This window comes from Nicotiana tomentosiformis, chromosome 12, assembly GCF_000390325.3.
Source record: "Nicotiana tomentosiformis chromosome 12, ASM39032v3, whole genome shotgun sequence".
Taxonomy (NCBI): domain Eukaryota; kingdom Viridiplantae; phylum Streptophyta; class Magnoliopsida; order Solanales; family Solanaceae; genus Nicotiana; species Nicotiana tomentosiformis.
In genome coordinates, this window is record NC_090823.1 from 107,866,276 (window position 1) to 107,928,365 (window position 62,090).

Here is a 62,090-nt window from a genome sequence, read left to right on the forward strand (position 1 = left end):
GAAATGTGGTCGATGCCTAAATAAGAATTATGAAGTGTTGTATGTCCCAATGGTTTCAACTATAGTTGTATGCTTATAAAATAATGTATGTAAATGACTTCGATTGTTAAGTCCCCAAGAGTCATGAACCTAGCTAATGACCTAAAGAGGCCAAGAGAGTGAATAATGAGATGGAAGGGAGATGTCCTTTGTTAGATGATGATGAACCTTAAAAAAAGAAATTGGGCCCATGTGCCATTGAAATCGACTTATTGATTTACCATGTATGTGCTAATGTAATGAGTTGTGTTTCTCCATGACGAGCATGAACATGAAGTATTCCAATGATATGAGAAATTACGACCTTAAATGTAATGACAAACTATGTCGCTTTGAGTTTATACATGGAATTGTGATTGGGAATACACCTCCATCCGCATATATTGGGGTGAGGCAGCATGATTGCTTTGTGTAGAGATTGTGGTATTGTGGAATACACCTCCACCCGCATATATTGGGGTAAGGCGGCAGGGCCGCTTTGTGTAGGGATTGTGGTATTGTGATACACCTCCACCGGCATTTATTGGGGTAAGGCGGCATGGCCGCTTTGTGTAGGTATTGTGGTATTATGGAATACACATCCACCCGCATATATTAGGGTGAGGCGGCATGACCGCTTTGTATAGAAATTGTGGTATTGTGGAATACACCTCCATCCGCATATATTGGGGTAAGGCGGTAGGGCCGCTTTGTTTAGGGATTGGGGTATTGTGATACACCTCCACCCACATATATTGGGGTGAGGCGGTGGGGCCGCTTTTTGTAGGAATTCTGGTATTATGATACACCTCCACCCACATATATTAGGGTGAGGCAGTAGGGCCGCTTTGTGTATGGATTGTGGTATTGTGATACACCTCTACCGCATATGTTGGGGGTGAGGTGGCAGGGCCACATTGTGTGTGGTATTGTGATACACCTCTACTGCATATGTTGGGGTGAGGTGGCACGGCCACTTTGTGTGAAGGTGGTTATAGAGGATCCCAGACTGAATATCTATAAATGTTAATGGAATCTCTAAATAAATTTGCTTGACGTTAATGGCTATCTAAGCCCATATATTATTGCTATGATTCATCATATTCATGTCGTATTTCCAAGCCCTTGAATAGATGTATTTGTATTGTGTAAGTGAACATTGTGAATGGTCTATGAGACGCATAGGTGTATAATATGATATGTGAACACTAAGGACGGTCTATGAAATGTACATGTGTAATATAAGGGAGGAAGGTGTCACTTTCATTGGCCTTGTTTGTACATATTGTTACAGTTACATTATATTATGTATTCCGCGTTTAGTTTATATGGCTCAGTTGATCCTAAAAGAAGTTTAGAATGATGCAAGTATAATAAGACTTGAAATGTGATTCTATAGGATGTTTCGTAGCTTCTTTATGTACTTTATTTGCCTCTTATTTGAGTTACCGTATTTTCATATGTTATTTTGACTGCCTTATATACGAGTACTATTCCACATATATGTACTTACGTCACTTTTTTTGGGGGCGCTGCATCTTTTAATGGATGTAGATATACTGCTACAGGATGATATTGATCTTTAATAGGGATCTTCTTCACTACTTAGCTTATGGTGAGCCCGCTACAGTTTTAGTGGGTGTTTGGGTCTAGTTTATTTTATGTATATAGGTATCCATTTTCATAGAAGCTCCATGTACATTGTGGGTTATGTAATCAAAGAATTGAGTTTTGTCATGTATTTACATTTACAGTATTTACAGCTATTTATAAAGCTATGTAACCATCACGAAAAATAATATATGGGCCATTGAGCAAAATGTATTCAATATGAAAGTCAAGATACAATTATGTTATGGTAAATCATGCATGAGTAATGATGAGAGGTTAATGTAAATTAGGCTTGCTCGACTGAGTTTACTCGGTTGAGCGCCGGTCGCGCTCCCTGAGTTCGGGGCGTGACATTTTTCCACTTGAATGTTAGGTTCTTCATTTATGTGGTAATAAGCACAATATTCATGTGCACATGGAATCCCCCTTAATTGCCAAGACCTACATGTACATGTCTTCCTCAATATGTCAACAATAAACCTAAGTTGACCCTCTTCAATCTCAAACCCATTCTCACCATTTCATATCACCTTACATCTCCTTGAATACTCCTTACTATCTTCTAACAGTAGCCTGACCATTGGTGAAATATCTGAAATTCAAGTTTCAATAAATTTCCTTATCTCTACATGCCTAGTCATAATCTTGTGTCTAATCTCCTCTAACATGCTAATGACTGACTTGTGTCTAGGCCCCAATATCCAAGAATTGAAAGTTTCAGACATGTTATTCTCTACTACATGACATTTAGCATGCTCAGTGAAATATGTCATACACCAATACTCTTTATCATAGCACAACAAATCTTCACAAATGTCCTTCCCTAACATGCTTAAAACTACTAACTCTTTTTTAAATTTTACCTCAAATGATGACTTTGCACATCTCTAGAATTATTTTCTCCTCTTCTCTCCTTTCCACTTCTTAGACCAGTTGGACCAAATATGCCTGGCACACATCCTGTGTTCAGTACATGGCATCAACTCATTAATGGCTCGTACAAGCCCCTGTAAAACAGAATGAAGTTGAATCAAAATATACATAAGCAATTTAAATCAACAAGTAGTAAATACAGGTAATAAGATACCTACTGCATGTCTGATATGACAGTTAATTCCTCTCCATTACCCAGTTCCAGATCTGCAATTAGATGCTCTATGAACCAACTCTAAGAATGTTTGGTCTCTTGGTCTACAACTGCACATGCTATTGGATATATTTGCTGATTGACATTCTTCCCTATTGCTATTAGCAGTTCACCTTTACAAGCACCTTTTAAGAAGAACTATCAAAGCCTATAATCCTCCTACACCCTTCCATCCAACCCTTCTTTAAAGCATCAAAACAGACATAAAAATACATAAATAGATTCTTTCCAGGTGTTGTTTCTGTGTCAGTTCTAATCCAACATGAGTTCCCAGGATTTGTTTGCTTTATCATTTCAGCATAATCACAAAGTCTTGAAAACTCTAAATTCCAATCACCCATAAACTGCCTTATTACTCTCATTTTAGCCATGTAACATACTGATCTACCAATATATAAGCCCAATTTGTCTCTAACCAATTCTTGAATTTCTAGAATTGTAATAGATGTGATTTTGTCCTTAAACTTGTTAGCAATAAACTTGGAAGTGCACATTTTATTTTTATTATATGTTGGACATTTATGGACAGGCTAATAAGTCTTTACCGTAAAGTCTCCTGTATTTTTTGTCTTCGCTAGCATACAATAACCATTTGCATCTCTTGCACTTGCACTTCACTCTAACTCTCTTACTATCATTAAGTCTCAATTTTAACTAAACTTTGTACTCAACTGCATATTTAGCTACAACCTCTCTAAATTTTTTAGTATTTTCAAACACCATAGCAAGCTCAAATATAGCTAATACACAATTTGGATCATACCTAACCTTGTTACTTTTCTTTCTTCTAGGTAAATCAACCCCAGGTTCAGCAGCAGGATCTAACTCATCTTCACTATCATCACTACCAACATCTGAACTATCAATATAGTCCTCATCACCAGCTAGCTTACCAACATACCTCGCAGCCTTGTTCCTTCCAATGTCCTAAAACCCTCTATCTATACCAGCTTCCCCTAAAATGATTTCCTCAGGCATTGCAGCTTTCTTTCTTTTCTACACATCATTAGTGTTGGCAACCTTGGCAGCCTTCTTAGTTCTCTTTTCATCCTTGATAGCCCTCAATTCATCATTAGCATCACTGTCATCTTCTTCAGGAAGTCCATTTAAATCAGAGTCACTACTTTCAAGCTCAGAATCAGTCCAATCCAGATATGATAAATTATCAACACCAACTGACTGCTGCTCTTGTACCCCTTCCTTTTTTTCCCATTCATCTATTACCACATCTACTAAGTCTTCTATACTAGTAGCCCCATATCCAAGTTCAGGTCCAGATACATTTATTGACCTACCAGTCGAGTATTCAGGCCCAGCAAGTAAGCCCACAACTTCAGGCTCAACAACTACATCTTCATCTATAATATGTTTAATGTATAAGTCCAAATTGTCTCCTAATTTTAAGTCATTCAGAATCTCTAAGAGTTGACAGTCTGTTTTCAAGGTTTTGAACTCTGAACTTTTAAGGTCAAAGTGATAAAAACTACTCACAGGGCATACCCTAAGTCTTTAGCATAAGAATAAAGCTCAATAACTGAAAAGAAGTCTTTATCAATAGAAAATACCACAGGTTCCCTCTTCCCTATATAATTTGGTACACGGTCAGTAGTAAATGTCCCCCCCATGGTGGAATTTAGTGGCTATAAATTCCGACATCAGATAAAGTAATGAAATAGCTAACAAAAAGATAGACAAAGTCACATGCAATGAAGACTTTCAATTTAATTCTAAATTTACGATCAAATATCAAGAATACCCTAAGACGACAAAGAGAGTGAAAAGAGAACTTATGTATCTTGTCTCTTCTCTACGAGCATAGATAATCCACCATCCGAGAACCCCTATTTGAATTTCTCCATCAACAGCCCTAATCAACTTCTGACATCCCTAATTTCACTCTGAATCGGAAATAGAGTAGATGAAAAGGATAAATAGCACGAAATCAAAGGATAACCCTAAACCAGATACTGTAATCAGATAAAAATTTAAGAACAAAATTAAAGAAGAAAGGGTAATCGATTGTGAGTTGAAGAGAGAAGAAGCAAGTTTAGGGTTTTTTAACTGGACGAGATGAACAAAGTAAATTTTGGGAACGGGTAATTTGCATTAGGCCTTTAGCTTAGGAGTAATTTTGATGTGGTAAAAAAAACAGTTGGTATTTGTTGGTTGGTTCGTTTTGACACGTAGGCCGTGTTTTACTTCATGCGCAGGCATTTTTAAAAGGACTAAGTGGGCTAAGTTAAATTGACACATAATTGTGTTATTTAATGTATTTAATAGGTACAGGCCTTGGTCTAGGTAGCCAGATGAAAATATTGGGCAAGTTAAAGTAGTCATATATATATATATTCCGCCTTTATGTTGATTTAGATTCTTAATATTTGTTTATCTCTTGTTTTAAATATTTAATCATAATTATAACTCTATCCATCATAAATTTTATTTTCAAAAAGTAAAAAGTTTGATTTGACATTCCACTTTTAGATCTTTATATTTGCAGAATCATTAGTGGTATTAACTCTTACCAGCCATTTTTCTTTTTCTGTCTTACACGGTTGTATTCTTAAATAATTTCTTAGTTATTCTTTAATAATGAGGTATATTTTTAATATTACACAAAAAATTAATAATAATAAAAATATTATTTGAGTAGAAAAGCAGTTCAACTTCAATATTACACAAGGCTAATGTCTAGAATTCTGATTATGTCCTTTTATTGTGAGTTATTATGGTTAATATTAAAAGGTTATTTTTATAAACCAACACTGTATTCATGCTTTTATAATAATATAGATATAGATATAGATATGTGTATAGTTATGTGTAATCAATGTATATGGCTAGAAAAAATAAACAATAAATATGGTCGGCTATTTGTGTAAAGATCCCTATAAAAAAATACTTTTGAAACTTGTGTCTTAAACTAATATTGTTAATAATATATTAAAAATATTATTTGAATCTTGTGATTTAAACATATCATGTTAATAAAATGAAGATATTAAAATTAAAAGCTTATACAACATATAAAAGATGTTTTTTTTAAAAATAGACGTTAAAGCGTAACTAAATGCGGACCTATATTGCAAAGTGAGGGGTTACTGACACCCAAAAAGTTCACAAATATTATTAATCACACCTTATATACAAATGAGATTTTAATTGAATGTAAGAATGCACCCGCAATCTTGAAATTCTGGTTAGCCCGTAAGTGTAACACACATTGGAAAGAAGGAAGTATACATAATGTATCTTTGACGTCGTTTGTTGCTAAAAATTAACTCGCACATGAAAACATTAAATGCAATATTACTTAAGATATATTTTCACATTTCTTTTAAGGCTAGTACTATTATATTTTTTGAGTCGACTTGATTTTATAAAAGCATTAAGATACGAACAAAAAAGAATCTTTTCTTCGTCTTACCGATGTACTCGATTTGTACCGTGGATCCAAATGATGTAAATTCTAACTTGTTCATCACGATCTTGGACCACGCCAAATTTAATCTCTTTTTCATTCATTCCTTAATTTTTTGTTCTCTAAGATTTGCGAAGTTCAAAAGTTTGCTTTTTCTGACCTTTTGACATTTTTAATGACAAAGTTAGGGTGTGGGATTCCGAAATCTAACATCAACTTTCCATTAGAATCAGATTCTAATAACTTTTATAGTACAATGTTAAAAGATGTCCAATAAAACAAAATAAACTCAAACTGAGAGAGTCTGTGATGTTTTATCAAAAATGCATATATTTAACCATTATTGTCTTACATTATAACACTTTAATCATCTTTTGAGTATTAATTATATTAATTTATACTTAATATTATATTTTAACTTTATAAGAATAAAGTGGTATGAAGATGAAGAAATTTGAAGCAAAAGTGCTTCTACGGCTCAAAAGTACTTCTCCTCTTCTCCATTTTGGCCAAACAAATAAAATTTCTAAAACAATACTTTTTCTGACAAAAAGAATATTTTTTTCTTCCCAAAAGCTTGGCCAAACTCGAACTAAATGCATAACAATTTCTCAAAAACGCCGGTAGTTCTATTTTTTCTTAAAGCTTTACGTTTTAGGAATATGGAGAAATGGCAACTTCGTAATAATACCGAAATCCAGGACCTATTTAATCCTGCTAACCGTTTTGCCTATATTGATTGCTTAGAGATGTGAAATTAAGGTTCGATTTTAATGCTACTTCACCTTAAGATTTTAAATTGGATATTCAAATTCTTTTACAGATTATGAGGAAATGGGTTCCAATTTCGTTGAACGACACATCATCAAAGTTTATTGAAGGGTATCGATAGTTGTTAGGCATAATTTATCAATCGTGTAAATAATATTTACACTATAAGCATAATTTAAAGATATACACGTACTGAAAAGAAAGTGAAGACTAGTGTATATTTCCTTTATGTGGACCTCAACTATGATTTTTTGGGTTCCAAATATCTCCTTCCAAAAGGTCATTTCCAACACTTGACCACCACAGAGTTTTTACATTGCAATGAAGAAACATTGTTCTTGTTTCCATATTCACATGTTTAAGTACAATCTAATCTGAAGCTGGCGTCATTCGTTCTTGGACTTATATAGCTAGATACACTGGTCTTTTATGTAAGCTCTGAACTGGTCTTGCATTTGCCTCAAATCCCTGTTTTTTCCAAAAAAAAATTTAAAAAAAAACAAGAAGATTAAAGGAAAACATAACTAAATGAGATTTACTCATAATTGCTTTGCATTTTAAAGTACACTATTAAGACGTAACACGTTAAAATACATCAATAGTATAAAAGAATTTGCATTATTAGTTTATTTAAGTTAACAATAACAACAATCCTGTATAATCCCACTAATGAGGTTTGGGGAGGGTAGTATGTACGCAGACCTTACCTCTACCCTGGGGTAGAGAGGCTGTTTCCGATAGACCCTCGACTCCCTCCCTCCAAGAACTCCCTACCTTGCTCTTGGGGTGATTCGAACTCACAACCTCTTGGTTGGAAGTGGAGGATACTCACCACTAGAGCAACCCACTCTTGTCATATATTATTCATAAACACATCTTATTTCTCAACTTATGCTGTCGAATAATATTTGTTGAAGTTAGGACGTTTAAATGAGAAGTAATACTTACATCATGAACAGCACTTCTATATGCCATCAATTGTTCCATAGAAACAGTCCTCGCCTACATTAGCCAATAAACAGTCAATAATTACAAAAGACCTGCTCTTTTTATTGGATGAAATAACAAAAAATTAAAGGTAAACAAACAAAAACATGTACAAAAGGAAAAGAAGAGGAAGAAAAAGGAAGTTAAAATATAAAAATGCATGGATATATACCTTGTGGAGTACATTCCAAGTGATACCCTCAGTGCAAGGAGGAACTGTGAGTGAACCAATATATCGATAGAAAGGTTCATCGCCGACCCCAAGTTGTTGAGGATGTATCAGTCCCAACTTCAGACCCTTATCATCAACTGTCTCAATGTGATGCATTAACTGGTAATTAAAAGAGACTAATTTTAGAATAATTTCATGTTACGTACTAAAGTATTGTTCTCTTCACCTTTTCCTTCATGCAACTTGTGGTAATAGTGAAATGAATTTAAACAACATATATCCACATAGTATAATTAGGTTAGGATATGAAATAGATCGAAGAATACAAATTAAATGGTTTGGATCATTACCTCCTCAAAGAAAGGGTTAGGGCTTCCAATTTTGAAAGGTATTGCAACCACAGCTATTTTCCCATCACCACTCTGATGAACCATGTGGGCCTCCATTGCAAAGCTGCAAACATCAAATTAAGGTCGAAAAAGTTATTTAATTTACTTTGGACAAAAAAAATCATCAATATAATGCCTTCTTATTTTAAATCGAATTTGATTTGACTAAAATGTTAGACCAAATGGAATTGATAACTTAGTATAATAAGACAGAAAGGGAACACCAGATATATCTATACACAAACCATTTGTTATTAAGTTTGTGCTCAGAAGGAGTATGCCAGTGACATTGCTGTAATTTATACTCAGTACCATCAATATTGATATACCCTGCATCTCCTTCCCACTGCAACTGCGAAAATTAATGACTCACCATTAGTTGGATTCATTGAAACTGTATAATTACAGGCAAATCCACTATTACTATTATAACCTGGTAAGAATTGTAACCAATTTGCCAATGCTAAATTATACTACTGATAACGTAAAATAAATTTATATTGTCAGTATATATACCTTGATATCATGACCTCTGTTAATAATAATAGCAGGTGCGATTTTATATTTTGGTTTCAAATGTTGGAGAGCAGTGGTAACCGTCACAGTTTTGTTACGGATATTAACCGGAGACTGAAATTTGCCAGTAGTACATAGTTTCCATTCTGGTTTAAGGTTACCCCAATTCTCTGGTCCTTCGTTAGTTCCCAACAGGTAAGTGAATTTTGACTCATCATCTGTTATTCACGTGTTTGACACAGAAAAGAAAAAATAATAGTAATCATTTATATATACAAGATTAATCGGAGAAGAAGAAGAAATAAATATCATTGCAGAATTAAAAAAAAAAAACATTTTGTTTTGTTTCTCTTGTTGAACATAATCCAGCCACCTTGGTTTGGACTTTGGTATGTCCTTTTTATTGAAAAATAAAAACTATGTCAACTAGTAAATGAAATATCAACGAGAAGGAAAATGTTCGAGCATTTCATCCGATCATCTCCACCACAACAAAGTTCAATATCAGAAAATATGATTAAAGCATATAAATTAAAGTACTACTATGTCATTATTTGTCATGCACTATATGAAAAACTTATAGGCTATATTTAGATTCAAACTCATAGCAAACCTTAATTAGTCCTACACTTCTATTGTATTTATATCAGTTTTGATGAACAGAGTTACCCGATATATAGTATAACAACGTTGTTGAGCATGATAAAACAAAACCAAACACATAAAAAGGTGAAAGTAGATATGAGAAAGGGATTAAAAGAAGATAAATTATACCAACTTCATTATCATCATGAGCAGTGCAAAAGGTCTGTGATGAAAGAAACAGAAATGCAAACACAACTGGGACGAAACTTGGCTTAGCCATGATTTAATTTGTGGTTGCACTAGGATTCTCAGCCACTATGCGGCGGCGTTTCACGGTGGCAATGGTGTTGCTGGAGGCCCTTTTTTTAAAATTAGGGTTAATATACAAAAGGTGCCAGCTTTTCCGGCAAGTCAGCAGCTAAAAAATGGAAGGAAAAAAAAAATGAACTTTATATAGAAGATTGGTGCGTTATTAATTAAAGACCTCTAGATTTGTGGGGATATGAGGAATTAAAACAGCGAATTAAACGGGGGTGCAGTGATGAAGAATTGAATTACAATAGTAGAAAATAAAAAGACCTCTACATTTTGACAAGACTAACGCTTCACCATTGGATAATATTTATTCAGTTACACAATTAAAACCTTTCCTAGTATTAGTAAGCATAAGCATCCAGAAAAATATCTTTTTATCAAGAGAAATCTTACCTCCCTGTTGCAAGATCCTCTGATTATTTTTATGCTCAATCAGACAATTTTTCAGGAATATGATCAGAATCAGACTATAATATATCGTAACCAAAAATAGTACTGTAACAAAGATATTTTCAAAAGCAACTAAGTAATACTCACTAATTATAGAATCATGTTAAACATATTTAAATATAACTGTTAATATTATCATGTACGCATAATTTAGATTTAAATGTACAAGAGGAAAATATTATATCACTAACGAAAATAAAACTATATAGCATAGAGATGGGAAATATTATCATATTTTTCATTATTAATAACCAAATTTTAATATATAAAGTGTTAAAATCAGTTCTCGAAATTATTAAATACGGTCAATCAAAAGAAATTTTGATTTATTATCAAAAAGTTTGTACTTAAGAATGCGAGAATTATCATGATAACCAAGAAGGAACAAAGTTATTAATACAAATTCTTGACTTCGCTGCAACTAATGGCGTGCTCAAGTCGCTACTGAAGTAATTCGAAATTATCGAAAAGATCAGAGTTTAAATTTGCATATATCGGATAAAATGGTCAATATACGCACAAGCTAATTTTTTATTATCACCCTAACATGACTGTTTACCCTCAAAATCGGATAACAGTTGAATTTGTTAGCGGTTATAAGGATGTGTGGATTAAATTGATACAAAGTGATAAATTAGATTGGAATTGAAATAAATGGCGATAAAATAACTGTAAACCAGAAGAATTGGATGATTTTAGTTTAAGAATGCAAGCCACCCTTGAGTCGAATATACTTTTATTGACAGAAAAATATCAAAGAGTAGGAGCTTGGGGGATATATTGTTTATAGTAGATGTTACCATGCCTTTAATTGATTGTCCAAGTCTCTTTTATATATTGAGGGAGACCTACCCTTTAGGGTATTATTTAATTGTTCTACAAAAGGCAAAAGTCCTTGATTTGTTGACCGTTGGTTCCCTTTTTGAGCAGTTCCGTAATTTTCGCCACAATGATTAGTTAATGGCGAGAATTACGAACCCCTATCGAATGAGCTGGCAAAACTTTCTTCGAGACTGTTAGAAACAGGACCGGTCACGCTTTCGGCAACCTCGAGGGCAAATGTGATGGTTTCGATGGCTAATTCTGATAGCGCTTTGGGTTCGACTGTAATTACCACGTGCCGATCTTGGTTGGTGGAATTAGTCGTCAGATCGATCTTTGAGCTCGACTTCACTCGATCACAGATATTTTGGCCCTGGCCTAATCAAGGAGTTCAGAAGTTCGATCGAATATCGAGCTCGGTTTTACCCGTATACAGATAGTTCCCTCATTTTTCGGAGAGTAGATGGCGAGAAACGATATGAGCCTCAGATTCTCACTTCGATATATCATGACGCAAGTGACAAAAATATGACGTCAAAATCCCCTTATTTTTCGGAGAGTAAATGATGGGAAACGATTCGAGCTTTCGATTCTTACTTCGATAAAACATGACGATGAAGTCATGACGTAAGTGATAAGAACAATGGAAATATCCCGCCGGTCCAGTATTCGAGGCATTAAATGTGTGTCAGTCAACGGTCGGTCATTTTGGGATGTGAACCGCATTGATGTGAACCGCCGTTTGGGAACACTATAAATACCCTTCAATCCATTCATTAGAACTTTTTCCATTCCAACTCTTGCTCTAGCGTTTTAAGAGAACTTCATCATCTTCATCTTCTCGTTTTCTGGTTTTAAGCTTAAGAACTTCCTTCCTTGTGAGTTCTTTGAAATTTCTTCATAAGTTACCTGCTAGTTACAGCTTCTCTTTTACCAACATCTTCTTCTTTCCTCTATTTAGAAAAAATGGTAAAGACTTCAAAATCTATTCCTCAAAAAGAAATCCCTTCTTCCTCGAAACCATCGGAAAATGTTTCACCTGCTGCAACTGAGGAACCTACACCGGAACCCCCTCTAAAGTCATTTGTCACTTCAAGATCGAGAACACCCCTTGGTATCGGGTCGGTGCGAGCCGGTCTCGAGGTACATATGCACTTATCATTGACGGCATCCTCGATAAGGTCAAAGAGGACTGCCACTAGGAAGATAAAATCGTTGTGATCCCTACCCCCGAGGAATCGATCACCACCTACGTGGAGGGTTTTCTAAGTGTTTATACTTACCCTTTCACGCTTGGTCCCTTAGACCCAGTCATCATAGCCTTTTGTAAAAGGTACAAGGTAACTCTTGAGTAGATTCACCCCTCGTTCGGGAGGATTGTTATTCTTCTGCATTTCTTCGTGAACAAAATTGAGGGGTGCCCATTTACTATCGACCACCTCATGCGCCTGTATAACCATCGACTTTATCAAGGGGGATTAATCAAGCTCGCACGTCGAGCCACGAAGGCCATATTTTCGAGCATCGACGAGGATCGAGACCGGGGCTGGTTGGGACGATTTGTTTGAGTCAGGACCTCGGACTTAATCCCGGCTGCGGATATGCCATTTTCTGAGAAATGGAATATGAAACGTAAGTGTAATTTTACCTTCAAGATTTCTTTTATTGCTTTTCTTTTCCCTCCCTTCTTATCGATGTCATGTGATGATGCAACTGCTGCCCAGATGCCGGATGCCATTCCTCGACTCAAAGAGTGGGTCGAGGGCATTATGACACACAGACCATATTCCGTGCGCTTATGGTGTGAGCTCTCGAAGGGTCGATGGGAGGCCCGTAATCATGGTGAGAATTTCGTCTCTAAGTTATATTTGATCTTACTTTCATATCATCGATTTTTGAATTGTTTTATTTTCTCTTTGTAGGTCTATGGAAAGACGTCAAAATGAGGCCTCCATCAGCCGATGACGACATATACACTGATCCCCCTGCTCCGAAGCAGGATAAAGAAAAGAAAAGGAAAAAGGCTCCAATTTCCCCGGCCCCTAAGAAGAAAACACCGAGGAAGCAGTTGGCGTGCAAACCTAAGAATGTCAGTGCCCGAGGACTCTCACCGGACTCACTCCAACGGTTGGGGGATGAGTCTAAAGAAGAAGAAGATTCTGAGTTGGTGGCCCGCGTGAGAAGCGGTTCCGAAATGCCTCAATCTATGGAGGCCGTAGAAGAAGATGTGGCTAAAGTTTCTGAGCCAGGGAGGATCGAGACCGATTTTCCCCGAGCCAGCAAGGTCGAAAAAGAAACTGTGATTGGTACATCTCGGTCAGAATATAATGTGCCTAAGGAGGCGTTCGGGGTGATTGATCTCTCTAGGTCGCCTTTATTTACCAATTCTATGATAAACGAGGCTCAGGCGTTGAAAGGTAACCTCGGCGAAGGGGCCCAAGCAGCAGCCGATTCTTTCCACAATTTCTTCGATGGCCTGAACTCTACTACTTCGGAGGATGTCACCGGATTAGGTGACTTACCGGTACCAAAGAAGATACCGTCACCGGGAGCTGGCGGGTCTTCTTCGAGCCCAAAATTAGTGAATCAGTTCCCAGCTCCGAGTGTTCATCCTATTCGGAGATGAGCAATTTATATGTCCATTCCGGAGGATGGCCGAGCTCTCTCTGCCCCGGTGGGGATTGTCAGTTATCTTTGATGCTTGGTGACTAAATAGGATCAAGCTAGAATGAACGAGGTGGAAGCGCCCTACTTGTTCAACGAAGCTCAACAGGTGCTGAATCAGGTAATTTCGAATGTCACTTCATTATGTACTTAGATTTAATCATGAATACTCGTAACATTCTCATTTGTGCTAGCAGGCCTCGGTGCTTCATCACGAGGACTTTCTCCGATATCGGGAGGAATTCAAGCGTCACGAGGCCGTGACTCGGGAACTTATTGAGAAGAAGGATGCTTACAAGCTCCTTAGTGAGAAACTCCAGGCCGAGTTAGAAGCGGCTCGAAAAGAGCATTCTGGTCTGGTCGAGTAGGTAAGACGAATATTTGAACTTAGTGATGATGATTCAGACACATTGGCTAACGACCCGAACCCACAAGTTCAAAAAAGACTTGACCAGATCGAGCAGCTCCAGGTGGAGGTGGACACGGTGAAGGTTGAGGCCGAAGAATGGAAGAAAAATATGGATCGCTTGGCCTCGGAAAAAGAGACTGCTCGGGCGTAGTTGGCTTCGGCTGAGGCTCAACTTTGGGCTATAAGGGAGAAGTACTCTGTGCAAGCCCAAAAGATCGAGGGACTCCAATCTCAGCTAAACTCGGCTATTTCTGATCAAGAGAATTTGGCCAAGGAGCTCGAGGTGGCCAAGTCAGAGATTTTCGTGGCCAAGACCGAGGCTGATGAAAAACTGGCCCAATTCAAGGCCGATGCCGAGGCCATTCAGGAACAAGCGAGACACATGGTAAAGCATGCGAGGTGGAAATCCTGAAGGGAGGCCCTCGAGGGAATCCATGCTTAGAGTTTTGATATATTGGCTGAAATTGAGAATGCCAAGATCTACGAAGCCAAGGCCCAGAAGTTGGCTTATCCCGAGGAGGATTCCGAGAGGTCTGAAGGGTCCGGTGGGTCCGATGGTGGCGAAGACCCTGTAGGCGATGATGTAGCCCTCGATGTAGATTAGGCCATTTAGGACCTTTTTGCTTTTTGTACAATCTTTTTGTTAAGGTCGTTCGACCTTTGTAAAAAATACGTATTGGGGCTATTCAGCTCATGTAAAGAAATTTCGATATATATATATATATATATATATATATATATATATATATATATATATATATATATATATATATATGGCTTTTCCCTTTCATTGTTTCTTGAATTTTTTCCCTTGCTTTTTTATTTATCTTCGCAAAGGTCGAAATGCCTTAGCATGAAATAATCAACTCGGAACGGTCTTGGCCTTTTAATTCAGGCAATGCCAAATAAGATTTGTGCCCTAGGGTTTCATTAACCCGGAACGGCCTTAGCCTTTAAGTTCGGGCAATGCCAAATAAGCTTTGTGCCCTCGGGTTTCGGTAATCCGGAATGGCCTTAGCCTTTTAATTTGGGCAATGCCAAATAAGCTTTTGTGCCCTCGAGTTTTATTTAACTCGGAATGGCCTTAGCCTTTTAATTCGGGCAATGTCAAATAAGCTTTTATGCCCTCGAATTTTATTTAACTCGGAACGGCCTTAGCCTTTAAATTCGGGCAATGCCAAATAAGCTTCATGCCCTCGAGTGTTTTTAACTTGGAATGGCCTTAGCCTTTTAATTCGGGCAATGCCAAATTAGCTTTTATTCCCTTGAGTTTTATTTAACTCGGAACGGCCTTAGACTTTTAACTCAGGCAATGCCAAATAAGCTTTTATGCTCTCGAGTTTTATTAACTCGAAATGGCCTTAGCCTTTTAATTCGGGCAATGCCAAATAAGTTTTATGCCCTCGGGTTTCGTTAACCCGAAATGGCCTTAGCCTTTAAGTTCGGGCAATACCAAATAAGCTTTGTGCCCTCGGATTTTGTTATCCCGGAATGGTCTTAGACTTTAAGTTGGGCAATGCCAAATAAGCTTTGTGCCCTCGGGTTTCGTTAACCCGGAACGGCCTTAGCCATTAAGTTCGGGCATTGCCAATGGAAATGGTATTGCTAGAGGCCTTTTTTTTTAAAATTAGGGTATAAAATAAAATTAGGGTTAATATACAAAAGGTGCCAGCTTTTCCGGCAAGCCAGTAGCTAAAAAATGGAAGGAAAAAAAATGAACTTTATATAGAAGATTGGTGCGTTATTAATTAAACACCTCTAGATTTGTGGGGATATGAGGAATTAAAACAGTGAATTAAACGGGGGTGCAGTGATGGAGAATTGAATTACAATAGTAGAAAATAAAAAGACCTCTACATTTTGACAAGACTAATGCTTCACCACTGGATAATATTTATTCAGTTATACAATTAAAACCTTTCCTAGTATTAGTAAGCATAAGCATCCAGAAAAATATCCTTTTATCAAGAGAAATCTTACCTCCCTGTTGCAAGATCCTCTGATTATTTTTATGCTCAATCAGACAATTTTTTAGGAATGTGATCAGAATCAGACTATAATATATCGTAATCAAAAATAGTACAGTAACAAAGATATTTTCAAAAGCAACTAAGTAATAATTTAAACATATTTAAATATAACTGTTAGTATTATTATTATTGAGAGTCAGGGGTCAAAGTGTAATTGAAGAAAGTTTGGGGTAGTTAGTTGTGTATGTAAATGAGGGTGTTAGTTAGGCACGTGAGAGGGCTATTATATAACACAGTGAATCTGGAAATCAGACTCACTCGAACATAACCGCCCTTCTCTCTAGTTTGTACCCAACTCATCCTTTCTCTCTCTAGATTCTTCCAATTTGATCAATGAGAATTCCACTTGCATGTGTTATGAGTTGTTTCCATTACTCGATTTAGCTCAAGTTAATATGGTATCAGAGCAGCGATTCTGAAAGTATGGCTTCGACGCAACTTCCGGCGACCATTGAAGTGAGCTTTGACGAAATCGACTGTTTTTTACTCAACCGTGATGGCACGAAATGAGGTATCTTCACTCGAATACAAACATCCGTTATTTCTTCAAGCGACAGATGCACCAGGACTAGTTTTAGTTCCAATCAAACTCACGGGGCCTGATAATTACGCCTTGTGGAGTAGGGCAATGAAGCTAGATCTTTTGGGCAAAAGTAAGCTTGGATTCGTTGACGGAACTTGTGTGAAAAATATGTTCAGAGGTGAACTCGCAGAACAATGGGAGAAGTGCAACGCAATTGTACTTTCATGGATTGGTAGTACTGCCGCAGCTGAGTTGATGCCTAGCATCATGTTTGCGTCTAGTGCGAAGAAAGTGTGGAGTGATTTCAAGGAAAGGTTTGATAGATGCAGTTTGACTAGAATATATATGTATGGACAGAAATTGCCAATTTGAAACAAGGTACAGATTCTGTAACTACTTACTACTCAAAGATGAATGACCTATGGAGTGAGCTAGATGTGTTAGTTCCCTTGTCTACATGTGATTGTGAAGAAGCTAGGCCATTCATAGAACATCTAGATAATCAGAGGTCACTACAATTTTTAATGGGATTAAATGAAAGCTATAGTGATGTGAGGAGTAATGTACTGCTGAGAAAACCTGTAGTTACTGTAAATGTAACACTCCTCAAATCTATAAAAGTTTCAAGACACGCTAAATATAGATTATAACTTTTATAATCTTAAATTATACTTCTATTATGAATTTAAACCCATGTGATTAATTTTTTAGTTACTTCTCTATTTATAAATAATTGGATATACAATTAGGGGAATATTAATAATTTTAATATTATTAATTATTAAAAGCATATATAACTAAATACTACTTAAGTTAAAAAAAAAAAAAAAGAGAAGCACGTGCCAAGCTAAGCTCATAAAGGGCTGTTGGACCAAACAGAAGAGCCTTACAAGAGGCGTAAATAGCCTTACAAGAACCAAACAGAATTAACATTTTGTTTGCTCAAGAAACAGAGGCAGCGAAATTCACGAAGGCAACGAAAATTCTAGAGTTCTTTACAAATCACTAATTCTTGAACTCAGGTATATAAAATTCCCTATTGTCAATTATCCTAAGGTAGTGGTAGGTAAGAATTGAATAGTTAATTCCCTTCTTTCTCTGTATCAACAGTAAAGTTTCGTGTTTAGGTGCGAAATTTTAAAATTAATTAAAATGTACTGGTTGTTGTAGAATCGATTGTTTGACTTATGTCAATTGGACTGAGGCCTACGTATTGGCTCGAAAAGTTTTGTGGTGAGTTGATATAACCCTTTACTAAAGTGGTTTAACTCACAAAAACACTCATACAAGGTGTTTGATGAATTGCTTAAAAGAGATTATATTTACTTAATTGGAGCGAGTGAGTGCCTACTAACTTAGAATTGTTCTAGCAAAAGTTTAGATGATTTAATATGATTTATGTACATAAATTTTCAGATTTTTGTGTTATTCTTATATGTCATTTTCATGTTAAAAATTTATGAAGAAGCAAGAATCTTTAGAAATACTTTTGAATGTTTATTTCCTTCTTATATCATGCTTTGCATTTAAGGATACCAGCATGAGTATGTATAGGATGTTCCAGAAAAGATTTAGACTTGAAAAGTCACAAAAAGAAATTTTAGAAAGAAAATATTTTTGGGAGTATCCTTTATTTTGAGAAGGGGTCATTGTCCAGGTCGAGGGTCCTAACCAAGGCGTTGACTTCCTGAAACTACTTGTGCCGAAGTAGGGAGCACACGAGCCGAGGGTCTCGTTGCTGAGAATTTACTTATCCAGGCTAAGGTATGATACATGAGCGCTGAGAACTATGAAGCGAGTGGCACCTCGTGGATTGGGCCTATTCGATCATGTTGGGATCGAACCCGTGCCGATCATACGGTGACTAAGACAGAAATAGTTTAGGATAGTTGGAACTCCCAAAGTATAAAGTGAAGTATTTTTTTTATAAGAAAGAAAAAGAAAAGAATTTCTTTTTGAATATTCATAAACTGCTATTATGCAATTATTTTAGAATTATTCTTATAAGCTTTATGTTTTACATGCATTTAGAATCTTTGCTCGTAATGTATATGTTATTAAAGTTTTGTCTCTTGTCGTTGAGACTCACTGAGTACAATGGATGGTACTGACGTTCTCTTTTGGGAACCTACGTTGGTCTGCGGTACAACGTAGGAACCGGTTTTGCAGGCGAGCAGTCTACGAGTTAGGACTTCCCTCACTTTCAGTGCTAGTGGTGAGCTCCGCTTTTGTTCATGGAGTACTCCTTTGAGTCGTCATTATTTAGCTATTTCTTTGTTTACTTAGAGAACTGGCCAGGAAATCTCATGTCCTGAGCAGTGCGTCAGTTTATCAGTAGAGGCTTCATAGACACAGTCAGTGGGTTAAGATTCAGATGTTTTTTTATAATAACTTAGCATTATTTCATTGGTTACTACGAATAAAGTTTTGGAGATAGTTTATTTTAGATATAATTAAAAGTATTTGGTTACAGTATTGCCTTGTGACATATAAAGTTTGTAAGTTATAATAGATTTGATAAGCACAGATGGTTCACTCGGTCGTGTTTAGTGATCGGGTGCCGGTCTCGACTTTTTTAGAAAATGGGTCATGACAAACTTGGTATCAGAGCATCAGGTTTATGAAGTCCTAGGGGTCTATGAAGTCGTGTTAGTAGAGTCTTATTTATGGGTATGAAGTGCGTCATACTTATAAATAGGAGGCTACAAGCATTTAGGAAAAGTCTCATTTTTTTTTCATACTTTAGATCGTGCAGTAAAGCCTACCTCTAAGAAATTATTTAATGTATTTGTTTCTCCAAAACTCACAGAAATGGCTCGTACTCTCAACTCTTACACCAACACTCAGGATGCTGCTCAAGAAACTATTTCTACTATTATGACTCAAGGTAGAACTAAGAAGGCTTTAACTCATAAAAGGAAGGGTAAATCCACAAAGAGGGTTCAAGTACCCCGGGTTGAACATGAAGAAGGGGTGGAGCATGATGATCCAGTACCTCAAGATCCAGTGCCGCCCCCAATAGAAGCTCCGGCTCAGACAACTATATCTCCAGAGATGGGTCATATGTTTAATGTTGTCAACAGTGCTATGGAGATGTTTAAAGCCTTCATGGCCAACCAGAACGGGAGAAGAGATGAGATTCCACCTCAATCAAATAGACAGAACAATTCTAAGTCCTCAAGAGTTAATGAATTTTTAAAGTTGAGTCCTCCATTGTTCCATGGTTCTATAGCTGATGAAGATCCAATGTTGTGGCTGGAGGGTGTCAAGAAAGCCCTCCGAGCGATAAAGGCATTTGATGATGAAGTTGTGGAGTTGGATGCCTACTAACTTAGAGATATGGCTGGCGCTTGGTTTGAGATGTGGAAAAAGGAAAGAGATGAAGATGATGGTTTGCCTACTTGGGAAGAATTTGAAGAGGCCTTCATGGCTAACTTTATTCCGAAAGAGGATAGGGAAGTTAAGGCTACAGAGTTCGAATAACTCAAGCAAGGGAATAAAAGTGTGCAAGAGTACTACATGGAATTCATAAGGTTGGCTAAGCATGCTCCTCACATGGTTAAGATAGAAAAAGTAAAGATTCACAGGTTTGTTGGTGGTTTGGCTTACCACATTAAGGATACGACATCAGCTGCAGCGGTAGGAATGACATCTTTCTCCTCTGTTGTGGGATTCGCCAAGCACTTAGTAAAAGACAAACAACAAAGGAGAGAAGAAAAAGAGCATAACAAGAAAGTCCGGACAGCGGTCAGGTTTAATGGTACATCTAGCGGAGGTGGAAGGGGTTCCTCCAATAAGAAGTCATTAGCACCAGCTCAGTCCAGTCATCAGTCAGGTGGTGGGTCTTCCTTTAGACGTACTCAGACTTATGGAAACCAGTCTTGCCAGAATCAGAATTTTAGGACATCATCATTACATAGCCAAAGTCATGCTGAGAAACATTCACAATAACAAGGTCTTTGTGGAACATGTAAGCGGCAACATTCAGGTCACTGCAAGCTCGGGTTTCATAGTTGCTATCATTGTGGAGACATTGGTCATATAAAGGCCAAATGCCCAAAGTTGCGATGTAATTTCAGTGGGGGTATCAACTCGTCCTTCTAGTTCCTCAGCTACTGCAGTTGCACCACCTAAGGCTCGTGGTTCTCATAATCAGACCGGGCATGGGGCAGGCAGAGGTGCAGAATGAGTTACTCAGGGAGGGGGAAAACCCCGTTTGTTTGCTACACTTGATCGTCAGAGTACAGAGGCATCTGCAGAAGTTATTACAGGTATACTTCTAGTCTGCTCATATAATGCTTATGCCATAATTGATCCAGGTTCAACATTTTTTGTACGTGACTCCATACTTTGCAATTAACGTCGGGCTAGAACCTGAATAGCTTAGTGAGCCATTCCTAGTATCTACTCCAGTTTGTGAGTCAGTGAAAGTCACAAAAGTCTATAGAGGTTGTATAGTTTCAGTTCAAGGTCGCAGCACCGAGGCCGATCTCATAGAGTTATAAATGGTGGATTTCAATGTGATCATGGGTATGGACTGGTTATCTTCCTGCTATGCCATATTAGATTGTCGTGCCAAGTTAATCAGGTTTCAATTTCCAAATGAAGAAGTCTTAGAGTGGAAGGGCATTTCAGCATCGCTTGTAGGTAAGTTTATTTCTTACCTGAAGGCACAACGAATGATCGCTAAGGGGTGTCTCGCCTATTTGGCTCACATCATTAATCCAGAATCAGACCCACCAGCTCTTCAGTCTGTGCCAGTTGTTAGAGAATTTCCAGAAGTTTTCCCAGATGACCTTCCCGGACTTCCTCCCGAAAGAATCATAGACTTTGGCATTGATCTCATGCCAGGCACTCAGCCCATATCTATACCTCCTTATAGGATGGCTCCAGCAGAACTTAATGAGCTGAGAGAACAATTGAAAGACCTCCTTGACAAGGGCTTCATCAGGCTGAGTGTTTCACTGTGGGGTGCCATGGTCCTGTTTGTCAAGAAGAAAGATGGGTCTCACAGAATGTGTGTCGACTATCGACAGTTGAATAAAGTTACCATTAAGAACAAGTACCAACTGCCAAGAATTGATGATTTATATGATCAACTTCAGGGTACAAAGTAATTTTCAAAAATAGACCTGATATCGGGGTACCATCAGTTGAGAATCAGATAAGAAGATATATCTATAACAGCCTTTAGAACTCGCTATAGGCACTATGAATTTCTAGTAATGTCCTTCGGGTTGACAAATGCTCCCGCTGCATTCATGGACCTTATGAACAGAGTTTTCAAGCCATTCCTTGATACCTTTATTATCGTATTTATAGATGATATTTTGGTATACTCTAAGAGCAAGGATGAGCATGCAGACCACCTTAGGATAGCCTTTCAGACCTTGAAGGAGAATGAGCTTTACGCCAAGTTTTCAAAATGTGAGTTCTGGTTGCAGTCAGTGGCATTCTTAGGCCACGTGGTATCTAGTAAAGGCATAAAAGTATACCTTCAGAAGATAGAAGCAGTCAAGAACTGACCAAGGCCTACAATGCCAACCAAAATCAGAAGTTTCTTGGGGTTAGCTAGCTACTATAGAAGGTTTGTAGAGGGATTTTCCTCACTTGCAGCTCCATTAACTAAGTTGACTTAGAAAGCAGTTAAGTTCCAGTGGTCGGACGCTTTGGAGTAGAGTTTTCAAGAGTTAAAGAAGAGGTTGACCGTTGCACCTATGTTAACCTTGCCGATAGGTTCGGGTGGGTTCACAGTGTATTGTGATACGTCCAGAGTGGGTCTTGGTTGTGTTCTTATGCAAGATGGAAAAGTTATTGCATATGCTTCCAGGCAGTTAAAGAATCATGAAAAGAACTACCCCACACATGACTTGGATCTTGCAGCAATGGTGTTTGCATTAAATATATGGCAACACTACCTTTATGGCGAGCATTCTGAAGTGTTTACAGATCACAAAAGCCTCCAGTACATTTTCAAGCAGAAAGAATTAAATTTTAGACAGAGAAGGTGGCTCGAGCTATTGAAGGATTATAGTATCAATATCCTTTATCACCCCGGCAAAGCTAATGTGGTAGCAGATGCACTTAGTAGGAAGTCAATGGGTATCTTGGCCCATCTTGTAGTACAAAGGCAAACTTTGGGTAGAGAAATTCAAAAACTGGCAAATGATGGAATTAGATTGGATGAGACCGAAGAAGGAGGTATAACTGCTTATGCCTTAGCGCAATCCTCTCTTGTTGTGCATGTTAAGGCTAAGCAAGACGAAGATCCGTACTTAGTAAAGTTAAAAGGAGTCAAAAACAAAGAAATCACTGCTTTCATCCTAGGAAGTGATGGAGTTTTGAAGTTGAATGATCAGTTATGTGTGCCTGATGTAGGTGGGCTTATGAAGGCCATAATGGAAGAAGCTCACAGTTCAAGGTACTCTATCCACCCAGGTGCTACCAAAATGTAACTGGACTTGAAAGAGTTGTATTGGTGGAAAGGCATGAAGAAGCAAGTAGCAGATCATGTGGCTAAATGTTTGAATTGCCAACAACTCAAAGCCGAGAATTAGAGGCCTGGTGGCCTAGCTCAAGATATAGAGATACAACAGTGGAAATGGGAGATGATTAATATGGATTTCGCAGTAGGTCTACCTCGCACATACCGTAAGCATGATTCAATTTGGGTTATTATAGACCGACTGACAAAGTCCGCGCATTTCCTACCAGTAAAGACGACAAATTTCGCAGAGCAGTATGCATAGTTGTACATCAAAGAAATAGTCTGATTGCATGGTACTCCAGTTTCAATCATATCTGACAGAGGCCCTCAGTTCACAGTGCATTTTTGGCATGCATTTCAGAAAAGATTAGGTACCAAGGTCAATTTGAGCTTCGCTTTCCATCCACAGACCGATGGCCAAGCAGAAAGGACCATTCATACTCTCGAGGATATGTTGCGAGCATGTGTTATAGATTTTGGAGGTAATTGGGATGATCACTTGCCACTTATAGAATTTGCTTACAATAATAGCTATCATGCCAGCATTGGTATGGCTCCTTATGAAGCGATGTATGGGTGAAGATGTAGGTCTCCAGTGGGTTGGTTTGAACCAGCAGGGGTGCCATTGATTGGTCCAGAGTTTGTTTGTGAGCCGTTAGAGAAAGTCCAGCTAATTAGAGAAATACTGAAAGCGACTCAGAGTTGTCAAAAGTCCTATTCTGACAAGAGGCATCGTGACTTAGAGTTCATGATTGGTGACAAGGTATTTTTGAAAGTTTCACCAATGAAAGGAGTTATGAGGTTCGGTAAAAAAGGAAAACTTAGTCCTAGGTTTATCGGACCTTATGAGATTATAGAAAAGAAGGAAAAATTGGATTATGAACTAGCGTTGCCCATTGAATTGTCCTTTGTTCATCTTGTTTATGCTTAGAAAGTGCATTTATGATGAGTCACATATAATACCTGCTGACACCATAGAAATTAAAGAAGGCTTGACTTATGAAGAGGTACCTATAGAAATTCTCGATAGGCAAGTAAGAAAGTTAAGAACAAAAGATATAGTATCGGTAAAAGTTTTGTGGAGTAATCATGACTCAAAAGAGGCTACGTGGGAGGTTGAGGAAGATATGAATAAGAAGTATCCTTATTTATTTGAAGAACAAGGTATGTGAACCTAGGTTTGGATTGACATTTATATTTCATTTATTAAATACAAGTTAGCATGTGTTTATGTCCTTGCTAGATTATACTTAGTTGTTGAAGTAATTTAGTTTCTGTCAGAGTATATTTAGTTATTAAATAATTTAGTACCATGCCAGAGTACATTTAATTCATTAAAGTTATTTACTTTTTGCTGAAGTGTTATGCTTTAGATTTTAGTTAGTTGTTGTAGTACCTCCTTGCTAGAGTGTAAGTAATTAGTTTATGAGATGTGTATGGTGCCTATGAATGGCCTGTTATGATATATTTGGTTGTGGTTGGTGTAGTTGTGGTATTTGTGACAGGGATATTTTTTGGATAGTCCAATTTATAGGGGAGACTCTGCCGAAAGATTTAAAAATTTAGGGAGTTAGCCAAAATTTTGAGTCCATTGGGAAAGTGAGTAGTGCTAAGAAAACTTAAAACGTTCAAGGACCTAAGGAATGATTGTTAGCTTAAGAATAAGGCCCTAGCAACATTCGAGGACGAATGTTTTTAAGGAGAGAAGATTGTAACACTCCTCAAATCTATAAAAGTTTCAAGACACATTAAATATAGATTATAATTTTTATAATCTTAAATTATACTTCTATTATAGATTTAAACCCTTGTGATTGATTTTTTAGCTACTTCTCTATTTATAAATAATTGTATATACAATTAAGGAAATATTAATAATTTTAATATTATTAATTATTAAAAGCATGTATAACTAAATACTACTTAAGTCAAAAAGAAAAAAAAAGAAAAAAAAGAGAAGCACGTGCCAAGCTAAGCCCATAAAGGGTTGTTGGACCAAACAAAATAGCCTTACAAGAACCAAACAGAATTAACATTCTGTTTGCTCAAGAAACATAGGCAGCGAAATTCACGCAGGCAACGAAAATTCTAGGGTTCTTTACAAATCACTAATTCTTGAACTCAGGTATATAAAATTCCCTATTGTCAATTATCCTAAGGTAGTGGTAGGTAAGAATTGAATAGTTAATTCCCTTCTTTCTTTGTATCAACAGTAAAGTTTCGTGTTTAGGTGCGAAACTTTAAAATTAATTAAAATGCACTGGTTGTTGTAGAATCGATTGTTTGACTTGTGTCAATTGGACTGGGGCCTACGTATTGGCTTGAGAAGTTTTGAGGTGAGTTGATATAACCCTTTACTAAAGTGGTTTAACTCACAAAAGCACGCATACAAGGTGTTTGATGAATTGCTTAAAAGAGATTATATTTACTTAATTGGAGCGAGTGAGTACCTATTAACTTAGAATTATTCTAGAAAAAGTTTAGATGATTTATTATGATATATGTGCATAAATCGTTAGATTTTTGTGTTATTCATATATGCCATTTTCATGTTAAAAATTTATGAAGAAGTAAGAATCTTTAGAAATACTTTTGAATGTTTATTTCATTCTTATGCCATGCTTTACATTTAAGGATATCAGCATGAGTATGTATAGGATGTTCCAGAAAAGATTTTGACTTGAAAAGTCACAAGAAAAATTTTTAGAAAGAAAAGATTTTTGGGAGTATCCTTTATTTTGAGAAGGAGTCATCGTCCAGGCTGAGGGTCCTGACCAAGGCGTTGACTTCCTGAAACTACTTGTGCCAAAGTAGGGAGCACATGAGCCGAGGGTCTTGTTGCTGAGAATTTACTTAGCTAGGCTAAAGTATGATACATGAGCGCTGAGAACTATGAAGCGAGTGGCACCTCGTGGATTGGGCCTATTCGATCATGTTGGAATCGAACCCGTGCCGATCACACGGTGACTAAGATAGAAATAGGTCAGGATAGTTGGAACTCCCAAAGTATAAAGTGAAGTATTTTTTTTTATAAGAAAGAAAAAGAAAAAAATTTCTTTTTGAATATTCATAAACTGCTATTATGCAATTATTTTAGAATTGTTCTTATAAGCTTTATGTTTTACACGCATTTAGAATCTTTGCTCGTAATGTATTTGTTATTAAAGTTGCGTCCCCTGACGTTGAGACTCACTGAGTACAATGGATGGTACTGACGTTCTCTTTTGGGAACCTATATTGGTCTGCGGTACAACATAGGAACCGATTTTGTAGGCGAGCAGGACTTCCCTCACTTTCAGTGCTAGTGGTGAGCTCCGCTTTTATTCATGGAGTACTCCTTTGAGTCATCATTATTTATCTATTTCTTTGTTTACTTAGAGAACTAGCCAGAAAATCTCACGTCCTGAGCAGTGCGTCAGTTTATCAGTAGAAGCTTCATAGACACAGTCGATGGGTTAAGATTCATATATTTTTGATAATAACTTAGCAGTATTTCATTGGTTACTACGAATAAAGTTTTGGAGTTGGTTTATTTTAGATATTTAAATTAATTAAAAGTATTTGGTTACAGTATTGCCTTGTGGAATATAAAGTTTGAAGTAATAATAGATTTGATAAGCGCAGATGGTTTGCTCGGTCATGTTTAGTGATCGGGTGTCGGTCCCGACTTGTTCAGAAAATGGGTCGTGACAGTAAATGAGGTATATACCGTAGTAACACAGGAAGAGAGTCAAAGATCCTTGGGTGTTAGTGATATAAATAGGGATCCCTTAACTATGTTAGCAAGGAGGGCCCAAAGTTTCAAGCCTAAGAAAGCAGGGCTAGTGTGTGAGCATTGTGGATACAAAGGACACCTAGAGAAAAATTGTTATAAAATTGTTAGATATCCAACTGATTTCAAGAGTAAAAGGAAACTTGCAGGAACATGAGGAAGAACCTATGTCAACAACGTAGCTGTAGAAGAAAGCAGCAGTGGTGGAAGCCTTCCACAAGGTCACTTCCTAACAGAAGTACAATATAAACAACTATTGGGATTGCTGAACAAACAATCAAGTGGTGAGAGTTCTATCAAAATGGAAGGTATTGTTGCTTTATTATCCAGTGCTTCTTTAAGAGAGTGGATAGTAGACTCTGGAGCAACATACCACATTACTTTCAATAAGGAGGTTTTAAACAATACAAAAGGATTAGAGATAAAGGATGGAAATGGTATGCAGTTGCCAATAGGAAGTAGAGCTGAGATAACGCACACACGGATGCAGTGATTTTAGGAGATCAATGCATTAAGGATGTCTTATATGTGCCAGATTTTAAATTTAATCTATTATCTGTAGCAAAGTTAACAAAGGACCTTAGATGCTTTGTTGAATTTTACCCTGACTTCTGTTTATTATAGGAGCTTTACAATGGCAAGGTATTTGGGATTGGTAAGAAGTCTAGAGGTCTATATGTGCTGAAGGAAAGGGGTGCAGCAGTAGCAGCTGGATCAGTATCAAAAGAACACATAGGTCATGCTTCATTGAAAGCTATGCAACACATTTCATCTACAAGACAGAATAAACACTAGACAATTAGAGTCTTGCACTATATAATCTTTAGCTAAACGATGTAGTTTGCCATTTCCTGTTAGCAATTCTAAGTCCACTACTATTTTTGAACTTGTTCATCTAGATGTTTGGGGGCCCTATAAGGTGCCAACTTATGATAGGAAAAGGTATTTTGTTACAGTTATTGATGATTTCAGCAGATACACTTGGGCTTGTTTGATTCAATCAAGATGTGAAGTTTGTGTTGTGATAAAGAATTTTCTGTCTTTAATTCAGAATCAATTTGGTATGTGTGTTAATATTGTGAGGTCTGATAATGAGACTGAGTTCTTCAATACACAGTGTAATGAATTGTTGTCATCTCTTGAAATCTTACACCAAAGTAGTTGTTCTTATACACTCACAACAAAATGGGGTGGTATAGAAAGGAAACACAAACACATCTTAGAAGTAGCCAGGGCACTAAAGTTTCATAGTGGGGTTCCTATCAAATTTTAGGGTGACTGTGTAAAGACTGATGTATATTTGATCAACAGAATATCTTCATCAGTATTGGCAGGAAAAACACCTTTTGAATTACTATATGGCAAGGTTAGCAAGTTGGATCATCTAAGGGTCTTTGGTTGCTTATGTTATGCAAGCAATCTGCCTAAAGGAGACAAGTTTGCACCTAGAGAAAGGAAGGCAATCTTCATAGGTTATGCTGAAACTCAGAAGGGAAACAGGCTATATGATATAGAGACACGGTCCTTTTTTGTTAGTAGAGATGTTCAATTCAGAGAAGACAGCTTCCCTTTCAAAATGGAAACTATTGAACAAAGTGATCCATTTCTTTAGCAAACAACTCAGCTCATAATACCTGATCAAATCTCTACTCCATGTGACAACGTTGACACTAATCATCATGTTCATCCCACATCTCTAGCACCTCCTGCAGATGCCTCCCTCCCTGAAGATAATGTTGAGATTGATATTGTGGATGCTCAATTACATAATCATCATATGCCAGATGTTATTGAATCAACCAATGAAGCTAGTGAGCAGCATGAGCCAGTAGTTACTGAAACTAGTGAGCAGCCTGCACCAGCAGTTATGCCACTGGATGATGCTCCTTCATGCATCACCAACAGGCCTCAGAGGAAGACATGGCCTCCCATTTGGATGAAGGATTATGTGAATCCTACAAAAGGATCAGTTGGTCACAAATATCCTATATCCAACCATGTTGGTTATTCACATTTGTCTACCTCATATCAGTCTTATTTATAGGCCTTCTTAGTTCTCACTGAACCTAGAAGCTTTAAGGAAGCTGCAACTGACATGAGTTGGATTGAGGCAATGAAGCAGGAGGTTAAAGATCTTGAGAATAACCATACTTGGGAGGTGGTATCCTTACCACCAGGAAAGCAAACAATGGGGTCAAAATAGGTATACAAGATTAAATACAAGGCAAATGGAGAGGTTGATATATTCAAAGCAAGGTTAGTAGCCAAGTGTTACACTCAACAGGAATGGCTAAACTACCATAAAACTTTCTCACATGTGTCAAAAATGGTCACGGTGAGGATAGTCATTGGAGTAGCAGCATCCAATGACTGGCCATTGTTCCAGATGGATGTTAATAATGCATTCCTCCAAGGTGATTTGGAGAAAGAAGTCTACATGGAGATGCCTCAGGGTTTCCAACAATAGGGGGAGTATAAGGTCTGGAGGTTGTTGAAATCCCTATATGGACTCAAACAGGCTTCTAGACAGTGGAACATAAAACTAACTACTGCTCTCGTGCAAGATGGATATGTACAAAGTCCATATGATTATTCTCTTTTTACTAAGAAAAGAGGAGCTGATATTGTGATCATTCTAGTGTATGTGGATGATTTATTAATCACAGGCAGTAATGCTGACTTGATACAAGAGGCAAAAGATTCCTTGCATGGTAACTTCAAGATGAAGGACTTGGGGGAACTAAGGTAGATGAGGTCAAAAGAAGGAATAGTTCTTAATCATAGAAAATATGCTTGGAATTGGTATCTGAAGTAGGTCTTAGTGGTTGTAAATTTATTTCCACACCAATGGAACTCAATCACAAGCTAACAACTGTAGACTATGATAAGCATATGGGAATCACTGAAGATGCAGAATTGAAAGATATAGCAGCCTATCAGAAACTAATAGGGAAGTTGTTGTATTTGACAATCACAAGACCAGGCTTATGCTTTGCAGTGCAAGTTCTGAGCCAATTTATGTAAAGGCCAAAACAGTCTCATTTGAATGCAGCAATGAGGATTGTCAGATACATCAAAGGTTCACCATGCCTTGGTGTACTTTTGAAGAGAGGAGAAACTCATACACTCACAGCTTACTATGACTCTCATTGGGCTGCTTGTCCCAATACTATAAGATCAATCACATGCTATATTCTGAAGTTGGAAGATTCATTGTTGTCTTGCAAATCTAAGAAACAACAAACAGTAAGTAGAAGCTCGGCAGAAGCAGAATACAGAAGCATGGCAGTTATAGTTGCAGAAGTCATTTGGGTGACAGGATTATTGGGAGAACTGGGAGTGAAGGTGCAGAAGCCAGTACATCTACATTATGACAGCATAGTTGAGATACAAATAGCAGCAAATCCTATCTTTCACGAGAGAAAAAAGCATATAGAGATCGATTGTCACTTTGTGAGAGAAAGAATCAAGGCAGGCTTGATCACTACCAACTACATTCTTTCCAAGAAACAACTAGCTGACTTGATGACCACGGGCCTAGGAACAGTACTTTCCAAGCTTGGAGTGTTTGATGTCTTTAACACTCCAACTTGAGGGGGAATATTCAGAGTCAAGGGTCAAAGTGTAATTGAAGAAAGTTTGGAGTAGTTAGTTGTGTATGTAAATGAGAGTGTTAGTTAGGCACATGAGAGGGCTATTATATAACATAGTGAATCAGGAAATCAGACTCATTCTAACATAACCACCCTTCTCTCTAGTCTGTACCCAGCTCGTCATTTCTCTTTCTAGATTTTTCCAATTTAATCAATGAGAATTCCACTTGCATGTGTTATGAATTGTTTCCATTACTCGATTTAGCTCGAGTTAACAATTATGTACGTATAATTTATATTTAAATGTACAAGAGGAAAATATTAAATCACTAACGAAAATAAATATAAAGCATAGAGAAGGTGGGAAATGTTATCACATTTTTCATTATTATTAACCAATTTTTATCATATAAAGTGTTAAAACATCAGTTCTCAAATTAAATACGGTCAAACAAAAAAAAATTTGAGTTAATTATCAAAAACATTTGTACTTATAAGAATGCGAGAATTATCATGATAACCAAGAAGGAACAAAGCTATCAATACAAATTCTTGACTTCGCTGCAACTAATGGCGTGGTCAAGTGGCTAATAAAGTACTTATTTGAAATCAAAGATCAGAGTTTAAATTTGTATATATCGGACAAAATAGTCAATATACGTACAAGCTAGTTTTTTTATTATCACTATAACATGACCAAATTCCGGGGCAGATCTAGAGTGATAGGTATGGGTTCCCGGGAATTCAGTAGCTTTTTCCTAGACCCTGTATTTGTATTAAGAAATCTATTGAATGTATAAGAATAATTATAGGGGAACTCAATACTAAAATATACTGCTAGTTCAGTGGTAAATTGGGGAACCCAGGTGCGGCTCGCACCCATGACCTATTAATGCGAGTTCGAATCCTCGTGAGCTCGGAATTGGGCACAATATGAAAGGTCTTTGAAATCCTTGATAGTCTAGAAAGGGAGTTTGGATGAACAAAATGTGCAGTGCGTGGAGTGATATCATTTATCGAGCCTCTTTTTATAGAGTGTATAGCAATTCTGCCAATGCTGTACGAATTACATGGCTGACACAATATGAGTACTATAACCACGTTGCCTGTATAAAAAAATAAACTTTGCAGAACCCGCGGCTCCCCTTTTTGAATACCCCTCACTCCCTCCAGAGTGAGTCCTTTGTTTTTTGAGCAATACTTTCATATGAACTAGAAGAAGAAAAAAAAAAGTACCAACGGGACTACAAAACAATAAGGTCACTGTGAGGCTAGTATTACTTTCCCTTTAGTTTATATTTTAAAAATAAAATAATACTCATAAATGACTAAAGTCAATCTAAAAGAAAAAACCAAATCAAAATCTCCCCAAAAGTTACTTTGTCCCAAATACACACATTAAACATTGAAAAAATAAAGGTTAGGGTTTCAAACGAGAGTTGCAGCCACTGTTCTTCATTATTGGCTTCTTCTTTTGTTGCCTCTCAAAGACAAAGTCAGTGATCCATTGCAGGTCTTCTCCCTCTTTCATTCTTTTATTTAAATAATTATTTTTCTCTTCTATTATATTATGTGAAATAATAGCTCTTAACTTTTTGTAACTATTGCTATAACCACTTCTTGTAAAAGTAGTATATTAATATTTAATATTCGTTGTGATTTGGGTGTTCGTGGAAAGTCGAAGCATAAGAAATCAAGTGTTACATATTCTTATCATTTGTATGTAGAGGTTTTCTATGTTGTTATTGATTTGCAGCTTCCGGAACTTAACAGTCGTTTCAATGAAGTGAATACTGATCTACTTCTTGGTAAGGCTAGTTTGAATCCAGAAAATTCTTTTGCAAATTATGATAAAGACAAGGATTATGAAACTTGCTACACACTATCCGAATGAGTTCACTGATTCTATGCTCGAGGATCTTGGTTTTGAGCTTGACATCTTTATTGACTATGTGCGAGAGGCGGGCAATGAATTCTCTAACTTGAAAAGACTTGGTAATCTTCCAGAGACGTTGGTTAAAACAAATTTACACATGACTTGGAGACTTGTTTATTTGCTTGTGAAGTTAAGTTTGATATTGCATGTCGCTACAGCAATGGTAGAAAGAGCTTTTTCTTCGATGAAGTACGTTAAAAATAACTTGCGAAGCAGAATTGGTGATGAATTTCTGAATGATTGTTTAGTTTGTTATATGATGAAGTATTTGAAAGTGTACCTAATGATGCGATCATTGATCGTTTTCAAAACATGACTAATCGTCGAGTACAATTGTAATGATAATGTTTATATTCATATGTTATCTTTAAGTAATTTGTTATTTTGTAAATATACGTTGAATATTGATACTCGTTCCTTAGTTCGGTTATTATGATATATTAACTTGAAATTGCGGTAGGAACCTATACACTTCAATTCCTAAATCCGTCTCTGACCAAATTAGCTGGAGCTGAACGCGATGCTCTTAAATGGCTGCCTGTTTTAAAGGTTGTCTTTTTCCTTTCTCATACTTTGTTCTGCTGGGTCTCTGAAACATATTTAGAATTCCTTGCTAAACTGTGTCTAAAATTAAAACTATCACGTGACCTCATGTTTCTGGATATTTTAATAAAATTTGACACAATAATCATGAGGCTTGCTGCAATTTTATCTAGCACTCTATTTAGAAAACTTGAGTAGATTTTTATATTTATATACACTTGTGGAGCATTATAATCGTTGTATACCAAATTATCCTGTAAGAGAAGTTTATTGTTGTTGAAACGCTGCCAGCTTACCAATATTAAAATGAAGCATGAATGACTAATTTTGCAAAGACACCGGAAGCGGAGGCGGAGCCAGGATTTCAAGTTTATGAGTTCGGGATTCTAATCCTTAAAAGTTACGGGGTTCTAAATTAATCATTTATACATATTCAATAAATTTTGTAAGACAAACACAGGATTCGAATCAAAGTTACTGGGTTCGGCCGAATCCGGTCCCGACACTCTACCTCCGCCATTGACTGAAAGCGAGCTTCTATTTCATCCATCCCGCCCCAATACGATGTGTGACATCCTCGTCGATCTTCACATTTCCTTGAATAACAGAACCAAGATACTTGAAACTCTCTTAGGGATGACTTGTGAATCAAGTCTCACGTCTTTGTCCACTGTCCGAGTCGCACCAATGAACTTGCACCCCAAGTACATGGATAAATATGAAATTTTCCCTTTTCTTCTTTTTTCACGTGTCTCCCTTTTGTGGCAAGTTAAAATGGTTGTCATAGATAAAATATATGTCAGCTGGTGCTCTGCTAAAAAGGTTCATATAGGAAACGATGAAATCGTTTGTGAAACAAACTTTTAATGGAAGGTAATAACTAATTTCTCAATGTCCAGGGACAAAATGTGGGCTTTTTCCGTAGTATATAGGGGGGGAAAGGCAGAAATAGCAAGATTACAGCATACAATTGAAAAGTAAACATAGTTTTAAAAGTGATCGAAATTTAGTCCCTTTTTTATGTAAAGATAAAATTTGAACAAAAACACCCTTAAAAATTCGAAAAAAATCCAGCATAATAGGTTGGAGTTCGAATTTTTTTACATATGAGATTCTAGCATAATGTGCTGGAATTCCATAATGTGTTGGAGTTTCAACATAATACGCTGGAAGTTTATATGTAGGAGCTCCATAATCCATCACATTATGCTGAAACTTTCTGTGTGCTGGTGTGTGCTGGAGTTCCAACATAATATGCTGAAAATTTATACGCATTAGCTCCATAATCCAGCATATTATGCTGTAACTTTCAGTGTTTCAACAAAATAATGACTATTTTTCAATTACTTTGCAAACGCTGACTATTTTTCAATTATCAGTTCGAAAATTTGCTAGCCCGCGCTATTTTTACGAATATCATCTAGTCCATCATTTCCCGTGGAATAAGAGGCATATCAGAAAACTATAACATAAAGCAGAATTGAACTTGTGGAAGCATTAATTTTCTACATTCTTTCTCAATTCTAGGGATAATTTATTTTCCTCATCTTCTACTAAAAGATAAAATAAACATTTCAAAAATGAACCTGCAAATAGAGAAACTTTTACATTTACAAAGATAAATCCAGGCCAACAAACTATATAACAGAAACAACAGAAAAATATTGTAAAGACATCGTGTATTCTATGCTAAGTACTTAAAATGATCCATACATAATAATTTGTATTAATCAATCTATCATAACAGTAAATGTGCCACCAGCAAGTTGCTAACGAACAAACCCTCATGACACTATGCAAAATCATTATACATTCCAGGACCAATATCATCAAAACTTTGCTCATTTCCCTCCTTGCCAACATGTAACTTGAGTAAATTAATGGATTTGCTCACTGTAAAACCGTCAACATGTATTATGAATATTCAATATATTTCTAAGAATTAGCGCTACTAAGATGTCACTGAAGCAGATGCCTTCAACTTCTTGGGTGGTGGATTACCCCCAGACAGTATCACATAGGAGTAGAAGCAGAACATCGCAGCACTGCAAAGTTTAGCAATAAATTAAAGATAATATTGCATGGTTGCACCTGATAATGAATACTGGAGAAGTAAAGCAAGAAAAGAAGACGTTGCAGTACCTGATGGCAGCAGAAAGGCCAGTAGGGAACAATTTTCCCGTCTGCACCAGGAAAAAAAAAGAGACCATTTTTATTAGACAATGCAAACCTTGCAATAAAGTCATTAGAAGACTTTGCCATTATAGAGAACTACCAGTGAGAAGGTCTGCATATTTTTGCACAGAAGGGCCGCAGCAAGTACTGCAGGACAACAAAAAGGGAAAATGAAGAATAAGTGAAAGGAACATACATTCTGCAATTCAGTTTAGCAGGTAAGGAACCAGAGAATAGGGAGTTCATTAAAAGCTTCAACTCTAACTGGAACATGTGTAAGATTGTAAGAAATGATGCATAAAAGTGAATCTAAACCTACATTTCTTTTCAATTAGTAGCAGCATATCTATGAAAGGTCAAATCACAGATAAATGCAGTTTAGACTTTTCATAGGAGAAATATTTTACTTGCAGCCATATAGGTTGAAATTTCACATTATGCCCTTGTTATTTGGGTGTCTCACAGAGAAGATTAGTAGCTCACTAAGAATCATATAGCAATAACAAGAACTTTGAATGCAGTGCCTTGAATTAATGTGTTATATTGAGCCCTTCATAAAATATGAGAAACGGCGTGCTTAATAAAGTTAGAAAATTAGCTTTGCTTGTGATTCCACAATAGAAGTAGATATTGAAAATGTTATCCTAGGCTGGATGTATTGATGTCAACAGCAACCACCTCAAAATTGGTCACACCAACATGGAAATCCACGACCAATAATAATTCAAAGGCACAGCATTGTCCTTTCCCCTGAGTCGGCAAATATCATACACTACCACAATCCTGACTATACCAGTACAACACTGATCACACAGCAATAACTATTGGCTATTGAGAATTTGTGTTCAGGTGATATAGTGACTAGGTATTTCTGACGTCGTAAAAAGCCAGAAGCTTTACAATTAAAAAATAATGAAGCGTAATGTTGGAAATCAGATATTGCCACATTAACAGGCCATAATCCATCAGCACTGAAGAATGGCACTAAAATGTGCAGTCGAAGTTGAGTAAGATTGAACTATTCATTTTAGTCAAGCCAGGTTGTAACATGCAAATGGATATTTTAACATTCGTAAAGTTAAAAGGTTCACAGTAGCACATAATCAGATAATTTTTCAGTATTAAGCTATTTCATCAAGATTTAGGCAGACACTGAGTGTCATCTTCCTTCTCTTTCTCTCTCTCTCTCTCTCTCTCTCTCTCTCTCTCTCTCTCTCTCTCTCTCTCTCTCTCTAGCCCTCTCTCCAATCCCTCTCACCCCCGCTCTTTGGATTGTTTGGGGAACGTACTTTCCTTCTTTTCCTCTCTTCCCTTTTCATTTTAACATGAAAAATGTCCTTATGGACCACAGTCTACTTATATCAGGAGGCAGTTGAGGTTGGAACTTGTTAAACATTCGGATTTCAAACTGAGCTGTAAATACAACTTAGCCTTGGAAACTGAACTCAATGATAATGCCTTAGTTATTGTATCATCACATGCAAAAGAGATCACACTCAAGGAAACCATTCCCTGCTCATCACCAATAACAAAGTGAAGACCGTCCAACAGCCATAAAGATATGAGGTAGAAAAACAATAAGCAATTAACTGGCAAGAAATCGGCAAAAGTACCTGCTTGACCCAGTATAAATGGAAAGCTAGTTTTCCCTTGTCTCCAGACCTTCATGCTAATAGTGCTGAGGGCCAATAATGCGCCTCCAAAAAGAACACCACTGCTTAATGTGGCAGGATTTCTTGAGAAAATAAAACCAATAAGTCCCCCAGTGAAAACAAGACCGCCTGTGATGAGAATCAATAAGTTGTTGACAATCAATTGAGTAGTGCAAGAGATTAAAACACCTTTATTACTGTAATGAAAAAGATTAAGCTAGATCCGGAGGATATTTGGCTTGAATGATTTCTCTGAGAAATAACAGAGGAGATTGCAAAAATGCCAAAACAATGTGTCTTGTGCCTAGTGCTTTTATAGACACTATGTACAATACAGTAGTTTAATGTAGTCTAGTGACAGTACAATAGAGCACCGACACACTTATCTGTAGATGTGCCTATAGAACACACGCCCAAGGTAATGCATACAAATCATATGTACCAAGTTTATCATACATTTACGTAACATGGGTGTATCCAGAGAAGTGCCACCCACCCACCTCACGTGTGAGGTACATGTCCATGAACTTGGCTGGAAGATGAATAGTGCAAGAGATTTCCGGTAGTAAATGTGATTTTGTGGGTTGTGATTTTCAGGATTTTCCCTCCCAACCTGGTGTTGGTCTAGTTATGCACAGCACTAACAAAAACAAGTCAGAAATTGGACAACCACCAAAATGAATGCAGTGACAGTTTTCTCTGAAGTCCTTGCGACTGTACAGTGAAGCTTTTCTTCTCACAAGAGCGTGAAATAATGAGTAAATTGGGAAGATGCATAACGTTTGTCTTACATAACAAACGCTCTTACAGATACTCAGTTCAGTAAAATATTCCTCCTTCCGTCTCAAATATGGCACTGTTATTAGAAGAAATGGAAGGAATATTCAACAGCACAAAATTTATGGACTCGGGGTCCGGGGCTAAATAATGAGGCAAACTTCTGGATCTGATGACACGCAAGAGATTCCACGAAGCATGGTTAGTTCCTCATAATGTTGGGGTTTTGCAAGTTAACAGAAATGGTAAACGTATATTCTGATGCTCATAAGTCATAACAGAATTGGCAGATAAGAAGTGAATGAGCAGGCCTAAATTTCCAATAAAGAAACGAACTCTATGTGACAACTATTGATCCTAGTCTATAGTCGACAAGAGTTATACTATTTATTTATTGTAAATCAATCTTGATACGTTTACTTTCAACTGACTCTTGGATTTAAGAAAAGGACCAATGATTGAGTCATCGCTCATTGTGAAATGTCATAAGTGGCATTCTTGACTCGAACAGATTTTGAACTAAAAGGAAATGCACTAGCTTTCATTTTAAGAATGGAGGGGAACATATTGTGCCACCTTCTTCTACTCATCCAGTAACCAGCGAGATTAAGGGGGAAGTAAGAAAAGAAAAGAACAAAAGCAACTGACATGTGATTGCCAAATTTTTAAAGAACTTTTAAGGCCTCTAAACTGGCTGAATTCTCCAGTGAACAAGGGATCAACTTATTAAGATTGGTGGATGATGTAACAAAGAGAAAAAAAATCCCCTTGTTTGTACCACTATAAGCATCATGAAGAAAAGAATGGAAAATGGAAGGCCTTAAATAAAGAAGTATTATATGTTACTCAGCCTCCTCAGAGTATGAGTTGATAACTTGATACTCACCGAAAGGAATTCCTAAACAAAAATCATGAATTTTTGCTGCCTTTTTTGGCTGGCTGCTGGAGTTTTCTTGCACTGGCTCATTCATTTCTTTCCTAGTAACATATTCTTCTGGTGCAGAATATGAGTTTGATGAAGTTCCATTAAGTGATTTTGATGAATCTGTTGCATAACTTAAAGTATTCCTGCTCTCTACACTGGATCCGTCTGTGCCATGTCCATCGTTATTCATAGCAATTACCTGAAATCCATGATACGAGAAGTTTGTCTAAGTGAAGGAATACAGATTCGACACAGAGAGTTACTCACTCTACAGACCGAAATGTCAGCCATCATACTAAAAAGTCAAACTAGAGGATCTATATATCAGAATTCAAAAAGAAAAAGAACAGTTATTATTGAAGTCAAATCCCTACTATCAGCAAAATTCTCAACTATGATTTCGCTTCAAGGAAACATGGGAAGAAAAAGAGCGAGAATGAAGGTAAAATAACAACTTAGAGAAAGTGTAGCTACTGAAATCAGAATAATAATATAACAATCGAGTATAAGAAAGCATCACAGAAAATCTGAGGATTCACTTGGCAAATTTGAAAATCTCAGCTCCCAGAAGTCCATTTTGGACTTAGAATAGATGTTATATGCTTGTTTTTTCTTATAAAGATAAAATTAGAAATAGTTTCAAGGTTCCATCTTTCATCTGTTTTATGAGCAAAATCATATTCAGAAAGGGCAAAGTATGCGTCAATCATTGGTCTAATGAATATAATCACATTAAAAGTAAGTAATTTTATTCGGTCAAACCATACCAATCATTCAATCAACCGTGCTCAATCACAAACTAGTTTGGGCTGGCTATACTAATACTCTATGACCATTCCACTTCATTCGGGCCCAATTATTATTGTCCAAACATATGATTTCTGAATATGCCCTATAAGTTATATCAAGAGACACTACTGACCAAGATAGTCACTTGAGGTGCAATCCTATCGACATAAAAAAAAATTAAAAAAAAATAAAAAAAAAAAGGATGAAGAAGCTCTAAATGATCACATATTAGACCATAAGAAAGCTTACAACATATATCAATGGAGTCGTTAGTTGAGCAAAAAACTACATGAGCACTCAATAAACAGAGCCACATAAAGTATCTAAAAATTCTTTTCTTTTCCCAGCATTAGCTCCCATAATGTCAAAGGCCCTATTGCTACCTGTTATTTTTTTGCTTCGGTTATCTTATTTTTCTTGCTTTTGTTACCGGTTCATTTTCCATGGCTTCTTCTCCACTACCGTATTTGTTTTTCATGACTGCTGGGATTATGCTTTCCTGGAGCTGACGGTCTATTGGAAACAGAGGTAGGAGTAAGGTCTGGATATACACTATCTCCCCAGACCTCACTTATAGGATTTTACTGTGTATGTTGTTGTTGTATAGCTCCCATAAAGTCAAAGGCAAATTCAAGATCTTAAACTACGGAGTACCATCATGCTCTTTGATATAATGTGTGCTAACTTAACATAAATATATACTTTAAGGAAATTTCAACTCTACATATACTTCCAGTTGAAGGCTGTGGATGCAGGCCTCTCCAGACAGTAACTAAAGCAACATTAAACAAAAAACACTATTTTCGCAATAACCCAAAGGAAATTATGGGGAAAAACATGTCTTGGCAATGATAATGGATAAATAAAATTCTGGGTATTCATAAAAATCATTTCTTGAGGGCAAAAAAGTAAAAAGATTGTACCTTTAGAGGAAGAGGAGAACATGGGTGCAGTGGTCGACTGTGAAACTGTACTAATCTGCGATTAATTGAAGAGAAGCAAGAGAGCTGAGAGATTGCTAAAGACATGACTGCTTATTTTTGGATGTTGATTCTTGATTTGGTTCCAGCTGCTCAGTTTACACAATAAACAAAACAGTGTATTGAGTTTGGGAAAGGTCAAAGATGTTAGGTGCCAACAATTAACAACTTTGATTTGACTGAGGGCTTCAGCTTCTGTTTTTGACTACGAACCAGTAGATTCTAATAATGAAAAAACTATAATGTGGAAAAGTGTGAAAAATCAAATCAAACAGTTTCCATTCTTCAGATCTGTTCAGATCTGTTTGTCTTTAATTAAATTTGATCAGTAAATCCGGGTTAAGAAATAAGAGTAGGGAAAAAGATACTAGCATTCCATTTATATTAAAACATATCAATTACTTGCGAGATAGTATTTATAAATTTACTCAGACATAAAATTTTCAAGTATAAAAAAAAAAACCAAATAAAATTTAATTAATCACCACTTATTTAAATAATCCTCAAAGCAATTAGTCACGAACTGCTAAATTACTTATACAAAATCTGTTATCGAAGCTCCTGAATTAAAACTTAGAACAAAAAAAGAGCTAAACAAATTAGAAATAAAGCTTTTGCAGTAGTCATTTCAGATCCCCACGGCCTTGAAATTGCATATACACACTCTAATTTGATTAGTCTTGCTATATTTGTCTTTCCCCTTAACATGTTGTATGACCCGGTAAAAGTATTGGTTCCATGTAAGAGTAACAACCGGTTGTATCTACAACCAATACAGTAGTCTGACCCACGAGTCCTTAACAAATGTACATTCCCCAAAAAGATATTTTTTGATTTCACAAGTAGGATTCACATTAAGACCTCATTTCTAAAGCCTATCAATAGTCAACAATCTTCCTAAGATATTGTAAACACATTATGAAAATGACTTTAGGTCTAACAATATTTTGAAATATTAGGCATCTCCAATTAACCTTCGGATAATCAGGAAGTAATTGCAAATAAATCTGTTTAATTTGTTTTGAGTTGTTGCCTTGAATTCCACTAGTATCTTCCTTACTTCTGAATGGGATAAGTAGCAAGAATGAGAGGTTGATCCTCCTATTTCACACGTTGAAGAGAAATTCAAACATAAGGGGAAAAATACTGAAATAGTGTACTCAAAAAATAGCTCTAGATTATTATAATACCAAAGATGAGGAAGCAGTGCATGCTTGAATTTTTCAAATAATAATTAAAAAAATAAATTAAATTGAACACAATTCTCACAAACATAAAAAAAAAAAAAAAAAAAAAGGATGACAATGGCATATAGTTGTATACTCTTCAATTGCGATTCTAAGAATATCATTATGAAAATTGTCAAATATCACGATGTAGTTCACAAAACTCCAAACTCTGTATGATGAATTCTTTCTCTATCGATTCACATGCCTTTCAATATCGACTCCTTGACATAAATTTTAGTCTGGAAAATACCTTAAATGTAACAAATAATAAAGATAAATGCAATGACTGGAACTTAGAAAAGAGGTTTTACATAAACTTGATCTTTAATACAACTGCACGTTGAATGAAGTTTCCTTCATGTAACTCAGTAAAGGCGCAAAAATTAATACAACAATTCTCTACCCTTGAGCAAAAACAATACTTATCGAGTCACAAAGCACAAAATTTTCTCATCAGAAGAGGAATTTAATGTCTTCTCATGTATTAACTGGCTAAAATACTATAAAACATAATCATAAATATAGAAACTTCAACATCTCACCTTAAAAACCAACAAAGAGCGCTCATGTATTAGCACGTTAAAATATAAAACATAAACGAACTCACCTTTTTAAATTAACATAATACGACATTACTGGTTTTCCTTTTGTTTGTTGTAAAAGAAGGCTTCCTATAGTCCAATATCTTGTATAGTTTATTACATTTATATACAACCTAAGCAAATATTATACTTTTACTTCAGAATTTATTATTTGCACGAGGTGAAGCATGTACAAGCCTAACATTATAAAAGAAATTTGAATAACCCTAAAACTCACTAGAATTGAATTGCATTATTCTCTGAAAAATGCAGCTAATTAGTCATGTCGCAAAAAAATCCTGAAAGCATAAAACAGGGGCTAAACAAAATAATACTTCAGTAAATTAGAACTTCCATTTCCAGAAGAAGAGTAGTTGCGAATTTAACACCTTTAGTCTTCCCACAAAGGAAGAAACATTCACAACCTTTGGAGACATAGATAATTGAAAAGTGGAATAACTGTTTCAATCATCCTCTTTATACATGTTTACCCGAAAAACGGATAACAATTGAATTTATACGCGGCTTTAAGGATACGTGATATAACTTGGCACAAATTGGGAAAATATATATATTAATATTGAAATTAACTGTAAAAGAAATAAATACAAACCAAATGAATCAATTAGCCTTGGCCCTCAAGTTTGATCACCCTCAAACCAAGTGGAGAATAAACTGATACAAGAACAAAGTAACCAGATATTGAAAACCAGAAGAAAGGCAGTATATTGCTTTGTATTGCATAAAAATTGATGCCTCTACAAATGATCAGACCCCCTTTATATAGTATGGGAGTCTTACTCTTAATATAATTCTAAATACAGTAAGGAATCTAATTATAGGCTAAAGAATTGGCCTCTTGTTGATATGCGCCGGGATTTCCGCCGTGATTATCGCCCAATTGCGCATATTCCGGCTTTCTGTTTTTTGGATCGATAAGATTCCCTCGGTCTCGCTCGATCTCTATCTTGCTCGGTCTCGATCTTGGATGATCTCGATCTCAATCGGTCTATAGACCACGAGCTCGACACTCAAAGCTCATATCATGGTTCGATATTACACGAGTTCGAACCTTGGCCTATTATACTCCAGTCTCTATTAGTCATTCGAAGGGCAAGCTCGATTTTGACCGCATACAGATAATCCCCTCGTTTCTCGTAAAGAAGGTGACGAGAAACGATATGAATTTTTGAACTCCGACTCAATGGGTAATGACGTGAGCGACGAGTCCGACTATGACGTATGCGACGAAACGTCCCGTCGGTCCAATTACCAAGGCATTAAATGTCTGTCAGTCGCTAGTCGGCCATTATCGGTTCTGAACCGTCACCAGCAACCCTTTAAGAACCCTAGCTTTTTCTCATTCAAATCTTTACACTCAAAGCTCTTTCTACTCTTGCTTTTTTTTCAAAAAATCCATTTGCTTTACAATTTTCACACCCAAATTTCTAGAACTCTAATCAAACTGCATATCATCCCAATTCTCTTTTCTCTTATTCATCAATGGCAAAAACTTTCAAAACCGTGCCGCAAAAGGAGGCCGCTTCTTCATCACGATCCGCCGGTGGTGAGGCTGCGGCGGAGCCCTACCCTGAGGAATTCGTTCCGGTAGGGTGACCAACTATCATTGACTTTAAGGTCGAAAAGGCCTCCTCGGTACTGGGCCGGTGTGAGCCGGTCTCGAGGTACATATGCACAATCACTTAAGGCATCCTCGGCAAAGTTAAAGAGGAATGCAACTGGACAAAGAGCATGTAGTAGTCCCATCGCCTGAGGAATCGATTATTACCCACATGGAGGGGTTCCTAAGTGTTTACACTTATCCCTTCACGTTGTGTCCCTTAGACCCTGTCATCGTCGCCTTCTGTAAGATATACGACGTGACCCTCTATCATTCCTTTTGGAGAATAGTGATTCTCCTTCGATTCTTCACAAGAAAAATCGAGGGGTGTCTTTTCACCCTCGATTACCTTATGCGCCTTTACAGTCCCCAACTCTATCGAGGAGGGTTGATCAAGCTTGCTCACCGAGCCAACAAAGCCCCGTTCTCGAGCATAGATGAGGCTCGTGACCGAGGTTGGATGGGCTGATTTGTCCGAATAAGGACTTCGGACCTGATCCCTACTGAAGACATGCCGTTTTCGGATAAATAGAACATGAATCATGAGTAGTATTTCGCCTTGAATGTTCAATTTTGTTGTTTTACTTTTTATCTTCTTTCCTTATCTATGTTTTTGGTGTTTCAGTTGTGGCCCAGATACCGTACCTAATTCTCGAACTCAAGCAATGGGTCGAGGGCCTGGTGTCACAGAGACCCTACTCCGAGCATGCTTGGATGGAGTTGTCGAAGGGTCGATGGGAGGCCCGCAACCATGGTAAGTTTCTCTCTTAGAACGATTATCGTTTGGGTTTCTTCTCAAACTTACTCTTATTTTTTTCCTTTGTAGGTCTCGGGAAGGATATTGCAATGAGGCCCCCATCTGGTGACAAAGAAGTCTTTCCCCGACCATCTGCTCCGAAGCAGGCCGAGGAGAAAAAGAGAAAAAGGGCTCCGAATTCCCCGGGTTCCGAAATGAAAAGACCGGCGAGGAAGTCTCGCAAGCCAATGGGGGACACTAGTGCTATGCCTTCGGACTTAATTCGTCGATTAAGGGATGAGTCCGAAGGAAAAGAAGAGGAAGATAATTCCAAACTAGTGGCTCGTGTGCGGGGCGGTGCTTTGATGTATAAGTCCTCCGAACCGGCGGAGGTTGATGAGGGAGCTCTGGTCGAAGTTCCTGAACCAGAAAGAGTTGAGGCCACTCCGTCCCAAGCTGAGATGGTCGAGAGAGAGATCGGGTAAAAAACTATTGTATATAAAATGTGCTCTGAATGGGGGAGTATCCAGTTCCGATATGCTCTGAATCGGGTAACTTCGAGGGTCTCTCCATTATTTCTTTTAAACTTGGAGTTGTAGATAATTCTAACATCTTCTTCCTTGCTTGTAGGCTTCGGTGTTGCATCACGAGGCTTTATTCCGAATCCGGGAGGAGCACAAGGCTGAGGTTCGGGACCTCTCTGAGAAAAATGACACCTACAATCTTCTCAATAAGAAGCTTCAGGCCGATTTAGTAACGGCTCGGGATGAGCATGCCAAGATGGCCGAGCAGGTATTTCGAGTGCTTCATGAGAGTGAAGACGAATTGGAGATAATGACTAACGATTTGATCCTGCAGGTCCGACAAAGGCTCGAACAAATCGGACAGCTCCAGACACAGGTAGATGTGATATAGGCCGAGGTAGAAGAATTCAAAAAGAACATGGACATCCTAGGCTCAAAAAAGGAAACCGTCTAAGCACAATTGGAGTCGGCGAGACCCAACTCCAAGATGTAAAAGAGAAGGCCTCGGTGCAGGTCAAGAAGATCAAGGAGCTTTAGTCTCAGTTGGATTTGGACATTTCTAATAAGGCAAGCGAGCTCGAAGTGGCCAGATCTGAGGTGGCCTTGGCTAACACCAAAGCTGATACTAAAATGGCCCAGTTTAAGGTCGACGTCGAGGCCATCCAGTCCAGGGCCAAGAGCATGGTAGATCATGCAAAATGGCAAGCTCGAAGGGAAGCCCTCGAGGGAGTTCATGCCCAGGGATTCGATATTATGGCCGAAATCGAAAATGTCAAAGCAGAGGAAACTAGGGCCCGGAGGCTGGCCTTCCCTGAGGACGACTCCGAGAGCTTTACGGAGAAGATCCTGAGGATGGAGATGCAACCTCCGATGAATACCAATCCACTTAGGACTTTATATTTTTTATTTTTCTTTTGCATTTTTTCTGAGGTCATTTTTGGCTGTCGCAACTTTTGCATTAGGTCGATTTTGCCTTTGTAAAAAACTATTGTATATAAATATAAGGCTTTTCTTTCCCTTTCAGCTCTCATATTTTGCCTTTACTTTATTATTTGTATTCACAAAGGTTGAAATTCCTTAACATGAAATAATAAGGTTGTGTTCGAGGGTTCGAACAAACCTTGCCTTTACTCCCTTTCTGGGTTAAGGCGTTATTGGGGTTCGATGTTACCAAAAATTTTCCTTGAAAACATCTTAATATTGAGACTTTGCCTATGGTAGATTTTAGAACCGGTTGTGAGAGATTTTTTTCTTTTTCGAAGGCTTATTTTTGTTACTAATTTTGGACGTCTCCGAGCCGTGTTAAATTGGTCGTAGCCTTTTAGTTCGGGAGCTGCATATTGGACTTGTTTTCTCATTTATCCGGGCTTGCCCGAGATAATAGTCCCCGAGTGGGGTGGCCGTGACCTTAAGAAATTGGGTAGTTTCCTATTAGGTATTTTACCCCCGAGGCCCGATGACTTAGGGCTGTTTGAGTCGGACGCCAGTCCCCGAGTGAGGGAGCGATCGTTCGTATTCCGGTTAAGTATTGCCCTTGGGCTCATTATTTTCGGAAGTACGAAGCTTTTTAAGAGATGTAAAGAGAAAAAACAAAAAATTAAAACACAAGATGTTTGCAAGGAAAGTACTTCTCTTTATTCTCGATCAAAATAGTCATACATGCGTAAATGTTTATGACAGGGCTCGAGCAATCTACGTGGGCACGGTTTGTTTTGACCGTTTGACCCTTACAATAAATCCTATCTATCTAGACCCTCCCTTTATGAAGTAGCTTCCTCGCTAGAGTTGATATTCGAAAATAACGCATATCCGAGGGTAGCCCCTTCAGTATTCGAGGTTGATTGCAAAGGAACCTCGGATATTGTTGAATTAATCATCGGTGCCGATTCGTAATCAAGCTTGATTCTAAGTTAGCATGATTCATTGTTGCCTCGTTAAAAACCTCGCCGAAAAAACCCATTTGGGACAAAACCGGTCCAAGGGAAAACGAGTGCAATACGTATTTTCAGACCCAAAGACTTTATGTCGTTCGCCGAAAAAATCCATCGTCATTTCTTGTCGACCACCTGCAAGTGTTAAAAAGGAAATGGAAAGGGGTGTACCTTGGCAGTAGTACCGTTTTAGGTGAGATATGTTCCAATTGCTCGGTAGTTGTTCTCCATTCATCATTCAGAGCTTGTAGGACCCTTTTCTGGAAACCCCGCAAATTCGGTACGGTCCTTCCCAATTCGGACTCAATTTCCCTTCATTAGGATTTCGGGTATTAAGGGTGACTTTCCTTAGCACTAAGTCCCCAATGTTAAAATATCGAAGATTGGCTCTTAGATTATAGTATCTCTCGATCCGTTGCTTTTGGGCGGCCAATCGGACGAGGGAGCTTCACGCCTTTCATCCAATAGTTCTAGGCTCGTATTCATAGCCTTGTTATTTGATTCCTTTGTTGCATATCGGAACTAGATACTCGGCTCTCCCACTTCGACCAGTATTAGGGCTTCGACGCCATAAACTAATGAGAATGTGCTAGCCCCGGTACTGAACTTCGAGGTTGTGCGGTATGCCCAAAAAACTTCGGGCAGAATTTCCTTCCACTTTCCTTTGGCGTCAGTTAGCTTCTTCTTAAGATTTAGGATGATGGTTTTGTTGCTTGATTCATCTTGTCCGTTCCCGCTAGGAGGATAAGGAGTTGATAGGATTCTTTTGATCTTATGATCTTTGAGAAATTTGGTCACTTTGTTGCCGATGAACTGTTTCCTGTTATCACACATAATTTCGGATGACATCCCGCATCGACATATGATGTGATCCCAAATGAAGTCGATGACTTTCTTCTCCCTAATTTTCTCGAAGGCCTGTGCTTCAACCCACTTAGAAACATAGTCAGTCGTAAATAAAATAAATTGAGCTTTACCTTGTGCCCATGGAAGAGGGCCAACGATGTCCATTCCCCATTTCATGAACGGCCATGATGACAAGACCGAATGGAGCAGTTCCTTGGGTTGGTGAATCATTGGTGCATGCCTTTTGCATTTATCATATTTTCAAACAAACGCTATCGCATCTTTTTCCATGTCAATCCAATAATAGCTGACTCTGATTTCCTTTTGAACCAATGATTCGGCACCTGAGTGATTTTCACAAGTGCCCTCGTGAACTTCCCTCAGAATATACTCGGTGTCTCACGGTCCCAGACATATTGCTAGTGGACCATCAAACATTCTTATGAATAAGGTTCCGTCTTCGGACAAGGTGAATCGTGTTGCCTTCATGTGCAGGGCCCTCGATTCTTTTGAATTTGAGGGAAGCTTTCCGGTTTTCAAATACTCTATATATTTATTTCTCCAATCTCAGGTCAAGTTTGTGAAGTTTATCTCGGCGTGGCCTTCTTCGACTACTGATTTCATGAGTTGCACGACGGCCCCCGAATTGAGCTCGCTGTCCTCGATCGATGACCCTAAGTTTGCGAGGGCATCGACCTCACTATTCTGATCTCGAGGCACATGTTGCAAAGTCCACTCCTTAAATCGGTGAAAAATTACTTGTAACTTATCTAAGTACCTTTGCAATCGTTCTTCCCTAACTTCGAAGGTTCCATTAACCTGATTCACCACGCGGAGGGAGTCGCATTTGGCTCCGATCACCTCCGCTCCCAAGCCTTTGGCTAGTTCGAGACCTGCAATCATGGCCTCATATTCGGCCTCGTTGTTAGTTAATTTCATAGTTCTAATAGATTGTCTAACCACGTTGTCTGTGGGTGGTTTTAGTACGATGCCGAATCAGGGCCCTTTTGCGTTCGAAGCACCGTCCATAAAGAGGGTCCAGATTCTTGAGGACGTACCCGAGTTTACTAACAACTCTCTTCCAACCTCAGGTACTAGGGTAGGCGTGAAGTCAGCCACAAAGTCTGCCAAAATTTGAGATTTAATGGATGTTCGGGGTCGATATTCAATATCATATCCGTTGACTTCTACGGCCTATTTGGCCAACCGCCCCGAAAGCTTCGGTTTATGAATAATATTTCGAAGTGGATAAGTTGTTACAACACATACGTGGTGATATTGGAAGTACGGTTTTAGTTTCCTAGAGGCGCTTATCAAAGCGAGCGCCAACTATTCTAGGTAGGGATACCTAGTTTCGGCCTCACCTAAGATCCGACTAACGTAATAAACTGGAAATTGCGTACCTTGTTCTTTCCAGACTAGGACTCCACTTACCTCTATCTCTGATACTGCCAAATATAAGTATAGATGTTCGTTTGCCCTCGGTGTATGAAGTAGCGGCGGGCTCAATAGGTAACTTTTAAGCTCTTCCAAGGCCTACTGGCATTTCGGGGTCCACGTGAAGTTATTTTTCTTCTTCAGCAACGAGAAAAATCGATGACTCTTATCGTAGGATCTCGAGATGAATCGCCCCAGGGAGGCTATGCGCCCGGTTAACCTCTGCACGGCCTTTACGTTGTCTACTACCGTGATGTCCTTGATAGATTTAATCTTATCGGGGTTGATATTAATTCCTCAATTGGATACCATGAATCCGAGAAATTTGCCTGACACGACCTCAAGATACTGAAGAAATTTGCCTGACACGACCTCAAGATACTGAAGGTCTCCTACAAATGCTGCAAATGGTCCTCTGCTCGCAGGGACGTAACTAACATATCATCAATGTAAACTTCCATAGATTTCCCTATTTGTTCTTCGAACATCCGGTTTACTAGGCATTGGTACGTGGCACCGGTATTTTTTAATCCAAATAGCATTACGTTATAGCAGTAAGTCCCATATTTAGTTATGAACGAGGTATTATCCTCATCATCCGGGTTTATTTGTATTTGGTTGTACCCAGAATAGGCATCGAGAAAACTGAGGATCTCGTGGCCGGCCGTGGCATCGATCATGCGATCGATATTAGGCAAATGAAAAGAATCCTTGGGGAATGCTTTATTTAGATCTTTGTAATCTACACATGTTCTAAGTTTGTTTCCTATTTTAGGAACTACCACTATGTTTGATAACCATTCGGGGTATTTTACTTCCCGGATGGACCCTATTTTAAGAAACTTGGTTACCTCATTTTTGATGAATGTGTGCTTGATCTCGGACTGGGGTCTTCTTTTTTGCTTCACCGGATGGAACTTCGAGTCCAAGCTTAGTTTATGGGTGGTGATTTCCAATGTGATCCTTATAATGTCGAGATGGGACCAAGCGAAACAATCCATGTTAGTTATAATAAATTGAATAAGCTTTTTCCTGAGCTCGGGATTTAACCCCGTGCCCAGGTATACCTTTCGTTCGGGTAGATGTTCGATTAGTATGATTTACTCCAGCTCCTCGACTATTGATTTGGTGGCGTCAGAGTCATCGGGGATTATGAAGGATCGAGGGACTCCATAATTATCATCTTTGTCAGTCCCCTGCTTCTCTAGTTTGGTCGAGGCTGACGTCTGTGATTGCTATTTGGCCTCATGTTTTCCCTTTGAATTTTACCCCTTCGTCGATGAGAGTGTCGATATCGGAATCACTTCGTTAACGGCAAACATTTCCTTTGCGGTGGGTTGCTCCCCGTAAACTATTTAGATTCCCTCTGGTGTTAGGAATTTTAGAACCTGGTGAAGGGTGGAGGGCACTGCTCTCATGTTGTGGATCCATGATCTCCCAAACAGGGCGTTATACCTCATGTCGCCCTCGATCACATGGAATTTCGTCTCTTGGGAGGTTCCGGCCACGTTTACTAGCAAGGTTATCGCGCCCTAAGTAGTATCACATGCCATGTTGAATCTGTTTAGCACTAGGGTCACGGGCACAACTTGGTCCTGTAGGCCGAGTTGTTCTACGACCCTCGACCGAATGATGTTGGCCGAGTTACATGGATCAATTAACACACGTTTAACTTGAGTCTTATTCATGAGTACATATATTACCAGTGCATCGTTATGGGGTTGCATGATCCCTTCTGTGTCCTCGTCATTGAAGGACAAGGTTCCTTCTGGTTATCCTGAGTTCGCTTCTCCCTTGTGATCGACATCTTGGTGCGTTTTAATGATAAGTAGGGATTTGAACACTTATTTTCTCTTTTTTACTTGCGTTTTAGCTCAAAAATGCTAAAGGTATTCCCGGGAACTAATAAAATGTGCTTTCGTGCAGGAATATTAGGAGATGAGCCAAAGAAGTCAAAATCAACTCATAAAGGAGTCAAAAATGGACAAGGACCAAAACAAGACAAAAATGCCCACAGTGCGGACCGCACAATACTGTGTACGGCCGCATAACAATGAAACATCACTGTCAGATGTCCTTCAGAGTATGCGGACCGCACAATTGTTGTGTGGCCGCAGAAGAGGAGATTTAGAGAGTTAGTTTTTAGGCAGGCTGAAGATATGCGGACCGCACCATACTTTTGCAGCCGCAAGATGACAAGTGCGGCCTCACTCATAATTGTGCGGTCTGCAGAAGAGAAGAATCAGAGAGACATGTTCCAGTCCAAGTTCAAGTGTGCGGTCGCACTCAGAATTGTGCGGTCCGCATAATCAAATGAAGTGCGGCCGCATCCCACTTTTATGCAACCGCAGAAGGCCCAGTTGACCAGTCAAGATCAGAGTGCGGACCACACACAGAGTTGTGCGGCCGCACAACCTCCGTATGGGCATTTTTGTCAAATATTTTCAGCTTAGTATAAATAGAATTTTTTGTCATTTTTAGGGTATGCTTTGTTTTGGGAGAGCACCTAAGCCATTTTTCTTTACTGTTTTGAGCAATATTGTACTTAGATTAGCTTCTAAACATTAGATTTTCTTTTTCTATTCAATTATTATGCATTTTATCTTAATTTCTTTTTGTATTTCTTCATTTTTCATGAGTAGCTACATTTCTAGCTAGGGTGTTGGACCAACGCTAGTGTGGGTACTTAATGAGTGTTTGATTTAGGACTTGTGTGATTGGGTTTGTGATATTTAGCCTAGTTCTTGCTTAAATTCAAGAATTAATGGTTGCAAACACTGATTCATGCCTAATTGACTTAGTCTCTACTTGAGAAAGAGAGATTAAGTCTAAGAAAACTTGGCTAATAAGAAATTGGGGTGAACTCAAGAAATTGATAGCCCCAATTAAAGGGGTTGAATCTAGAGATAGTAAGACCCGACTTGAGCATTTATCACTTATTTTGTGCAATACCCATTTGGACTTGAGAAAGCCAAATTGGGCAAAATCACTCAAAACTACTAGGAGGTATAGAGTGGGTAATTGCGTATGATTGCTATATTACAACCCCGACCAATCAAACTTTTCCTAGAGTTTACAACCCATTAGATAACCACCTAGGTGAAAGTCACGACCCTAGATCTTTTATCATTTGGAAAACAACCAAAACCAAAAATATTGTCTTCTAGTTTTATAATTGCAATAAATAGTCTAAAGTAGAAGTAGAAACAACAAACAATAATGTGGAAGTGTAATCTAAGGCATATCGTACAATTACATTAAATATATACCTAATCCCAATTCTAACTCCCCGAGGATTCGACCCCGACTTGCGTTGGGTTTTATTATTGCTTCGACCGCCTCACTACCTATATTTGTGGTGTGAGTTTGGGCGACATCAATTTTTTGGCGCCATTGCCGGGGAGTTAAATGGATTTAGCTATATATCTAGGTTTTTGTGTGATTTGTCTTCTTTTCCTTTCGAGTCACTAATTTTGCTTTTGAATTGCTTATAGGTACGAGAATGGCTCTCAACAACGAGCCCATTGGTAATTTTCCATTGGGGGAGGAAGTGGACGATGATCAAGGAGATGAGGTTTTTCCCGAACCTCAAGCAAATAGGCGAGGCCGACCTCCTCATGATAATGTTCCCGTCCCTCCCCCACCTCCACCAAGAACGGCAACGCATCGGGTGTTGCCGAACGAGGGTTATGCAAGTGTTATAGTCCTGCCCCGCATTAGGGCATGCAACTTCCAAATCACCAACGTGATGCTTACACTACTTCAGCAACGGGAATTCTTCACCGGGGCTCCAAATCAAAATGCTTACAAGCATCTCAAGGGGTTCGCCGATGTTTGTTGGGGAGCAAGAAAACCAATGTTTCTGAGGACGCGCTGAGGTTGAGGCTATTTCCATTTTCTTTACGGGGAAAAGCATTGGACTGGCTAGAGAGATTGCCCAATCATTCCATCCATACATGGGTGAGTTGGCCGAAAAATTCATTGACAAATTCTTCTCTCCGGGGTACATGGCTACACTATGGGATGAAATTCTAGCGTTCAAGTTAGAGGCAAATGAGCCATTGCACGAGATTTGGGAAAGATATCGTACCATGGTTAAAGAGTGCCCGAATAATGATATGACTGAGGCCATGATCCAACAAACCTTCTACAGGGGGGTCAACACAACAAATCAATGTGTGGTAAATCAACCCGCCGGCGGGAACTTCATGAATACACCTTATGCCGAAGCTTGTGAAATTTTGGATAAGATGGTGGATACCTCATCAGCATGGAAAAGTAGGGCCAATGTTCCGCAAGGTGACCCCAATGTCATTAACCTACACAAGGAACTACATGATCATGGGCAAGCTATCGCAAAGTTAACAACCACAATGAACCAATTGGCAAAAGCTCAGCTGCAACAAGTTCAAGGGCCGAAGCAAGTGAATGCGATGGAAGGCGTAAATATGATGATGAACAAGAGACGGCAAAAAGGTCAATAAGGGAAAAGCCATTCGGAACAATTCATACAAAATGATAGTGGGCATGACAAAGGTGATTCGTATAATGAAAAAGAATAAGAAGTGCAATACATCAACAATTATCAAGGTCAAAGAAACAATGCTCAAAATCAACAACAATAGAGATCACAAGGAAATCAAGGAAATTGGAATAACCATGGCCACCAAGGCAATTGGAGTGGTGGCAATAACAATCAAGGCAATTGGGGAAATAACAATAATCAAGGCAATTGGAATAATCAAGGAAACCAAGGCAATTGGGGTGGCAACAATCAAAGTAATTGGGGAGGTAATCAAGGAGGGTGGAACAATAACAACAACCGGGGGTTGGGTTTTTAAAGGCCCCTGATGTTCCAACAACCGAGCAATCCACCTCCCTATCCTTCTCAAGACCCGAGCTCTTATAACAATGAGATGGGACAGATTGAAAATATGTTCAAACAAATGATGGAGAAAAATGTCAACTCCGATGCTCAATTAGCCTCCCACAACACTTCAATCCGTAATTTGGAGGTTCAACTTGGCCAAATCTCACAAACATTGAACACTCGTCCTAAAGGGGAACTACCAAGTGATACGGTGCTGAACCCAAAGGGTAGGAATAATACGGGACATGTTATGGCCGTGACTAAGAGAAGTTGAAAAGGTGGAGATGCAACCACCTCAAATCAAAGAAGAATTGTGGATGGTGATGTTGTGGTTCAAGAAGATGAAATTCCAAGCAATGTGGTTCAAGCTAATGACGAAGTGAGAATTGATATTGATGAAAATATGGAGGAGACGCAAGAAGAGGTGAACCCGTCTAGGGAGCACGTGATTGACGTACCGGAATCGATAGTGCCTAAGGCTAAGGCACCAATGCCAAGGCCTCCTCATCCATACCCTCAAAGGCTTGCAAATCAAAATAGTGAGAATCAATTCAAAAAGTTTATTGACATGATGAAGAGTTTGTCTATCAATGTATCATTGGTTGAGGCGTTGGAACAAATGCCGGGTTATGCAAAGTTCATGAAGGACTTTGTCACCAAGAAGAGGTCGATGAATTGTGAAACTATCAAGATGACACATCAAGTGAGTGCTATTGTGCACTCAATGGCTCTGAAATTGGAAGATCCGAGTGCTTTCACAATCCCTTGCACTATTGGGAGCGTCGACTTTGCCAAAGCTTTATGTGATTTGGGGGCAAGTATTAACTTGATGCCCTACTCTGTGTTCAAAACTTTAGGAATTGGGAAACCAAGACCCATATCTATGAGGTTGCAAATGGCAGATTGGACTATGAAGAGGCCATTGAGAATTATTGATGATGTGTTAGTCCATGTTGATTAGTTCATCCTTCCAACGGACTTTGTGATCCTTGATTGTGAGGTTGACTACGAGGTACCTATTATCTTGGGTAGACCTTTTCTTGCTACGGGGAAGACTCTTGTTGATGTGGAAGCCGGTGAGCTCACTTTTTGGGTGGGTGACAAAGGTGGTTTTCCATATGTGCATATCGATGAGGCAACCAAATAGCAATGAAGTTTGATCATTCGTGGATTTAGTGACCGAAGTAATTGTTGATGATGCTAGTGCCACAATAAATGTTAAGGCTAATTTGGAAGCCGTATTGCTCAACCTTGATGATGATGAGGAGAAAGAAGGCTATGTGGAGTGTGTGAATGCATTGTAAGGGATGGGGTCGTACACTTATGAGCCCCGCAAGCTATTTTTGGATCTTGAAAACCGGAAGACTCCTCCAACAAAGCCCTCAATCGAGGAGCCTTCCACTTTGGAGTTAAAGCCATTACCTCCACATCTCAGGTATGAATTCCTTGGCCCTTCTTCTACTTTACCGGTTATCCTTTATTCTTATTTGACTAACATGCAGGTTGAGTCCATATTTGAGGTTCTACAAAGGAGGAAAAGAGCAATCGGATGGACCTTGGCGGATATCCGGGGCATAAGCCCTACCTTTTGCATGCACAAGATTATATTAGAGGAGGGTGCCAAATCCTCCGTTGAACATCAAAGGAGGCTAAATAAAGCAATGCAAGAGGTGTTCAAGAAGGAGATAATAAAGTGGTTGGATGCCGGGGTTGTTTACCCCATTTTCGATAGCTCATGGACTTCTCCGGTGCAATGTGTCCCAAAGAAAGGGGGTATGATTGTGATAACAAATGACAAGAATGAATTGATCCCCATAAGAACTGTCACCGGGTGGAGAGTGTGCATGGACTATAGGAAGCTCAACAAAGTCACTCGGAAAGGTCATTTTCCGCTTCCATTTCTTGATCAAATGTCGGATAGGTTGGCCGGACATGCTTTTTATTACTTCCTGGATGGATACTCTGGCTAAAATCAGTTTCTTATTGCTCCTGAGGACCAAGAGAAAAACCACTTTCACTTGTCCAGATGGTACCTTTGCATTCTCGAGGATGCCCTTTGGGTTATATAATGTACCGACGACTTTTCAACTGTGTATGATGGCTATTTTCACCGATATGGTGGAAGATATTCTTGAGGTCTTCATGGATGATTTCTCCATCATTGGGAATTCTTTTGATGATTGCTTGAACAACTTGGACACGGTATTGGCAAGATGTGAGGAAACTAACTTGGTTTTGAATTGGGAGAAATGTCACTTCATGGTCGAGGAAGGCATTATCCTCGGTCATAAGATTTCAAAGTATGGTATTGAGGTTGATAAAGCCAAAATTGAAGTGATCTCCAAACTCCCTCCCCCTATATCCGTGAAGGGAGTGAGGAGCTTTTTGGGTCATGCGGGGTTCTATCGTCGATTCATCAAATATTTTTCCAAAGTGCTGAACCCTTTGTGTAAAATTTTGAAGAAGGATGCCAAGTTCTATTTCAATGAAGATTTCATGAAGGCATTCGAGTTGCTTAAGTTCAAGTTGACTACTACTCATATTATTACCGCACCGGATTAGAGGTTTCCTTTTGAGCTCATATGTGACGCAAGTGATGTGGCGGTTGGAGCGGTGTTGGGGCAACGTATCAACAAAATCTTCCATCCGGTCTATTATGCAATCAAGACCATGAATGATGCCCAAGTCAACTACACAGTGACCGAAAAAGAGCTCCTTGCTATTGTCTTTGCTATGAAGAAGTTTCCCCTGTACTTGATGGGTACAAAGGTGATTGTTCACACTGACCACGCGACGCTTCGATATTTGATGAGCAAGAAAGATTCTAAGGCAAGGTTGATGCGGTGGGTCCTTCTATTGCAAGAGTTTGATCTAGAGATTCAAGACCGCAAGGGTAGCGAGAATCAAGTGGCGGACTACTTGTCCCGATTGGAAGAGGAGGGGAGGCCACATGATGACCTTGAGATCAATGATTCATTTCCCAACGAGCAACTCCTAGCCGTTTCAATGTCCGGGATGCCATGGTTTGCCGACTTAACAAACTATCTTGTGAGTGGCATTGTACCGAATGAGTTCTCTTCAAACCAAAGGAAGAAGCTCAAACGGGATTGCCTTGACTATTATTGGGATGAGTTGTATCTTTTACGAATATGTATCGATGGTGTGATCCGACGATGTGTGCCGGATGAAGAACAAATGGGTATTCTTGAGGCTTTCCACTCTTCACCGTATGGTAGTCACCATGGTGGAGCAAGAATGGCTGCAAAAGTTTTGAGTTGTGGATTCTATTAGCCTACTCTCTACAAGGATGCTAGTGAGCTTGTCAAGCAGTGTGATGAATGCCAAAAGGCCGGTGGCCTCTCACCACCATTTTGGAGATAGATATCTTTGATGTGTGGGGTATTGATTTTATGGGTCCGTTTGTTAGCTCTTGTGGGAACACCTACATTGTAGTTGCGATGGATTATGTATCTAAATAGGTTGAGGCCATTGTTTTGCCCAACAATGAAGCGAGGAGTGTGGTGGCATTCTTGAAAAAGAACATCTTCACGAGGTTTGGTACCCCAAGAGCCATTATTAGTGATGGGGGTCGCATTTTTGCAACAATGCTTTTGATACCTTACTCACAAAGTATCAACCCCCTACCATCCTCAAGCAAGCGGACAAGTTGAAGTCTCCAACTGGGAGATAAATAATATTTTGTCAAAGACAGTCAATGCCAACCAGACGGATTGGTCAAGAAAACTTGATGATGCTCTTTGGGCTTATAGAACGGCCTACAAAACACCGATTGGGATGTATCCATACCGGTTAGTGTTCGGGAAGGCATGCCATCTTCTGGTAGAACTTGAGCATAAGGCCATGTGGGCTTTGAAGAAGTTGAACCTTGAATGGGATGTCGCGGCAAATATAAGGATGTCACAATTGAATGAGCTTGATGAATTCCGGTATCATGCCTACACAAGCTCGTCTCTTTACAAGGAGAAGATGAAGTACCTCCATGACAAGTACATCTACAACAAGGAATTTAAAGAGGGTGATCTTGTGCTATTGTTCAATTCCCAGTTATGGATGTTTCCGGGCAAAGTGGTGAATGTAACCCCCTTTGGTGCTCTAGATTTGAAAAATAAGAATGATGAGGTGTTTAAAGTCAATGGGCATCGGATTAAACATTATCTTGGCAAGGTTGATGATGGCCACATTGTGGCGGTTCTTCATTTCAAATGATTGGTAATCTGCGTTGTGTCGCGACATTAAATCAGGCTCTTCTTGGGAGGCAACCCATGTATCATTTTCTTTTCTTGTTTTTCTTCTTTGTTCGATAGCTTTATTTTGTGTTAATTAGTTTTGAAGTGTATGCGAGAATGGGTGTGCATTGCAAGGACTGCGCAAGAAAAATTGGCTAAGTGTCACAAAAGTGCGGACCGCACCAAAATTATGCGGCCCGCACAATCACTTTGCGGCCGCACAATTCTGTGTGCGGTCGCATAACTGGAAGATCAAAAATGCATGGTCTCTGAAGTTTGGCCTGTCAAATTTCCTTAACAATTTGCGGCCGCACTCTCTCTTGTACGGACCACAGAAATTCTTCCAAGGTACAGCTAAGGAGTGCGGACCGCACTCAAAATTGTGTGGCCGCACTCAGGTAAGTTCTGGGCCTGACGGGTCAACCTATAAATAGGGCTTTTCATAACTTTTTACACTTTACACTCTCTGAAATCTCAAGCCCTAAGCAAGCACAATGCATACCCCATTAGCTCTAAATCTTTTCTCATTTCATCAAGTTAGATTCTCGCCTGCATCATTCACTACTAGAATGTTCAATCCATGTTAGATTTTTGTTCTTTCTTCTTAATTTGTGTTCTTGTTTTCTTTGATTAGTTTAGTTATTTTTAGGCCTATAAATGTCAAATGTGCTTAGTATTTGCTTCAAAATCATATGGGTAGCCTCGTATGTGTTAATTAGGGACTGGGTAGATCACTAAGCTTGTCAATTTGTGCAAACTATGTCTAAATTGTGAAAAATTGCATGAACCCTAGTTTACTGCTCGTGAAATTCAAATTATACGGCCGCATACATTTGTGTGCGGTTTGCAGTCCTTTAACTTAGGGCTTCTGTGTGCTTGAATTGCGCGGACCGCACTTAAAATATGCGGTCCGCAGTGAAATTGTGCGCTCTACGGCAAAATATTGCGGTCTGCACTGATGAATGATCAGAGAACCCAGTATTCTGAACCTGGGTTGTATGGCCACACTCAAAATTATACGGTCCACGCTTTTGGTTGTGCGGCCACACTCACTTTTGTGCGGTCCGCACTTGGCAGTACGGCCACACTCATTTTTGTGCGGTCCACACTGCCCCTTCTATTTTTCCACAACCGGCATGTAACTGTCATGCATATATCTGTGTCCTATGAACCTGAACTCTAACTAATTCTTATTGTTGTGAATTACAGACGATGGTTAGATCACGTGGTAGAGGAGATACATCAAAAGGGAGGGCAGAACCCTCCCGAGGCTGAGGCCGAGGCAAAAGTAACCTACCACTTTCCATTCAGAGGACCATAGGCAAGAAACCAACCGCCAACAGAGTTATTGAACCCTTCGAGACTAGTGAGTATCTCCCATCTGGGGAAGCTTCTGAGGGTAACTCTGTGCAAGCACAGCCGGAAGCCCAATCACAACAAGTCCCGGGTAGATTCCACTTGGTAGATGAGTCATCTTCCGCTACTAGTACTTCTGAAGATTCGGAAGAGGGTAGCCCAGATTCTGAGCCCTCTTCCTCACATGCCCCGGCTGCACCAATCAATGTTGATTATGATGATGATGATGTCCCGGACGATGGTAGAGGGGGTGATGCTATAGTGGGGGGTTTAGAGAGGTCGAGGAGAAGGGAGATATGGGAAGACAGATTTGTCAGCTTGACTGCCTTCAATAGATTTAGAGAGTGGTGGCCCCAGAGATCGCTCACTCTTGAGCGACAATTCTTGATGAAAGATTTAGACAAGCACAACCCAAATGTCCCCAGACAGTTCCAGGAGAGAAAATGATGGAAATGGTTCACCCAAAGCATCCTCGATGCAAATGAGCACTTGGTTAAAGAATTTTATGACAATTTGGCTCACATTAAGAAGGGTACCAAGGTGACAAAAGTGCAAAATCTGAAAATCCGATTCGACTCCTATGCTTTGAACTCTTATGTGGGATTTGAAGAATTGGAGGCAGTCTAATACTTGAAAAAGCTGGCTTTGGGTGATGCAGCTCGCCCGTGGCTAGCTGAGATTTTGGCTATTCGAGGACCAACACCTTTGTGGCTTAAAGCAGTAGTTCCCATAGTTCAGGCCACCCTAAATTTTGAAGCAAAAGGGTGGCAAACATTTGTGTGCAGCCGCATTGATCCGTGCCTAAATGAGAACAACCTCCCACTTCCCCGTGCAGTCCTGGTGGCTTCGATTATGGCTGGGTATCCGATCAACATTGGTGTCATCATGTCCACCAACATCACATTAGCTGTCCAGAAAGATGAGAGATCATACCCGTACCCGAACTTCCTCACAGAATACTTCAAAGATCAAAAGGTGGAGCCGAGGCAATATGATACAGAAGTAAAGGCTAATAAGCCTTTCTCATAGTACCACCTGCAGGGTGCTGACAACCCGAAGTTCAAGGGTAAGGCAACTACCTCCGCTGGCCAGTCTGAGGAGCCAGTGGTAGTAGTTACTGATTCAGCTGTTGAGCCTTCTGCAGCAGCCGGTCATTCCACCGAGATAAGAAACATGCCACCACTATCGTCTTCTAGACCACCAGCTTCATTATCAGTGCCAGCTTCATCCACTTATCCACAGATTGCGCTGTGAGTCTCCCAGACATTGGTGAGTCTCAACAACTGGATGCATGTAACTACTTCAAAGTTGTTTGACATATCTAATGATGTTGCAACACAGTCAGCTGCCCCAACAGCACCATAGGTACCTCCGTCAGTGGAGGAAACATTGAAGAAGATTCTGGACAAACAGAAGACCATTATAGAGACTCTAGTGGCGTATGTGGAGGTCATTTAGGAGTTGGGAAAGCAAACAAAGAAGATGCGGAAGTCTCAGGCATCAAAGAGGTCAGTGGACAAGTTGAGAAAAGTGGTTGCCAAAATTGCATCTGCCGTAGATCTACTACCGAAGGGAGCACCTTCATACCCAGCAGCACATAAAGCACCAACAGTACCAGAGGCATCACATGTAGTAGGCGGCCAGTCTGAGGAGCCGGTTACGACTGCCCACACCGCTGAGGAGATGATCCAAATGCTCAGCAACCCTGTTGTCCCTCAGCCAGGTGATGATGAGATACAACTAGAGGAGATAGAGGGTGATGCGGATCCCATGCAGACTGAGACCATATGGGGAGTTCTCTTAACTCTCTATCCTTCCCTGTTCTTATTTTTGTTAAGCATTGGGGACAATGCTTATTTTGATTCGGGGGGGTGGTCTATATTGATTGATTGACATTGACATGTGGCCTGTAATAACTCTTATACTATGTTTTTCCTTTATCTTTATTTTCTCTTTGGTATGAATATATTATCCTCCTTCGTTTGATGTATATATTCAGTCTCCCTTAAGTATATATTCATTTTACTTCGGTTTGTATATTCATTTATCTTACTTTCCGTAGTTTATTTCATAGCTTCTTTACTTTGTCTTTCTTAGTAGTATAACGTCTTATTTACTTTAGTAGTTTCTTTTTGATTTGTTAGCTTCTTTTTACGTTTGAGTGATCAATAAGCCTTTGGTTTTCTTAATGCCACGGTTCTTTCCAAAGGTGGATTTTGTGTGAACCGGGTGGCTCTTCCCAACGATGGATGA

General features: G+C 38.7%; 3 protein-coding genes across 3 annotated transcripts; 1 reads left to right on the top strand and 2 right to left on the bottom strand.

Annotated features, from left to right (window-relative positions):
• Nucleotides 1-7,161: 7,161 nt before the first annotated feature.
• Nucleotides 7,162-10,043, bottom strand: LOC104094883 (alpha carbonic anhydrase 4-like). The gene is made up of 7 exons (XM_009600900.4): nt 9,807-10,043; nt 9,033-9,250; nt 8,762-8,868; nt 8,478-8,580; nt 8,128-8,286; nt 7,917-7,970; nt 7,162-7,436 (listed from the first exon to the last, which is right to left on the bottom strand). The coding sequence occupies exons 1-7, from the start codon at nt 9,895-9,897 to the stop codon at nt 7,371-7,373; spliced, it is 798 nt and encodes a 265-aa protein (XP_009599195.1). The 5' UTR covers nt 9,898-10,043; the 3' UTR covers nt 7,162-7,370.
• A 2,127-nt stretch (nt 10,044-12,170) lies between these two features.
• Nucleotides 12,171-14,236, top strand: LOC138903193 (uncharacterized). The gene is made up of 4 exons (XM_070191123.1): nt 12,171-12,318; nt 13,127-13,728; nt 13,921-13,989; nt 14,066-14,236. The coding sequence occupies exons 1-4, from the start codon at nt 12,171-12,173 to the stop codon at nt 14,234-14,236; spliced, it is 990 nt and encodes a 329-aa protein (XP_070047224.1).
• A 20,587-nt stretch (nt 14,237-34,823) lies between these two features.
• Nucleotides 34,824-40,850, bottom strand: LOC104113604 (protein FATTY ACID EXPORT 1, chloroplastic-like). Its single transcript, XM_009623818.4, has 6 exons — nt 40,403-40,850; nt 38,652-38,889; nt 36,950-37,117; nt 35,437-35,483; nt 35,304-35,344; nt 34,824-35,206 (listed from the first exon to the last, which is right to left on the bottom strand). The coding sequence occupies exons 1-6, from the start codon at nt 40,505-40,507 to the stop codon at nt 35,113-35,115; spliced, it is 693 nt and encodes a 230-aa protein (XP_009622113.1). The 5' UTR covers nt 40,508-40,850; the 3' UTR covers nt 34,824-35,112.
• Nucleotides 40,851-62,090: the final 21,240 nt, after the last annotated feature.

Bases quoted from the DNA above. Each gene is read 5' to 3' on its own strand.
- LOC104094883 (XM_009600900.4), bottom strand. From the start codon at position 9,897: ATGGCTAAGCCAAGTTTCGTCCCAGTTGTGTTTGCATTTCTGTTTCTT. The intron at 8,581-8,761 runs GTTTGTGTATAG...TGATGTTTGCAG, and splicing joins CACAAACTTAATAACAAATG to CTTTGCAATGGAGGCCCACA. The intron at 7,437-7,916 runs GTAAGTATTACT...TGGAAAAAACAG, and splicing joins ATAGAAGTGCTGTTCATGAT to GGATTTGAGGCAAATGCAAG.
- LOC138903193 (XM_070191123.1), top strand. From the start codon at position 12,171: ATGGTAAAGACTTCAAAATCTATTCCTCAAAAAGAAATCCCTTCTTCC. The intron at 12,319-13,126 runs GTATCGGGTCGG...TTCTCTTTGTAG, and splicing joins AAGATCGAGAACACCCCTTG to GTCTATGGAAAGACGTCAAA. The intron at 13,990-14,065 runs GTAATTTCGAAT...TTGTGCTAGCAG, and splicing joins CTCAACAGGTGCTGAATCAG to GCCTCGGTGCTTCATCACGA.
- LOC104113604 (XM_009623818.4), bottom strand. From the start codon at position 40,507: ATGTCTTTAGCAATCTCTCAGCTCTCTTGCTTCTCTTCAATTAATCGC. The intron at 37,118-38,651 runs GTGAGTATCAAG...TTCTCATCACAG, and splicing joins TTGTTTAGGAATTCCTTTCG to GCGGTCTTGTTTTCACTGGG. The intron at 35,345-35,436 runs GTAGTTCTCTAT...TTCCTGGTGCAG, and splicing joins ATATGCAGACCTTCTCACTG to ACGGGAAAATTGTTCCCTAC.